Source organism: Lathyrus oleraceus, chromosome 5 (genome assembly GCF_024323335.1).
Source record: "Lathyrus oleraceus cultivar Zhongwan6 chromosome 5, CAAS_Psat_ZW6_1.0, whole genome shotgun sequence".
Taxonomy (NCBI): Eukaryota; Viridiplantae; Streptophyta; class Magnoliopsida; order Fabales; family Fabaceae; genus Lathyrus; species Lathyrus oleraceus.
In genome coordinates, this window is record NC_066583.1 from 228,740,335 (window position 1) to 228,812,423 (window position 72,089).

Here is a 72,089-nt window from a genome sequence, read left to right on the forward strand (position 1 = left end):
AACACACTAGCACCAACCAATTGATCCATCAAATCATCAATCCTCGGTAAAGGATACCGATTCTTGATCGTCACTTTATTCAGTTGTCTGTAATCCACACACAACCTCATAGTACCTTCTTTCTTCTTAACCAACAACACTGGTGCACCCCACGGTGACACACTCGAACGAATAAATTTCTTATCCAACAAATCTTCCAACTGACTCTTCAATTCAGCTAGCTCAACAGCAGACATACGATAAGGAGCCATCGATATCGGTCTAGTACCAGGTACCAAATCAATCGAGAACTCAACTTCACGCTCTGGCGGCAATTCATTCACCTCTTCCGGAAACACATCAGGAAAATCACACACCACAGCCAGATCACCAATCACCAGTTTATCTTTAGCTTCCAAAGTCGCTAACAGCATAAACAACTCTGCCCCATCTGCTACTTCCTCATTCACCTGCCTCGCTGATAGAAACAAACTCTTGCCTTCCTCAATCTCAGGAAATATCACAGTCTTATCAAAACAGTTAATAGAAACTCGGTTAAACACCAACCAGTTCATTCCCAAGATAACATCAATCTGCACTAGTGGAAGACACACAAGGTCTATCCCAAAGTCTCTACCAAAAATACTCAAAGGACAATTCAAACAAACTGACGTAGTAGTCACTGAACCCTTCGCAGGAGTATCAATCACCATACTACCCAACATCTCAGATATCTCTAACTTAAGTTTCACAGCACAATCCAAAGATATAAAAGAATGAGTCGCACCTGTGTCAATAATAGCTACAAGAGGAAAGCCATTAATATAACACGTACCTCGGATCAAACGATCATCTGCAGAAGTCTCAGAACCCGATAAAGCAAAGACCTTGCCTCCTGACTGATTCTCTTTCTTTGGCTTAGGACACTGTGGACTGATATGACCCACCTCTCCACAGTTGAAGCAAGTCACAGTCTTCAACCGGCAATCTGCAGCCAAATGACCACCTTTTCCACATTTGAAACACTTCTTCTCATTACTGGTACACTCATGGATACGATGTCCAGCCTGACCACATCTGTAACACTTAGCAGGAGCACTAGAATCTCCTCCACTAGGCCTCTTCATCCCACTCTGCCTCTGAAAACCTTTGCCAGCTGCATACGGTTTCCCACGATCAACCTGATCCTTACCCTTCCTATCGACCCTCTACTGATAGCTCTCTGCTCTGGCTTTGGAATCCTGTTCAAAGATCCTGCAACAGTCAACCAAATCAGAAAACACCCTGATTCGCTGATATCCAATTGCCTGCTTGATCTCGGGACGCAACCCGTTCTCAAACTTCACACACTTCGAAAATTCTCCAGCAGCCTCACTATAAGGAGTATAGTACTTTGACAGCTCTGTGAACTTCGCAGCATACTCAGTAACAGACCTGTTACCCTGCTTCAATTCCAAGAATTCTATCTCTTTCTTCCCTCTGACATCCTCTGGAAAGTACTTCCTCAGGAATCTTTCCCTGAACACAGCCCAAGTAATCTCAGCATTTCCAGCAGTTTCCAACTCAGTGCGGGTAGCAACCCACCAATCATCAGCTTCTTCTGACAGCATATGTGTACCGAACCTGACCTTCTGGTTCTCGGCACACTCAGTTACTCTGAAGATCCTCTCTATCTCTTTCAACCACTTCTGAGCACCATCTGGATCGTATGCTCCTTTGAACATCGGAGGATTGTTCTTCTGGAACTCACTCAGTTGACGAGCAGTTCCCATTCCCACAACATTCGGATTTCCTCCAAGTACTCCAGCTAGCATACCCAGAGCCTCAGCAATCGCAGCATCATCTCTACCTCTTCCAGCCATCTCTATTCTGAAACCCAACAACTAAAACAAATAAGTACTGATAGGGTTACACAACACCTATCCCGTACAGGGGAACAGAATAACTACGACTCAACACGACCGACTATGCTCTGATACCACTAATGTAACACCCTTCTAAATACCCCAATTATTTAATTAAAATAATAACATGTTAATCAGAGTAATTATGCCCCGAAGGGTGTCACACAATCATTTCACAAACATTTATCAAAACATCCTGTCATGCTCATTTATTTATCAAATAAAACAGTTGCATAATACGCAGCGGATACAAAACATCAACAATTCAAAGCATGTACTACATTACATGTAAAGTTGATCAACAACTAAATTAAAACACAGTCAAACATCCCCTCCCGATGTTACATCTACCAGAGCATGACCCACTAAGGACGACACTAGACTCCATAGCACTAGCTTCTACTCAACTCACTGCTCGTTACCTGAAAAATAGTTGTAAGGGTGAGTTCTTCAATCAATATAATAAGCATTATAGAACAACATGTAATGCTAAGTAAATAACACATTAATTCACCCTAATCAAACTACGCACTCAGCAACGGCAATATCCATCCAACCATCATATTCAACAGTAAAAATCTCAACCATAGTTAACATTAACAACACAACACACAACACACATATGATACTGGAATGCATCCATTCATATCATATGCCATACATTCATTGTGCAATGAGACTCTTATGCATGCGGTACCGACTATGTTGTGAACATATAGTTCAACCTCACCGTCCAAATCCAGGCACGGCTACCAAGCTCACTAGTCCCACTCATTTGAGACATAGTGACTCACTCACTAATTCCTCACCATGGGAATTAGCTACCACCCCAAATGGGCCATGATATGCACGCTAATCACCTAGCATGCAAACAACAACAACAACACTCAACATGATTTACTCACTAATTCCTCACCATGGGAATTAGCTACCACCCGAAGGCCACAATACGCATGCTAATCACCTAGCAATGCACCATCAACGATAATCGAGAATAGACACATGCTCACACTCTAATCCATAGAATAGTCTATTCACAAATGCATACATTCACAACATCATGTATACCATTCCACATTATCAACACAATTTATCACAAAAGAATATTATATCATGCCAAACAACAACCACAATATTAGCACACTCCACTAGTATCTATACTGCTCAAAACAGCGGAAATTAATCTCTATTACATCATAGGCCAACATAGGCCAACCCTCAAATAGGCACACAACATTAAAATTAACATTTTTCCACTCTGCAACAGCGTTAACCGGTTAACGCCCTGGGTTAACCGGTTAACGCAGCACAACACGCCTTCTGTCTCAAAATTTAACAGTGTTAACTGGTTAACGCCCTGGGTTAACCGGTTAACGCAGCACAAACAGCCAAAGATCAGAAATTACAACAGTGTTAACCGGTTAACACCCTGGGTTAACCGGTTAACGCAGACAAAACAGCACATATTCATAATCCAACACAGTGTTAACCGGTTAACACCCTGGGTTAACCGGTTAACGCAAGACAGAAGCTGTTCCTGCGCTAACTCAAGGCAGAATGCAGAATTCTCCGCATTTTCCGCCATTGGAGGACTTCCGGACCTCCGAATCCGATTCCGTAAAAAGCCATACGATCGGGAAATTACAACAGACTCAATTACCGACTAAATTTCAACTCCTAACACGGTTCATCCAACAAAATTTCAGCATTCACAATTCCCAATTAGGGTCAATCAACAGCTTATCACTACCCATGACATATTATCCCATAATACCCGTTAATTGACGATAAACCCCCCTTACCTGAGTTAATCCGGCGAATCTCTAAGCTCAAGCCCTTCCTTCTTCAACCTTCAGCCCTCGCTCTGTCTCTTTGCCCTTTTCTCTTCTTTCACGATCGTTCTCTGTTTCACGTAAAACCTTTTCTTACCAAATGGGATATTTCCTTAAGTCCAACTTATATATTTTCCAAAATAATAATCCAATAATAATAATAATAAAATTTCCAATTATTTAATTAAATTAATAAATAATTTATTAACTCAATTCAAATAATTATTTTATTATTATCGGGGTGTTACAACTCTCCCCCACTAAAAGAGTTTTCGTCCTCGAAAACATACCTCAAGCGAATAACTCCGGATAAGACTCTTTCATCTGACTCTCAAGTTCCCAAGTCACATTGCCACCTGCTGGTCCTCCCCAAGCTACCTTCACCAAGGCAATCTCTTTACCCCGCAACTGCTTCAACTCTCGATCCTCAATCCTCATAGGTGATGTTTCAACAGTCAGGTTATCTCTCACCTGTACATCATCTACTTGGACTACATGCGACGGATCATGAATGTACCTCCTCAACTGAGACACATGAAAAACGTCATGCAAATTCGCAAGCGACGGCGGTAAAGCGATACGATAGGCTACTTCCCCTATCCTCTCCAAAATCTGATAAGGACCAATAAATCGAGGTGTCAACTTCTTCGACTTCAAGGCTCGACCAACACCAGTTATCGGAGTAACACGAAGAAACACATGATCTCCCTCTTGGAACTCAAGTGATTTCCTCCTCTTATCATGATAACTCTTCTGACGACTCTGAGCAATTCTCATCTTATCCTGAATCATCTTAATCTTTTTCGTAGTTTGTTGAACAATCTCCGGTCCAACCACCGCACTCTCACCGGACTCATACCAACATAAAGGTGTCCGACATCTCCTACCATACAAAGCTTCAAACGGTGCCATACCAATACTCGAATGAAAACTATTGTTGTAGGTAAACTCAATCAACGACAAATAACAATCCCAAGCACCTTCTTTTTCCAAAACACACGCTCTCAAAAGATCCTCTAATGACTGAATCGTCCTCTCAGTCTGACCATCAGTCTGCGGATGATATGCAGAACTCAATCTCAGCTTAGTTCCCAAAGCCTTCTGCAAACCTTCCCAGAACTTCGATGTAAATCTAGGATCTCTGTCCGAAACAATACTAGACGGAATACCATGCAAACTTACAATCTTCTCAATATACAACTCAGCTAGTCTCTCTAACGGATAATCCATTCTGATCGGAATGAAATGAGCCGACTTTGTTAATCTGTCCACAATCACCCAAATAGCCTCAAAATTCTTATTTGTCCTTGGTAAACCAGAAACAAAATCCATACTGATACTATCCCACTTCCACTCTGGAATAGCCAACGGTTGCATTAGCCCAGACGGCTTCTGATGCTCAATCTTTGACTTCTGACAAGTCAAACAAGAATAAACAAAACTCGCAATTTCTCTTTTCATTCCCGGCCACCAAAATAACTTCTTCAAATCATGATACATCTTCGTAGCTCCAGGATGAATACTCAAGCCACTACGATGTCCTTCTTCCAGAATACTCTTCTTAAGTTCAGTAACATCCGGAATACACACCCGACTACCAAATTTCAAAATACCATTCTCATCAACTCTGAATTCACCACCTTGACCTTGATTCACTAACGTCAACTTATCAACCAAAAGCATATCGGATTTCTGACCCTCTCTGATCTCGTCCAGAATACCACTTGTTAACTTCAACATTCCCAATTTAACACTATTGTGAGTACTCTCACACACCAAACTCAAGTCTCTAAACTGCTCAATTAAATCCAATTCCTTAACCATTAACATAGACATATGCAATGATTTCCGACTCAATGCGTCAGCCACAACGTTTGCTTTACCCGGATGGTAATTCAAACCAAAATCATAATCCTTCAGAAATTCTAACCATCTCCTCTGTCTCATATTCAGCTCTTTCTGATCAAACAAATACTTTAAACTTTTATGGTCACTGAAAACCTCAAATCTTGACCCATACAAGTAATGCCTCCATAATTTCAGAACAAATACCACAGCTGCCAACTCTAAATCATGTGTCGGATAGTTCCTTTCATGAATCCTCAGTTGTCTCGAAGCATAAGCTATAACCTGCTTATTCTGCATCAACACACCACCTAAACCCAACAATGAAGCATCACAGTAAACCTCAAATGGTTCCGACGAACTCGGTAATATCAGAATAGGAGCAGTAGTCAACCTTCTCTTTAACTCTTGGAAACCTTCTTCACATTTTGAGTCCCAAACAAACGCTTGCCCCTTTCTGGTCAACATTGTCAACGGTAACGCCAACTTAGAGAATCCCTCAATAAACTTCCTATAGTAACCTGCAAGTCCAAGAAAACTTCTTATCTCAGAAACTGACTTCGGAGCTTCCCACTTAGACACCGCTTCTATCTTAGAAGGATCAACAGCAACACCACCTCTTGAAATCACATGACCAAGAAAACTAACCTCTTCTAACCAAAATTCACATTTTGAGAGTTTAGCAAATAACTTCTTTTCTCGTAGAACTTCCAACACCACTCTCAAATGCTCAGCATGTTCTTCTTCAGATTTCGAATACACCAAAATGTCATCAATAAACACCACCACAAACTGATCTAGATACGGATGAAAAATCCTATTCATATACTCCATGAATACTCCAGGCGCATTAGTCACCCCAAAAGGCATTACAGAATACTCATAATGTCCATACCTTGTTCTGAAAGCAGTCTTCTGAATATCTTCAGTCTTCACACGTATCTGATGATACCCAGATCTCAAATCTATCTTGCTGAACACACTAGCACCAACCAATTGATCCATCAAATCATCAATCCTCGGTAAAGGATACCGATTCTTGATCGTCACTTTATTCAGTTGTCTGTAATCCACACACAACCTCATAGTACCTTCTTTCTTCTTAACCAACAACACTGGTGCACCCCACGGTGACACACTCGAACGAATAAATTTCTTATCCAACAAATCTTCCAACTGACTCTTCAATTCAGCTAGCTCAACAGCAGACATACGATAAGGAGCCATCGATATCGGTCTAGTACCAGGTACCAAATCAATCGAGAACTCAACTTCACGCTCTGGCGGCAATTCATTCACCTCTTCCGGAAACACATCAGGAAAATCACACACCACAGCCAGATCACCAATCACCAGTTTATCTTTAGCTTCCAAAGTCGCTAACAGCATAAACAACTCTGCCCCATCTGCTACTTCCTCATTCACCTGCCTCGCTGATAGAAACAAACTCTTGCCTTCCTCAATCTCAGGAAATATCACAGTCTTATCAAAACAGTTAATAGAAACTCGGTTAAACACCAACCAGTTCATTCCCAAGATAACATCAATCTGCACTAGTGGAAGACACACAAGGTCTATCCCAAAGTCTCTACCAAAAATACTCAAAGGACAATTCAAACAAACTGACGTAGTAGTCACTGAACCCTTCGCAGGAGTATCAATCACCATACTACCCAACATCTCAGATATCTCTAACTTAAGTTTCACAGCACAATCCAAAGATATAAAAGAATGAGTCGCACCTGTGTCAATAATAGCTACAAGAGGAAAGCCATTAATATAACACGTACCTCGGATCAAACGATCATCTGCAGAAGTCTCAGAACCCGATAAAGCAAAGACCTTGCCTCCTGACTGATTCTCTTTCTTTGGCTTAGGACACTGTGGACTGATATGACCCACCTCTCCACAGTTGAAGCAAGTCACAGTCTTCAACCGGCAATCTGCAGCCAAATGACCACCTTTTCCACATTTGAAACACTTCTTCTCATTACTGGTACACTCATGGATACGATGTCCAGCCTGACCACATCTGTAACACTTAGCAGGAGCACTAGAATCTCCTCCACTAGGCCTCTTCATCCCACTCTGCCTCTGAAAACCTTTGCCAGCTGCATACGGTTTCCCACGATCAACCTGATCCTTACCCTTCCTATCGACCCTCTACTGATAGCTCTCTGCTCTGGCTTTGGAATCCTGTTCAAAGATCCTGCAACAGTCAACCAAATCAGAAAACACCCTGATTCGCTGATATCCAATTGCCTGCTTGATCTCGGGACGCAACCCGTTCTCAAACTTCACACACTTCGAAAATTCTCCAGCAGCCTCACTATAAGGAGTATAGTACTTTGACAGCTCTGTGAACTTCGCAGCATACTCAGTAACAGACCTGTTACCCTGCTTCAATTCCAAGAATTCTATCTCTTTCTTCCCTCTGACATCCTCTGGAAAGTACTTCCTCAGGAATCTTTCCCTGAACACAGCCCAAGTAATCTCAGCATTTCCAGCAGTTTCCAACTCAGTGCGGGTAGCAACCCACCAATCATCAGCTTCTTCTGACAGCATATGTGTACCGAACCTGACCTTCTGGTTCTCGGCACACTCAGTTACTCTGAAGATCCTCTCTATCTCTTTCAACCACTTCTGAGCACCATCTGGATCGTATGCTCCTTTGAACATCGGAGGATTGTTCTTCTGGAACTCACTCAGTTGACGAGCAGTTCCCATTCCCACAACATTCGGATTTCCTCCAAGTACTCCAGCTAGCATACCCAGAGCCTCAGCAATCGCAGCATCATCTCTACCTCTTCCAGCCATCTCTATTCTGAAACCCAACAACTAAAACAAATAAGTACTGATAGGGTTACACAACACCTATCCCGTACAGGGGAACAGAATAACTACGACTCAACACGACCGACTATGCTCTGATACCACTAATGTAACACCCTTCTAAATACCCCAATTATTTAATTAAAATAATAACATGTTAATCAGAGTAATTATGCCCCGAAGGGTGTCACACAATCATTTCACAAACATTTATCAAAACATCCTGTCATGCTCATTTATTTATCAAATAAAACAGTTGCATAATACGCAGCGGATACAAAACATCAACAATTCAAAGCATGTACTACATTACATGTAAAGTTGATCAACAACTAAATTAAAACACAGTCAAACATCCCCTCCCGATGTTACATCTACCAGAGCATGACCCACTAAGGACGACACTAGACTCCATAGCACTAGCTTCTACTCAACTCACTGCTCGTTACCTGAAAAATAGTTGTAAGGGTGAGTTCTTCAATCAATATAATAAGCATTATAGAACAACATGTAATGCTAAGTAAATAACACATTAATTCACCCTAATCAAACTACGCACTCAGCAACGACAATATCCATCCAACCATCATATTCAACAGTAAAAATCTCAACCATAGTTAACATTAACAACACAACACACAACACACATATGATACTGGAATGCATCCATTCATATCATATGCCATACATTCATTGTGCAATGAGACTCTTATGCATGCGGTACCGACTATGTTGTGAACATATAGTTCAACCTCACCGTCCAAATCCAGGCACGGCTACCAAGCTCACTAGTCCCACTCATTTGAGACATAGTGACTCACTCACTAATTCCTCACCATGGGAATTAGCTACCACCCCAAATGGGCCATGATATGCACGCTAATCACCTAGCATGCAAACAACAACAACAACACTCAACATGATTTACTCACTAATTCCTCACCATGGGAATTAGCTACCACCCGAAGGCCACAATACGCATGCTAATCACCTAGCAATGCACCATCAACGATAATCGAGAATAGACACATGCTCACACTCTAATCCATAGAATAGTCTATTCACAAATGCATACATTCACAACATCATGTATACCATTCCACATTATCAACACAATTTATCACAAAAGAATATTATATCATGCCAAACAACAACCACAATATTAGCACACTCCACTAGTATCTATACTGCTCAAAACAGCGGAAATTAATCTCTATTACATCATAGGCCAACATAGGCCAACCCTCAAATAGGCACACAACATTAAAATTAACATTTTTCCACTCTGCAACAGCGTTAACCGGTTAACGCCCTGGGTTAACCGGTTAACGCAGCACAACACGCCTTCTGTCTCAAAATTTAACAGTGTTAACTGGTTAACGCCCTGGGTTAACCGGTTAACGCAGCACAAACAGCCAAAGATCAGAAATTACAACAGTGTTAACCGGTTAACACCCTGGGTTAACCGGTTAACGCAGACAAAACAGCACATATTCATAATCCAACACAGTGTTAACCGGTTAACACCCTGGGTTAACCGGTTAACGCAAGACAGAAGCTGTTCCTGCGCTAACTCAAGGCAGAATGCAGAATTCTCCGCATTTTCCGCCATTGGAGGACTTCCGGACCTCCGAATCCGATTCCGTAAAAAGCCATACGATCGGGAAATTACAACAGACTCAATTACCGACTAAATTTCAACTCCTAACACGGTTCATCCAACAAAATTTCAGCATTCACAATTCCCAATTAGGGTCAATCAACAGCTTATCACTACCCATGACATATTATCCCATAATACCCGTTAATTGACGATAAACCCCCCTTACCTGAGTTAATCCGGCGAATCTCTAAGCTCAAGCCCTTCCTTCTTCAACCTTCAGCCCTCGCTCTGTCTCTTTGCCCTTTTCCTCTTCTTTCACGATCGTTCTCTGTTTCACGTAAAACCTTTTCTTACCAAATGGGATATTTCCTTAAGTCCAACTTATATATTTTCCAAAATAATAATCCAATAATAATAATAATAAAATTTCCAATTATTTAATTAAATTAATAAATAATTTATTAACTCAATTCAAATAATTATTTTATTATTATCGGGGTGTTACACGAGGCGTGACGCTCGTCACAGCCTCTGTGACGCTCGTCACAGATGCCACACCCGTGTTCTTGTACTTTGGGTTGGGCTTTGCTGTTTGGTTCGTTTTCTTTCCTTTTTGCACCCCTTTTCCTCCGCTTCCAAATAAACCACTTTCATATTATCACTAGGTGAGCGTGTAGCGAGTAGGCCATTTTGGGTCATTCGCGAGCTGGGCCTTTGATCCTTTAGGTGTCATAAAAATGAGTCGGAGTGCCCTGAAATGTCTTGAAATATTAATGGGCAAATTTTGGGGTATGACAGCTGCCCCTGTTCAATATTCTTGAACCGAGAGAGTAGAATGGTATGTGCACCATTCGTGGTCTGGAGGTGGAAGATTATTGAACACTAGAATGCCCCGAAAATTTGCGCTTGTCAATTGGTCTTGATGGAGATGGGCTTAAAGATGCCATCCAGGAAGTTTGATGATGGGAGCTTCAGACTGTGTCGTACGTTAGACGATATCTGAAGACATGGATGTCATACCGGGTCATACGCTAGATCGTATAGTGAATCATCCATCATGCTGTTGACTTTGCTGGGGAGTCAGAGTATGCTATATACTGCTGGGGATAAGGGATCAGAATGGGTCATACACTGGACCGTATCTGAATACCAGAGTGAGATGTTCGTTAGGCAGATGACTTTGATGGGGATGAAAGATCAGAACGGATCGTACGCTAGATCGGTTCTGAGTTGCAGAATGAGCCGTCCGTTAGGCTGAATCTGCTTGAAGAGGGAGTAGTCGTATACCAGACTACCATTCAGAAATGTACCTGTCCGAAGGTAGCACATGAGCAAGGGAGTAGCCGTATACCAGACTACCATTCAGGAATGTACCTGTCCGAAGGTAGCACCTGAGCAAGGGAGTAGTCGTATACCAGACTACCATTCAGGAATGTACCTGTCCGAAGGTAGCACCTGAGCAAGGGAGTAGTCGTATACCAGACTACCATTCAGGAATGTACCTGTCCGAAGGTAGCACCTGAGTAAGGGAGTAGTCGTTTACCAGACTACCATTCAGGAATGTACCTGTCCGAAGGTAGCACCTGAGCAAGGGAGTAGCCGTATACCAGACTACCATTCAGGAATGTACCTGTCCGAAGGTAGCACCTGAGCAAGGAAGTAGTCGTATACCAGACTACCATTCAGGAATGTACCTGTCCGAAGGTAGCACCTGAGCAAGGAAGTAGCCGTATACCAGACTACCATTCAGGAATGTACCTGTCCGAAGGTAGCACCTGAGCAAGGAAGTAGTCGTATACCAGACTACCATTCAGAAATGTACCTGTCCGAAGGTAGCATCTGAGCAGATAAAGGTCTAACTTGGTCGTACATTAAACCTTATCTGAGTTGTCCGAGGACTTGACGGTCTAACTTGGTCGTACATTAGACTGTATTTGCAGAATCTGACTTGAAGGTCCAACTTGGTCGTACATTAGACTGTATTTGAGTGGTATTTGAAGATTTGAAGAAGGTCAGAATGGATCGTACGCTAGATCGTATCTGAGTTGTTGAAGGTCATAGGTTGAGCTGAATCAGAGTGAACCGTACGCTAGGCTGTATCTGATAGTATTTGCAACAATTTACTGGGGATGGGCTTATAGATGCCATCGTTAGGAGGATGTCAGAATGAATGGTGACATGGAGTATATCCGAAAGATGTAGTTGAATCCTGAATGTAATTGATAAGGATGCCCGTCTGAATGGACCTTTGTTTTGATTGTATCAAGAGGATAATTAACCTGAAAAATAAAGTTAGCTTCATGCCATGTCATGATGCATGAGATGCAAATGTTGTATGCATGCGTGGGTTGTGAAATGATGTAATGAGTGAATTATGCGTCTGAAATAAATGCGAACATTGTATGCATGTATATGTTATGAAATGATGTAATGTATATGATGCGGAATGAACATTGTATGTAGGTATGTGATGTGAAGTGATGTAATGAATGCACTATGTATCTGAAACGTTCTTCCAGGGGACTCTATTGGGGAAACAAATCTCAGTCTTCGGGTCGGAGATATTTGTATTGACGGCCCTTCCTTAGCTGGGGATTTGGGTTCTGTCCAACGGGGCCTGGCTGGGGATGGAAGGGATGACCTTTCGGTAGGGCGGTGTCGACCCCTTCTGGGGAGTAGTTGGCGTTGCCGGGGAATCGAATTAGTAACAGCCTCCTTGGAAAGCGTGGTTAGACCTTCTCCTCGATCCCGAAGTCGTGTAGTAATTGCTATTGCTATTTTAGGCATGCATTTTTGTAAACATTGGTCATATTCAAGTGCATAAGTCAATTCAAGTTAAATCAATGGACGTTTACGCAAACAAAACAGAAAAGGTAAAAACAAAAGCATCTTTTTGGAAATGAAATTGTATTGATTTTGAAAGAGGGCCTATAAATAGGCAATTTGAGTACAAGGAGACGGAAATCCTAGTAAGAGGAAATTGTCAAGAAAAAGAAAAAGTCCTATTGATTTTAATTCCACTACTGTCATCATGTCTTCAAGCATCTCATCTCCTGCTGTCGGATAGAGGTGATTGGCTTGTTCGGTCCCTTGAACTTGGTTGAAGCTGACAGAGAACGGGACATAGTCATACGCTTGAATCCCTAATTTTTGCCTGGACCGCCTTTTCAGGTTTTCAGTCCACCAGGATACCCGTTTTTGCCCAAGCCGCCTTTTCAGGTTTTCGACTTGCCGGGTGTACATTTTTATATGTTTATCCCTAATTTTTGCCCGAACCTTTTTGGTTCGCCGGGATGCCCTTACTTTTGCCTAGGTACGTCGACCTAGCGGGTCTCTGTTATGCGTAGTATTTTTTAACTATGTCCGCGTTCACAGGATGCGGGAAGTCTTCACCATCCATTGTGGCAAGTATCATGGCTCCACCAGAGAATACCTTCTTAACCACAAATGGCCCTTCGTATGTGGGAGTCCACTTGCCTCTGGGATCCCCTTGTGGTAGAATGATACGCTTGATCACCAAGTCGCCAACTTGATACACCTGCCTCTTGACTCTTTTGTTAAATGATTGGGTCATGCGTTTCTGATATATCTGCCCGTGACAAACAGCCGCAAGTCTCTTCTCATCAATCAAGTTTATCTGATCGAGTCGAGTCTGAATCCATTCATCTTCATCTAAGCCCGCCTCTTTCATGATTCTTAGAGAGGGAATCTGAACTTCCACCGGTAAAACGGCCTCCGTTCCGTAGACTAAAGAGAAAGGAGTTGCCCCCGTCGAAGTGTGTACTGAAGTGCGATAACCATGGAGAGCAAATGGTAACATCTCGTGCCAGTCTTTGTACGTTACTGTCATCTTTTGTATGATCTTCTTAATGTTCTTATTAGCAGCCTCCACGGCGCCATTCATCTTTGGCCGGTACGGAGAAGAGTTATGGTGCTTAATTTTGAACTGCGTGCAGAGTTCAGTAATCATCTTGTTGTTCAAATTAGTACCATTGTCAGTGATAATCCTTTCAGGGATGCCGTATCGACAAATAAGGCTATTCTTGACGAACCGTGCCACCACATTCTTGGTGACAGAAGCGAATGAGGCTGCCTCTACCCACTTGGTGAAGTAATCAATAGCGACGAGAATGAAGCGATGTCCATTAGAAGCCGTAGGTTTAATCTCCCCGATCATATCGATGCCCCACATTGCAAAGGGCCAAGGAGCTGTCAACACGTTCAATAGAGCAGGAGGCACATGTACTTTGTCCGCATAGATCTGACACTTGTGACAGGTTCTGGAGTGATGGTGGCAATCAGCTTCCATGGTAGACCAATAATACCCTGACCTCAGAATCTTCTTGGCCATTGTATGTCCATTAGAATGAGTCCCAAAAATACCGTCATGCATGTCTTCCATAATCTTTTCTGCTTCCTTTTTATCCACACAGCGAAGCAGAGTCAAGTCATGATTACGTTTGTATAACACTCCATTACTCAGAAAGAATTTAGCGGAGAACTTCCTCAGGAATTTTCTGTCATTGATGGATGCCCCTTCAGGGTATTCCTGAGCTTCTAAGTATCTTTTTACGTCGTGGAACCAGGGTTTTTCCCGTACTCCCTCAGTGTTAAGTTCATAACAGTATGCTGGTTCATCTAGTCGCCCAATGGTAATCCTGGGAGCTTCACCGTCCCATCTGACTCTGAACATAGATGACATGGTAGCTAATGCGTCTGCCAACTGATTCTCTTCTCGTGGAATATGTTCAAATGTAATCTCTTCAAAGTATGGAAGTAATGTCATTACCTGCTCTCGATAAGGGATGAGATTTGGATGTTTAGTATCCCATTCTCCTTTGATCTGACTGATTACCAAGGCCGAATCTCCGTACACACTCAAAAACTTGATTCGCCAATCTATAGCAGCTTTGAGTCCAAAAATACATGCTTCATACTCAGCCATATTATTGGTACAATGAAAACATAGTCTAGCTGTGAAAGGCGTATGGTAACCTTCGGGAGAAATGAGTACAACCCCAACACCATGGCCCAATGCATTAGAAGATCCATCAAAGACCATAGTCCATCGGGATCCCCATTCGGATCGCTCATCTGGTTTAGGTTTTTCGTAATCCGTAACAAGCATGACATCCTCATCTGGGAACTCAAAATTCATAGATTGGTAATCGTCCACCGCTTGATGAGCCAAATGATCAGCCAGCACGCTTCCTTTGATTGCTTTCTGGGTAGTATACTGGATGTCGTACTCTGTTAAGATCATCTGCCATCTCGCTATTCTTCCGGAGAGGGCAGGCTTCTCGAACATGTATTTGATGGGATCCATCCTAGAAATCAACAAAGTGGTATGATTCAACATATACTGTCTTAGTCGGCGAGCAGCCCAGGCCAAAGCACAGCAAATTCTCTCGAGCAGTGAGTATCTTGTTTCACAGTCGGTAAACTTTTTGCTCCGGTAGTATATGGCATGCTCTTTTCGACCAGACTCGTCATGTTGCCCCAATACGCACCCCATTGAATTTTCTAATACGGTCAAATACATGATTAGAGGTCTTCCTTCAACTGGTGGTATCAGAATTGGAGGTTCCTGGAGGTAGTTCTTGATTTTGTCAAAAGCTTCTTGGCATTCATCATTCCATGTCATCTCTTGATTTTTCCTCAGTAATTTGAAGATGGGTTCGCAGGTAGCGGTCAAGTGGGAGATAAATCGAGCAATGTAGTTCAAGCGTCCCAAGAAACCTCTGACTTCTTTCTCCGTACGGGGAACTGGCATTTCTTGAATAGCTCTCACTTTAGCCGGGTCAACCTCAATTCCTTTACCACTGACAATAAAGCCTAAGAGTTTACCGGATCTTACTCCAAAAGTGCATTTGTTCGGATTCAATCTCAACTTGTACCTCTTCAGCCTCTCGAACAGTTTGTATAAATGATCGAGATGCTCTTTTTCAGTATGAGATCTAGCTATCATGTCATCCACATATACTTCTATCTCATGATGAATCATATCATGGAACAAAACCACCATAGCACGCTGGTATGTTGCCCCGGCGTTCTTTAGACCGAACGGCATTACTTTGTAACAGAAAGTGCCCCATTGCGTCACAAACGTAGTTTTCTCCATGTCCTCAGGTGCCATCTTAATCTGATTGTAACTTGAGAAACCATCCATGAATGAGAATAATTTGTGTTGAGCGGTGTTATCTACCAGAACATCAATGTGTGGGAGTGGAAAGTCATCTTTGGGACTCGCTTTATTCAAATCTCTGTAATCCACGCACATTCGCACCTTACCATCTTTCTTTGGCACTGGCACCACATTAGCAACCCATTGAGGATAAGAAGTAACAGCTAAGAAGCCGGCATTGAATTGTTTCATAACCTCGGCTTTGATTTTCTCAGACATTTCAGGACGCATGCGACGAACCTTTTGCTTGACAGGACGACAGTCTTCCTTCGTAGGCAGCCGATGCACCACTATATCAGTATCCAACCCGGGCATGTCTTCATAAGACCACGCGAAAACCTCCACATAGTCATGTAACATCCGAATCAATCTTTCCTTGACACTGCTTTCCAATCCTGCTCCTATTTTGACTTCTCTTTTGTCTATCTCAGTACCCAGATTTACAATTTCGAGGGACTCTTCATGCGGCTGTATAGTCCTTTCCTCTTGCAATAACAATCTGGCAAGCTCTCCAGGGACTTCACAATCTTCCTCACTTCCATCTTCGGCTTGGTAGATTGGATTTTCAAAGTCATAATGAACAGTAGCGGAATTATTATCAATAGGATCCAGAGTGAGTACGGATCTGCAATTTGTTACGTGAGTGTGTGTAAGAAAGCATAGCTTGTTTGAAAGACGACAGGAAAAATAAAGAGCGCAACATTTGAATGCGAAAATGTCCATTGATTTATTGAATATGAAAATATGCTTATGAAATGACAAAACCCTTAACAAATTAGCTATTGTGCCCCGGGTATAGACACAATGCTTTAAGAAGTTCAATTAGAATTTGCAATGCTAAATAGACAATAACAATTACTCCTGACTAAAGGAGATCGGGATAGTGTCTTCGGCCTTCCAATTATTGAGTCCGTCGCCAATTGTTGGGTAGATCCACCTATCCAGGTCGCAATCACTGTCAGCATCTCTTACAACATTGATTTGATCTTTGACCGTCTTCTTAGAGTTGAATCCCAGACCAGCTTTGTCAGACTTGTACGGTACGTTGATCAGTTGACCCCAGCCAGTACAGCCACCATCTTCAACCACAGCTTGAGCATCTTTCAGAGAAATCATAGCAGGAGGAGCACGAGTAACCTTGGGCACACAGGGAGTTGGCTTAAGGACAGGATCGGGCGGAGAAACCACTTCAAATGACTGAGTTGGAGTCTCGAAGAATTCACCATCCATCTCAACGTATCTGAAGGTATGCACACTACTGACAATGTATTCTTCCTCCCCACACACAGTGACGATCTTGCCCTCCATTGGATACCTCAGCTTTTGATGGAGGGACGAAGCCACGGCACCTGCCTCATGAATCCAAGGGCGCCCCAGTAGGCAGGAGTAAGCAGGTCGAATGTTCATTACAAAAAAGGTAGTGTTGAAAACTTGAGGTCCTATCTTGATAGGGAGAACAACTTCACCGTGGACAACACTCTTTGCACCATCGTAAGCCCGCACCACAATGTCACTAGGCTTCAGTTCAACGCTCTTGCAGTCAAGTTTCTCAAGCACGGCTTTCGGTAACACATTCAAAGAAGAGCCATTATCGATCAGCACATGAGACAGGGTGATCCCTTTACACTCAATGGAGATATGCAGGGCCTTATTATGGTTCTTTCCCTCTGGTGTCAGATCAGCGTCGGAAAATCCTAGGCCATTGTCAACAGCCAAGTGAGCCACATAATGTTCGAACTGATCGACAGATGTTTCCTGAGGCACATGAGCAGTCTTCAAGAATTTTATCAACGCATTGGCATGAGATTCAGAAGATAACAGCAATGATAACATTGAGATCTTAGATGGGGTATGCCCCAACTGCTCTACAACATCAAAGTCACTCTTGCGAATGATTTTCAACACTTCTTCCATTTCTCGTTTGGCAACGTCTTCAGTAGTATCTTCGACCGGTGTCTCTGACTGAGAGGGATTGACTGGTTCCTTTCCTCGAGTCTCAGAAGCTGGGGGTGAGATCTCTGGAGAGAAGATCCTACCGCTTCGAGTAACTTTACTAGTCCCAACGATGTCATTAGGATTAGCAGAATCACCAACTTGCTTTACGCCATGGATATAAACCTCACCTCCGTAATTCCACGGAATGGCCTTGCTTGAGGAGTACGGTATTGGGCCAGGGGCAGTAATGATCAGGGGAACTACCCTGGGCTCAGCAATAATCTTCACAGGTATTCTGGGAGCAGTAATCTTCACTGGAACCTTGGGCCTTGCAATCACAGATACTTCTTCAACAGGGTTTTCCGTCTTAGAAACCCTTTCAAAGAGAATTGTACGATCGTCCATCAGCTGTTGAATACCATTCCTCAACTTCAGACAGTCCTCGGGCCGGAGTATGCAGAGATTGCAATCTTCAGTACAACCTGGAAATAAACCAGCTCGCAATAAATTCCCCTTTATGATCGGGAGAGGAGATGTTAAGTCCGCTACAGTAGTGATGAGAGAATCGTCATTGAGAGCATTAACAGCCTTGTCATGATTAGGCATAGGTGCATTGATGACATTAGGAGTCTCCGGAGGCTCGAACTCAATTTCCCCAGCATCGATCATGTCCTGAATCTTGTTCTTCAACAGCCAACAATCATTTGTATCATGCCCGGGGCTATCGGAGTGATATGCACACCTGGCATCGGGATTGTAACGAGGCGAAGCAGTGTTGACATTTGCAGGAGGACCTCTGAGGGTGATTAGGTTTACCTTCAGCATACTTTGCAGTGCTTGTGCTAAAGTCATATTGAGCTTGGTAAACTGCCTTCTTGGTCTGTCTTGTCTTTGCTGGAAGTTTTGAGCTGGCGGGGCTGCGATCGTCACTGCTCCAATGGCATGGTCACCGATTTTCTTATTATGATTCCTGTGACCATACACAGCATTCGATTCGTTTTTCCCCTGATAGGACCTTTTACTGCTTGTAGAAGTAGCGGCCTGTAATTTTCCACTTCGAATGCCGCTCTCCACCCGTTCACCTGTCAGTATAAGTTCAGTGAAACCTGATGAAGAACTCCCCAGTAGGTGGCTGTAGAATGGGCCAGTCAGGGTACCCATGAACAGGTCTACTAATTCTCGGTCAGTCATAGGGGGTTTGACTCTGCCGGCCAAATCTCTCCATTTCTGAGCGTACTCTTTGAAGCTGTCTTTAGATCCCATGGCCATATTCTGCAACTGCAGCCGAGTAGGTGCTAATTCAGAATTGTACTGGTACTGCTTGTAGAAAGCCGTTGCTAAATCAGTCCAGGTGCGGATGTCAGAGCTCTCGAGCTGATAATACCATTCCAACTGAGTGCCAGATAGACTCTCTTGGAAGAAATGGATCCACAGTTTCTTATCAGTGGTATGCGGCTGGATCTTTCTCACATAAGCCCTTAGATGCATCTGAGGACAAGACGCACCATCGTACTTAGTGAAAGTGGGGATTTTGAATTTGCGAGGAATGGTCACATCGGAGACCAGACCCAAACTTTCGAAATCCAGACCAGGTGTCTTCTGACCCTCCATGGCTAGCATGCGTTCTTCCAGCAATTTGTACTTATCATCTCTTGGAGAGTACTGTTCATTTTCATACTCCTCATCATCATCCTCAGGGTTAGAGAAATCAGCATTCTCCTCCTCTGAATCATCCTCCGCCCCCTCTTCTGGACCATTCGGGATTCCAAATTTGATTCCCGTAGCCTGTCCTTTACGCCTTCTGCCCGGGTTAATGAAGCTCACAGCTTTCTTGTCCTTCTTCTTTTCGGCCAAAAGAGCCTTCAGTTCCTCCTGCCCCTTGGATAAGCTTAACATCATCTCCTTGAATTGAGCATTCTGAGTCTGGAGATCTTTGACAGTCTGTTCGAGATCCATTTTTCTGTTTAAGAGGCAGACCGTGAGAATATGGTCCTTTAGAACACCTGTTATGCAATGTTATGTTATGCGATGCAATGTACGAAATGTTTTCAAGGACTTTTGGAATTTTACTCTGCATGAATCCCCAACAAGAGGGAAATGTTTTATTGCTACTTTTTTTTCAATGTTCATTACAAAAGGAATAATAGTAAAAATACAAAGCTCAAGTCTCCCAGGGGCGACTTCTTTTCGGGCGAAGATATGCATTGAGTCTTCGTTCCTCATTAAGCTGACTGGTGAGCTCTAACACTTTCTTCCTTTCTGCATTGAACTGAGCTTCGAAAGTATCTCTCTCTTCTCTCAACTGGGTCCAGGATCTTTTCAATTCCTCAACATCAGTAGGCATATCTGGATAAGGAATGATCTGGGAAGTAGCTCCTTCGGCCTCTGATTCAACAGTTAATGGTCCGACCGCAAGATATGGCATGACAAGTTCGCGAGCTCTGGCGCGCACCCATCTGAGATAAGGCTCCATAGGAATAGAATTTTTCTTTCCTAAATTGCTTCTTTTCACCATGCCCCAAGCTCGTACAAACCTTTGGCGGAGACATTGAGAGTCATTGTCATAGTCAAACACTGTACCTTGAATAATCATTTCATGTGGACCATCTCTTCGAGCATGCCCAAACTGGCGTAGGGCTAAGGCAGGATTATAAGTAATACCTCCCCTTATCCCCAGGAGTGGTACATTAGGGAACTCGCCACAACGATCAATGATGGTAACATTTTCCTTGAACTGAGGACACCAACAGATGTCTGAATGGGAGAGTGACATTATCTTTTGAGACCATCTCAGATTTTGCTCATTCTTCAAGACTGATTGAGGGAGGTGTGAAATAAACCACCTAGACAATAGAGGTATGCAGCACATGAGAGTCCCTTGCCTTTTCATGGTACGAGTGTGGAGGGAATGCAGAATGTCTCCCAGCAAGGTAGGTACAGGGTTATGAGTGAGAAATATCTTAATAGCATTCATGTCTATGAATTGGTCTGGATTAGGGAATAACACCAAGCCATAGATTAGCAATGCCAGGATGTCTTCGAAAGCACGGACGTTCATAACTTTTAAGAATTCTCGGGCCTTATTTGTCAGGAATTTGGCAAGTAAACCCTTAACTCCACTCCTTGTTACCCAATTAGCTTCGATGTCGGACTTCGTCATGTGTAAAGCTGCGGCAACTTCTTCAGATTTTGGCCTCCTTTCTAAACCACTGAAAGGTATTTGATCCAGGATAGGTATCCCAAGCAGCTGGGAGAATTCTTCTAATGTGGGAACCAACTGATAATCTGGGAAAGTGAAGCAATGATGTTTGGGATCGAAGAACTGGAATAGGACTCTCATCATATCTTCTTTGAAACCAGTGGTAACCAAATTGAGGAGATGACCGTGTTTCTTGATGAACTGAGCATGATCGGGAAGTTCTGACACTAAATCCTTGAGTTGAGGAGAGATTGCTACAAAATTGATTCGGATGGTCTTCCTGGAAGCCATAACCTGTTCAACAGAGCAAAGCTAAATTCCTAAGTCCTTGAAATGGTTAGTATGATGATGTTATGATGTTATGATGTTATGATGTTATGCAAGCACAAGCATGTCACACAACAATTATTCCTAGGTTTTAAGGCTTGCATGAGTTCCATAGGTAAGTACCCTCCCCACTGAAGTTTGGTTGGTTCAATCTGTCCTAGAATAGTAACCGGGTTCTAGAAGGATCTCAGATCATCGATCTTTCTTTAGGTCCACTTCAGTGCAACACCAAGTGGTTGACCGAAGCTTCCCTAAAGTCCAATCTCAAAGAGTGTAGTATCGAGTATCAACCAACCTCAGTCGGAACCGAAGCCAGTTATCTCACTACTTTCTAATGGCTAGGATGAGTCAATTAGGGTTCTAAAGGTCTGGTTAATGCTTTGATGACACCACGCGGAAGCCAAATTTTTCCTCAAATAACATGAGGACCATCAGGACAACCAAAGTGTCACATTAACCGTAGCTATCATTTTGACCATTCCAGTATACGCCGGATAGTCGCGATGATCTATTGCTACTTACCTAAGGTACACTAGATCCGGGTGTAGGATCTTTCACTCAAAGCCCCCTTAAAAGAATGAATGATAAAACATAAATGATTTTTTTTTTTTTTAAGATGGACCTCTCTTTGTAGTCCCCAGCAGAGTCGCCAGTTCTGTCACACGGTGAACTGACTTTTGGTGTTTTGCTTTTTATCGCAATGTCGCGGATAGCAAGAGTCGCCACCGACTTTTCTTTTATCCCATAAGGAAAGGTGAAAAAGAACAGGAAAGACCTTAATTTTAAATTCTTAGGTTCGGGAGGTACTTTATACAAAAGGGAAGGTATTAGCACCCTTTGTATCCATGGTTATCCATGGGCTCTTAATTGCTCAATCATTTATGTTTTCTAGTTTGAAAAAGGTGGTTGAGAAATGTGTGAAAAATGTTTTGAAAATGAGAATTTAACTTTGTAATGATTCTTGCATGAATGTATACAAAGTGGTTATCTCGTTTTAATTTAGAAAATAGTTTAGAAAAATATAACTCGGCAATGATCCTAGTGCGGATGTATGCTAAGTGGTGATTTTCCAAAAAGATGTTTGAAAGGTGTGAGGTGAAAAGTATATTTTTTGGTTATGAATGAGCAATTAAGGTTATACCTGTCCGAGGTCTTTCCGGGCATTTCCTATCCTTATGAGGGTAAAACTGCCCTTACTATTGAGAAGTAAGTAGTTTTATCTTTGGGATGTAGAAGGGTCATCGTAGGGTCATCGATTGGTCATTGAAGGCAACAGCTGTAAGGATACCTTAGCATTCGAAGGGACGATCATCACTTAACCGTAGGCTACACCGAAGGGTCATCGCGGGACAAAATTGTATTTTTGAAGGCAACATCCGAGGGACCATGATTTATTTTATGATGATTTAATCGAAGGGCCATTGCTAAGTGTATCCCCACATTCGCGGGACATGACCATCATACCGTAATATCGTAAGGCAAAAGAGAGGTCCAAGATCACTTATTTAAAGGTCATATTTTAAAGTCAATTAAGTAATTAAGTCCATACTAAAATCAATGCATTAAAATTAATACATTAAAATTAAGACGTTAAAATTAACATATTAAAATTAATTAGGCCACTTAGGGTGAGTCTCCACCAGGGTATCCCACAAATAAAGTGGAAGACCTAAACATCAATCTTTTCCTGGGACATATGAACCTTTGCAAAATTCAGCAAACGGGTTAGAATACCAAATCAGGGTGCAATCGAGAGTTGCACCAAAGTAATAGGTAAACAAAGCATGGTTATGATAAAACAGGTCAGATGGGCAAAGATCAAAATAGGACGAAGAACAGCGGCATCCATTACAACAATTCAAAGTATCCAGGCATACTTAAGTTACATGCAAAGCCTCAAATATATTTATGAATCTCAATGATGATATCACATGTGAATTAGGAACATAAAGCGATAATAGTAACGCAAACCTGTTTGCAATTGAGTCGCAACCTTGAATTGGCCGATCGGATAGAATTGAGCGGAGGTGACCTTGCTGCCGCCGTAAGATTAGATTCGGTAAAAAGGCACACAATAGTTTCCGTTGTAGAAACTATTGTGCGAAAAGAATTAACTAAATACCAAAAGGGAATCCGGAATTGCAAAAGAAATAGTGTAGCACTTGTAAAACACAATGCCTAAGCTGCTGGAAAAGAAGAAAAAATGCAAAGGCGAAAACGGCAAAGGAAAAAAGAATCTCGGAAAAAGCCCCCCTTTTAGGTTTTCAAGGCGGCTATTTATATTGTTGTCATTAGGTCATGCCTGCTGCCAAAAAAAGTCTTCAACACGTACGTGGGTATAGGGCCCAACGGATCTTCAAGTCTCCGAAGCGTTGCCTGCGCCCACAAAGTAGGGGAATGGTGTGACGTTCGTCACACCATGTGTGACGCCCGTCACAGGGGTGTGCGAGGCGTGACGCTCGTCACAGCCTCTGTGACGCTCGTCACAGATGCCACACCCGTGTTCTTGTACTTTGGGTTGGGCTTTGCTGTTTGGTTCGTTTTCTTTCCTTTTTGCACCCCTTTTCCTCCGCTTCCAAATAAACCACTTTCATATTATCACTAGGTGAGCGTGTAGCGAGTAGGCCATTTTGGGTCATTCGCGAGCTGGGCCTTTGATCCTTTAGGTGTCATAAAAATGAGTCGGAGTGCCCTGAAATGTCTTGAAATATTAATGGGCAAATTTTGGGGCATGACACCCATGAAATTAGGTATTGGAAAGGATATTCGATTTGTAATATGTACTATTTGATCACTTTCCCATTTGATCTTATCTTCAAGTTCATTGACTTTTGATGAAAGTTGATGAAGCATGAAATGAAGAAACATAAAGTTGGATTCAGAAACTTCAGAATATTTGGTCAGAACCTTGACATCGTCAGTAGTCTAGCTTGAGATCTTCAGAATCTACAATCAGAACCTTGATAACCTCAATCGTCTAGCTTGAGATCTTCATAATCTTCAGCTACGTAACATAAGTTTAGAAGCTTGCCATTCTCCAGAAGTTTGGTGATCAGAGTCACGTCCAGAAGCACGAACTGAGAGAACATTGCAGCAACAACATGACGTTTCCTCAAAAGCTTCTCATGAGTGAATCAATATAAAAGCAGAAATATCATGGCAACAACAACATTGGATATCACTCAGAGCTTCTAAAAACTTGCGCAAAAGCGGATTTGGAACTCATAGTTCATAAACTGATGACGTTGCACGTCATATACTCATAATCATAACTCGTTGTTAAAGCTACACAATAATAAACCATTAGGGTACTAAAATTAATATCACATAAATACAACATTGTTATCATCAAAACTCAAGGTATAGATGCAAAACCAATTCTTGTTCTAATAAGTTTCAAATTTTCCCGAATCCAAAATCGTCTAACCGAACATACTATTGAAAAGCCCAAATATGTGTAAGAGTACCAATGGTATGATAATAATCCACAAGTTGATTTATTAACACTTTAAGCACTAAATTAAATACTCTACTATAGTAACGATCTATATCCAATGATAATAATACGCGAAAACTAGTTGAAACAATTTGTCGAACACTTCGCGTGTAGTCACCAAAGTTTGGATATTAGTATAGTGTTTGTAGTTCTTAGAAATCCAATCACTATAAAATATTATGTGCTTATCACAACAACAATTTTTTTCAAAGAATTCAAAAGTTATTATCCAACAAATTTGATCAAGAGATCAAAGTAATCAATAATTTGCGAACCAAAAAATAAAAGAGATAAATAGAGAGATAGTTCGCAAGGATTTGTTTAGGCAGTTTCCCAATCGACCTCGCTATGAGTAGGTCTGTCCTCAATTCGAATTCGAATTGAGATATTAATATAATAAATCTTACTTTACAAATGTATTAATATAAGAGATGAGAAATCAAATCCCACAAACCCTAAGATTGTTCTTGACTTCAGCACCTCCAAAAACCTTGATCAAAGATTGATCAAGTCACTAACAATATCGCTTCAATTCACCCGTTGTTGTTACTTCCTTACACGATCTCCTTATCTCAAGGATTTCACCCGGATGAATTAATCCCAAGGGCACACTTGTTGAACCCAATACTTGTCAACACAATCCACCGTTTTACGCTACTCCCTTGCCGACACACTTAGTCCCAAGGCTTTCACTTGATCGGGTCTGAATTGCACAATCTTGTCAAAAACCTTCAAACCCTAAAGATCTTGAAGGAAAACCCCAACTCGATTTTCTTATTTGAATCCCTTAAAGATCGCATCCCAATATTCTCGGTACAATAAACCTAATTGGACGTTATCAATCATAATCCAGATGATACCCAATCAAAAAATGATTATGGGTAGTTTGATTGTGTATATGCATAGATTGAATTGAAGATGATGAGATGATTTGAAATTTTGGATTCATGTAGGTTTTACTCACTCTAGAAACCTTACTAGAGAATGATGCATGTATCAAGTATTTACATGTGTGAGACTCATAAGAGGCAAAAGGAATGCAAAAGGAAAGGAAACAAATGCAATTTTTCAAAAAAGTTTGTTAATAGGTTGACTATACGAGTCATGTGTCAACCTATTCAAGTCATGTGTTGACCTGTTGAAAGCATGTGTCGACTTGTAAGGTTATGTGCTTCATATAGGTTGACCAGAAGGCTCGACACATAAGACTGAAGCTACAAGATTTATTTCTGCAACGTACGTGTCGACCAGTACCATCTATGTGTCGACCTGAAGTTTAAAAAAGCCATTTATAGGTCGACCTGTAGTCGTATGTGTCGACATATAATGAGGATTTTTCTCAAACAAAGTTTCTCATACTTAACACACTATTTTGATGAACAAGTATTTTCTAGACAATTTTTAACAATGCTGGCATGCTTCCTTATGCAAGGACGCTAAAATGCACAACTAGACTCGAATGATACCTTCCAATGTACATAAACGTTATTTTCTAGTTTTGACATCATGCAAAAACATATCTAAACGAAAGAGGCACTCACAAAACCTTCTTATTAAAAGCTCTTTTGAGGCGTGTTTGGTACAACTGACCATGGCAGACAACCGTCAAACGCTTCTCTTCAATGAGATTCAATTGATCATATATGGATTGCACCCATTCAACTTCATCGAGATTTGCTTCCATGATGACTCTTAGAGAGGGAATCTTAACTTCAATAGGCAAAACAACCCCCATTCTATATATAAGCGAAAAAGGAGTTGCCCTAGTAAAAGTGCACACTGGATTTCTATAGCCATGTAAAGCAAAAGGAAACATCTCATGCCAATCCTTATATATACTTGCCATCTTCTAGATAATTCTCTTGATGTTCTTGTTAGATGCTTCAATGATGCCATTCATCTTGGCACGGTATGATGGAGAGTTGTGATGCTCAATCTTGAATTCTTGGCACAACCCACTCATCATTTTTTTATTGAGGTTACTGGCTTTGTCAGTAATAATCTTGCTATGAACACCATAGAAACATATTATTTATTTCTTTATGAATCATATAACCACTTGTCTTGTAACATTCACATATGAAGCAACTTTAATCCACTTTGTGAAGTAGTCAATGGCAACTAGAATGAAATGATGGTCGTCAGAATCCTTCAGTTCGATCATACCAATCATGTTAATACCCCATATAGAGAAGGGTCAGAGAGAAGTCAAAACATTTAATGGAGTTGGAGGAACATGGATCTTGTCACCAAACATCTGACATTTGTGACATCTCTTGACAAAGTTGTAACAATCGGCCTTCATGGTTGTCCAGTAATAACCATCCCAAAGGATCTTTTTGGCCATGACGGACCCTTTAGCATGTGTACCTTCACAACCTTCGTGTGAATTAGGATTGACATTTTGGAAAATGATGCTTGTGTGAAGTGAGGCATGAAATGCGTGAATTGATGATGAAACTTGGTCATTTTGTGTTGGGTTGCATGCGTTTTAACATCAGAAATAAGTTGCACATGTGCAGGTGGTCCCAAGATGAGAAGTGACATGTAATTGCAAATTTTGGGCTTCGTGCAAAACAGAGTTCAACATGCCATGTTTGAAGTTATGCCAAATGGAATCCACTCGTACATTTTGTGATTTTCTTTGTGCCTCTTGTTCATCTCATTGCAATGAAATAAATGTAAAATGAACCAACTCAAAAGGAGGCTTGAGTGAAAATGGAAAGTTTTGAAAGTTGAGGTTGTAACATGCTTTCTAGGTCATGTATTTGGTCAAACGTCTTGACATGTTTTGGGCATCTTGAGACTCCAAGTTCATGACACCATAACTTTTGATTCCCCCGTGCATTTTGAGCCAAACTTGGGCCAAATGAACTTTGTCATGAGTCTGACAAAACGAAAAAGGAATGAGATCAAAATGGCCTTGAACTGAAAATTGAATGGCTGTCAAGTGGGGGTTATGACAAGGTTTTGGCCCATTGTGGCAACTTAGTCCTTTCCAAAATTGAGGTCTTTAGGGGTTAAATTGATGCTTGAGCCTTGAAGCAAAGTTGTAGAGGAACTTATTAAGAACAATTGGCTCAAAGAAGCTTGTCAATTGGTTGAAAATTGAAGAAGTTATGGGTTTTGGACCAAAAGTAAGTCACATTTGCAAATTAGGTCAACCAAACTTGTGCCAACTTGAAGTTTTCTTGCATCCCAAGCCAAAATGATGATGGAATGAACATCCCTTAAAGAAAACTTGAATAAAACTTGAATGATCTTGAGGATGGCTTGAAGATTGGATGAAATGACATGGAAATTAACACGTGAACCACCCTTGAATCAATGGACACACTTGCATCTTTCTTGACCAAAATGACCGTTTGTTTTGTCTTGAATTGATGTATGATTACCTACATGAACAAATGAATAAGTACCATCTTTTATGATGCTTTGGTTAGTTGATAAGTGAATCAAAATGAAAAATCCTAATGTTAAGATTAAACAAATAATGTGGTCATACTTGTGAATCCATGACCCAATGGAATGGTCATGCTAAAGTCATTGATGCATTAAATGATTCCATGTATGCAAATGAAACTAAACAAAAGGTAAGAAAATGAAGGGTGAAGTTTGGGATATGAGACATGTATGTGCACCTTAGTACCCACCCCACCCCATACATGCACAATATATATTTATATATTTTAATTTATATTATTGTATAAAATTAACTATCTATCAATTTTTTAAAATACATCAATTTTCAACTACTACATTCTTAAAAGTGATCATTTATTTCATAATTCAACCATATATTTTTTAAAAAACTTTTTAATATTTTTAAAAATTTAAAATAATATAATATTTTACACTTGAAATATTTATTTTTATTATAAATACAGATAACTGATACAAACACTTACATATTCATAGACTCGAATACGAACTCAAATACCTAGATTATTTCCAATTTTAGATATGGGGACGGATAATATAGAACCTAATGCATTGCCATCCCTGCCATGAATGTACTTCTCATAAGCATAATAGTATAGACCATGCACATGATAATGAACCAAGTATACTTGGACAGTTGTCAATATACCATTTTATAACATATAAATAAATAAATACACACAAGAAGCCTTAAGCATCACAGATAGATATAATTCACAAACAACACAATCGAAGAGAATAAGCAGCGGGGGAAAGAGAGAAAGAAAGAAAACCCGGAATCTAGAAACAACCACCAAAACCCTCTATTTTTCTTCCCAATAACCACGTTTTTTTCTTTCTATTCTTCTTCATCTCAATTCCATTTCACTCTTTCGAGATCTTCTTCTGCAATGCCCACTTTGTAGTCGACAACTCAATCTCACAGCTTCCTTTTCCCCTTTTCATCGATACCTATTATTTTCTAGGTATCAATAACCCTCTCATTCTTTTTTTTTCCGATCAATTTTAGTCTTCTTTTACAATTAGGGTTAGGTTTTTTGTTACCGATTCCTGGTTTGTATGTACTCAGCTTGTTTCTGTTGCTGGATTTTCTAGGGTTTCATTGGATCGTTACTTAATACTTGCTCAATTTGGAATTTCGGACTGATTAGGGTTGCGTGAAATGGGCACATGCTCCGATCTCTTTAGAGGTTCGAATTGTGGATTTGGAATTACCGTGCTTCACCGTTTGTACTTGGAGATTGTTTATTCTTAAGATGCTCTTTAACATTGCTTATATGAGCATGGAAGAGGATTGTTTATATTAAACCAATATTAGATACCCTGCAAAGCCTGAGTTTTTTCATCTCTTGGTCTTTTTCATCTTTGTTGGGACATCATTGTGGTTTAGGGCCATCACTATAAGGAAAATCTGATACCAGCTTAATACATACTATTGTAAAGATTTTAATCCTAAGCAAATAGTTAATGAGCTTGTGTTGAATCATTTAGATTTGTACTACTAGTTAGCTTGAATAAGTGATTCCACGTAGATTTTGAATCGAATTTTAGTAGTATTAGTTTAGGCTATTTGTATATTTGGTGAAAGGAAGTAAGCCCTAGTGGTTTCAATAATTTGTGTTTGTAGTGAGTAAGGAGCTTATGGAGGAATATTAAAGCTTGAAATGAATGCAGTGACATGGTGCATGGACAGGAGAATAGTTGCCGGTTCGATTGCTTTCTGGAACACTACTACTGGAAAGTGATTGAAGCATTCTCAGTTTGGCAGAGAGGATACACTGGGCATATCTGGATTTTGTGCAATGTCGCGGTGCTTTCCATTTCCGCCACCAGGATATGAAGGGAAATCTAGAACAGATGATGTGGATTTACTAAAAAAGGTTAATACAATTTTCCTGTACTGTGCAAATTGTTTGACCTGTCATTATCTGGAATGCAAAACTGGATTTCTTTGTGAGCTTAGTGTTAAATGTGCATGAATAAGGTTCATTTTTCATGTTGCAAAGTTGAAGGCGAGGTTGCCTATGACTCCTACTTTTCATTGGATCCCATCACGGCGTAAGCTTTGAAGTACCGGTCTGTCCTGACATTGAAATGGCTTTTAAAAATGTCAGCAATGCATTTGTGGTCTGATTTAATCCCGGACTAGATTTTTGTCTTCTTCCATTTCTTCTAATATAAGTCCAACTTAGTTAAAGATCTTTGTAAACTGATAACATGAAGCATTTGAAATGGTCACTTCGATATTTCACACACATATACACACACACAGAAAAACATAAGCATGTCATAGTGTTTGATTGGGGTTTGGGTGCAGATGCAGTCAAAGATGATTGGATCATTTTCCTATTTTGATCAGTTGTGATTGTGGGTTCCTGATTGATGGAGTTTTGTTCTTGTTACTTATATCAGTACTCATGCGCGCACTTACCTACTGTTGCCTTTATCAGGATTCACATTAGATGTTTCTTGTTTATCTCCGAATTTGGGATTTTGAACTGACGAGTTTCCTAGTGCCGAGCACGTGGAGGGGAATTCTACATTTGCTGGTGAAGAGACAATGATTAAAAAGTTCATATGATTTCTTGTTTTTTTCACTTCCACTAAGATTTAAATAAAATCTTTGTCTGTATAGATTGCACCCATTTAGGTTTGATCCCTTAAGTTTTTCTCCATTTTCTGGGATATTAATTTTTTTCTTTGTTGAAAAATGTTGGTGATGTAAGTGGGAGGATTCAAACCCACATCGACATTGCCTTATCTCTCTAAACTTTATGTTCCTTCTCCCAAACCAACAAACCACCTTTTCACTCAATTTGGGTATCAGTTCTTATATATTTCTGCCATTTGAGAATGCTACATGGTCAAAGTGCTGATCTATCATTTATTTCAAAGTAATTTGTAATAGCATAAAACTCTTGGAAAAGAAAAATACATATTACTAAAGCCCTGTTTGTCGGTCTTACAATTTTTTCCTTCCAACGGTGGTGCTGACACGCCTGGTGTAGGTTAGGGGAAGGTCAAAACATAGTGTATGATTAGATATATAAGAAATAGTAGTCATAAAATTATAAGCCTTATAGATGGAAAAAGAAATACTTCACATATTCAAGTGTGGGGGATATATTATGCTGAGTTGAGAAAGTGTGGAAAATTCAACATATATGTTGTTGGACATTGGGAAATCTGGTTATGGTGGTGTGCCATCTCTTTATGGATGATAAACTCACCCGGACAGTTGGACAAAACATGAATTTGTTGTAAAATAATAACATTTGGGCTTTATGGTGTGCCTTCCCCTTCAAAATAAAAGTTGAAACCTTGAGGGCAAGATATTATACTTATGGTATGCTGTCTGGGAGTAGACGCCACTATAAGTGTGCTAGCTCTATTTGGAACTGTGTGGCTATGCTAATCTTAAAAATGGTCACAAACATCTTAGTGCTATTTTGCTTTAAGTTGCTCCTAAATATTCCGGTAATTCTTTGTCGGAATTAATGCCCCGTCCATTTATTTGGTAGGGTTATTATAAAGTGGATATACAAGTTGCTGGACATTATTTACTTGCATATTAGTACCGTTGTCTTGTATGAAATTTCGCCTCTGATATAAAACTGTTGGTCATCCTTTTGTTCAACTGGATGTGGGATTCTTATGTCAGTATGGATTTTTTTTATTGCAAGTAAACTTATTATCTGCTTGGGGAGAACTTTGTCTGTCACAGTATTAATTTTTGGCAGCATAGAAGCATATTGGCAATCATCTTCATTATTACCTTTTCTATTTGTTTGGTTATAAATTAGCAATTAATTTTGCATACTGTATGTTATATTGATAGGGTGGAAGTTAAAAGGTCTTGATTTTTTGTTATTTTTGCTGGATCTTCAAGGACCATGTTGAGTGGGCATCATATGGATGTTATTCTCTTATGCTGTTTTAAGAAAGGAGTGGGGATGTGAATTCATTTTTTTTTTTTTATATATTTAATTACTATTCATAATATCTATTTTTCACTATGAACTTCCAGGAAAGACGCAGAGAAAAAAAACGTAAAAAGGAGGAAAAGGAAAAGGAGAAGAAGGAAAGAAGGGAAAATGGAGAGAAAGAAGGAAGGGATGGAAAACATAAGGATAAAAAGGACAAAAAAGAAAAAAAGAAAAAAAGGGATAAAGACAAGGACAAGGACAACGGTAAAGATAAAAGTAAAATCAGTGCTACGGACAGAAAAGGATTTCCAGCTCAAGCTCAAGGTCTTAATGATGGTAATAATCTACATCAAAAGGAAATCAAACAAAATGACAAGGCTTTCTTGTTTGATGATAGACTTACCAAACAGTATGCCAGTTACAATGGAGAGAAGGCCAGAGAGAATAATCATCAGGTTGACGAGAATAGGGACTCTAAATTCCGCATGGAGTTGGACAGGAGGATTAGGGACAGTGATGGAGGAGCTGGGAATTCATTGGCTCAAAAGTTTTCAACTGCAGACCGTGGAAAGGACGAGGAGACTGTTATGCTGGTTGCTAAGAGTATTGGCGCTGGCAGTAGCACCTGGCCTGATGGAAAGGAGAAGTTCCAGGACAGGGGTGTCAATGCTAAAAAGATTGTTGGGAGAGGAATTCAGGCTGAGACCCGATCAATTGGAAATGCAACAGTTCAGAATCATGTTGTTGATGGTAAAAAGATTGGCACCTGGCCTGATGGTAAGGAGAAGTTCCAGGATAAGGGTGTCGATACTAAAAAGATTGATGGGAGAGGCATCCGGATTGAGGCCCGGCCAATTGGAAATGCAACAGTTCAGAATCATGTTGATGGTAAGAAGATTGGCACCTGGCCTGATGGTAAGGAGAAGTTCCAGGATAAGGGTGTCGATAGTAAAAAGATTGATGGGAGAGGCATCCGGATTGATGCCCGACCAATTGGGAATGCAACAGTTCTGAATCATGTTGATGGTAAAAAGATTGGCACCTGGCCTGATGGTAAGGAGAAGTTCCAGGATAAGGGTGCCGATTCTAAAAAGAATGATGGGAGAGGCATCCGGATCGAGGCCCGGCCAATTGGGAATGCAACAGTTCAGAATCATTTTGATGGTAAGAAGATTGGCACCTGGCCTGATGGTAAAGAGAAGTTCCAGGATAAGGGTGTCGATTCTAATAAGATTGAAGGGAGAGGCATCTGGACTGAGGCCCGACCAATTGGGAATGCAACAGTTCAGAACCATGCTGGAAACTGTCTTCCTAGGGTTGACGAAAAGCCCAGACCTTTGGAGAATAATTTTGACAAAATTTTGGAAGGAGCAGAAAAGGCTAAGGAAAAAAAAGATGATAAACGAGGAGATAAAAGGAAAGATGATAAAAAGGGTGATAAAAGGAAAGAAAAAGATAAGAAGAAGAAAGGGCACGGGAAGGACAAAGACAGGGATAAAGAGAAAAAAAAGGAGGAGAAAGCAAAGCAGAAGCTTGAATATAGAAATGGAGAGCAGAATAAATTAAAAGACAGCAACAAAGCCAGTCCAGTGGGCCCAAATTCTTCCACACAAGTATCCAAGAACTACCATGAGAATTCTATCTTTGAGGAAAATCTCAAGAAACGGAAGGAAATTGATTCAAATGGAGTTCTACATGGTGAGTGCCATATGTAATGAATCATGTTCTTGTTGCTGGTCAACCCAATAGGTTGCCAGTAGAAACATATTTTTCTTACTGCATCTAGAGAGTAATATCTTGATATTTCATAGTGGGGAATTTTTTCAAGTACAGTATTCAATTTTCTTGAGTTGTATGCTCATTATTTTGTGGTTGGCTGACGATTTTATTATTCTTTGAATTTTCTTTCAGTCAATGACAGTAGGCCCATTAAGTTGCCAAGACCCTCTTCCTCTCATCCTTTCTCTGAAAATGGGAGGACATTGGAACCTTGCCAAATTTCCCTTCAAAGTGTTTCAGATGGGCCAAGAGACCCCATTAATGGTAAACTAGAAAACAAGGAACGGAAGAAAAATGGCATCATTGAGGCTCCAACATCTGTGGTTTCTCCAAACAAGATTCCCACCGCCATTGTGCCAGCTGTTCCCACCACTAAAGTATCACCATCTGTGGTTTCCGCAAACAAGATTCCCACCGCCATTGTGTCAGCTGATCCCGCCACTAAAGTATCAACATCTGTGGTTTCCCCAAACAAGATTCCCACGGCCATTGTGCCAGCTGATCCCGCCACTAAAGTATCAACATCTGTGGTTTCCCTAAACAAGATTCCCACTGCTACTCTGCCAGCTGATCCGGTGACTAAAGTATCAACCAAACCACCCCATCCAGATACCAAGTACATAAGTCAGGTATATTCCGTACCGAAAGCAAATGAGTGGTCTGATTTTGTTGACCAAGAGTGGCTGTTTGACAACAATCGTTCGCAAGAACAAAAACCCGTGGTGAAATCTTCAGAGGTTGCGGATACACTGCAGGTATGGGCAGAAGCTGTGCATATAGAGCCTGCAGATGTTTTTGCTCTACCATATGTCATCCCATATTGATCATCCATGTGGCATACGAAACTTATCTGCACAAAACCTCCTGTTGCCTAACCTATCTGGGAGGAACAGCAGCCTATGGGCTAGAAATATATTCCACACTTGCTGATTCATTCTTTTATCATTTGCACGCTAACCAGCTGTTTGGATGGAGACTTATGTCTGGCTGAGACTGCCTTGATCTTGAAGTGATTTGAAGGGAAACTTATGCTGCAAAGTGATTGCATAATTTGCATGCCTGGTGCATTGCTGCAGGCCAAGTTGAGGGTGCACTTTATAGCGACAATTCATTCACAAATAGACCTCATAGAGGTAAATCACAGGTTGTGGAAAATGGATGTACAAGCTTGTGCAACTTTTGTTTTCTTCGTTAAAAAATTATTTTTGCCTAGAGCTGAGCCTGGGCAGCTAGCTTATTTCTAATTGAGAATGAGAATTTGAGAGAAATTAGATATGGTTTATGCAAACCTCAACACAATTTTGATTTGTAACATAGAACTTTTATTTACAAGAATATGTATGATAGAGGGGAAAAGTAATAGTCTGATTAATTGATTTAGCTTTCTAGCTTTCTGTAAATTTTATTCCTTATTTATCTTGGGATGTCAGAAAAGTCAAGGTAGAGTTGAAATTATTACATGGTATAGGTCGATTTGTTTCTTGGCAGTTATTGTCAAAATTTACTCAACGTAGATACTCTTAATTAATTCATCATTTTCAGATATATAAATGTCTTGTTAAAAAGGTTGAATTGCTTCATACATAATGAAACAAAAATTAAACCAAGTGTCATTAAGTCCTCCACTTCAAAGGCTCAGACGTTGAGTTAGTCCGATTAAGACTTTTAATTTAAAATTAACACTATTGCATCATACAAAATGTGTTTTCATAAAGTTTGTCTAGTGTTGAAACAATTCGGTCTTTCAAACTGAAAAATTAAAATGAGTGATCCATGTGTGATGTATTAGAGACAAAATTGTGGGAGCAAATAGGATGAGCAAAATGCGTTGAACCATACCCTCTATTTCCTTGTGGATAATCTACCAAAAACGTTCCACATAAATTTCTTATCAATATTTTTAAAATTAAAAATACATAAATAAATAATATTATTACAAACAAAAAAAATGAAAGCAAGACAAGCATCATCATCATCATACACGCAAAGGAGCTAAGGTGAGAGTGCCTTTGTTAAACATTTAAATCAAAATTAAATTAAACTAAACATAGATTAAAGTAGTAAGTTGAAGATCAGTTCTTTTTTGCTTAACATTATTAAACTCAAACTTAATATAATACAGACATTTTTCGAAGAAAAAATAACTAATTGCATGTATTGATTTTAACCAGAGGATGATAGATGCCAGAGCCTGATAATGTTTGATTGATTCATGTGTTCAGTGTTCATTCATTCATCATCGTCTTCAATTCAATTTCAGAATGTTGCCTTTTTGCTCAGCCACTCCGTGTTATTCCCCTTCTTCTCAGGTCAATTTCTATCCATTTCTTTTCAATTTTCCAATATCCATGAATTTGTTGTTCTTTGCTGAAATTGGGGGGAAAAGATTTAGGATATTATCACTATTTCAATCATTTGCAGTTTTTTTCTATGTGTTTGGTAGAACACTTAGAACAGTCAATTTTGTTGTTATTGTAGATTCCCTTATTTGGGGGACTTCAATCCTTGTGTCCAATTCGAAAGGATCTTGAGAGTAGATGTGTTGTGGAAGAAAGTTTACATTTAGGTTTGCATTATGGAACACCTTCACTTAGAAATTCATTTGCAACACAAGCTATAAAAACTGTCTCAGCATGGGAAAATTCACCAGTAGCAGTAAATGGAGAATTCAGATTCATAGAAGAAAGGTATAGTTTATCTACTGTCCCTGAGGATCTTGTAGACTTTGCAAAACAGTCGGCTGAAGGTTCTGATGCATTAGTAGCATCTGCACAACCAGAAACAATACTATCAAGTACTGATATAACACCGGGGAACCTTGAATCTGTACCCAGTTTGATTCAAGGTACAAAAGCAAGTGTCGGTGACCTTGTTACCGGAATCAATGAGTCATTCAATGCCTCTATTAATAAAGGAGAAAATGCTCTCCGAAGCTCAGTGGATACGGTCACTAATTTTGTTGAGTCCGTTGTTAAAAATGCTACTACATCTGCCGATAATGCTTTTAGCAAGGCATTTTCTGCTGTTGATCAATCGGGGGGATTGGCGAATAAGAAAATTACTAGCTTTTCAAGTGAGATAAATGGAGTCACAGGTAAGGCACCTGGTTTGGTTATTGATGTGTTGCGCCGCTCAATCGTTGCGGTAGAGAGTTCTCTATCAACCGGGGCTTCCTATATTGTTTACCTATATGGGTCAGCCAAGGAGTTCCTTCCTGCAGAGATTAGGGATACAGTCGGTTTATATGAAGATAAAGCAACACAATTCTTGAGGCCTGTTGGATCTGGAACTCAACAGGTAATATATTAATAGAGATTCAACAGAATTCTTTACTCTCAAGTCTCAATTTTGTTTAATGTTTCTAAAACTTGACTTGAATAAGAATTGTCAAATGAGTCAAAAGTATTTTCTATATGGGTGGCTCTTCTTTAGCTCTAGCATAAGAAGTTCTTTCCTTTGATTCATGTTTTAAATCCTGTGTTCTTGTTCTTGATGTATGGTGTTTCATTTCGCAACTATTCTAAATCTGCTAGCATATGTTGATAAATTATGTCCCATAATCAGATATACACGGCTTTCTATTCATTGGAGAAGAGTCTCGGCTTTGATCCAAACGACCCAATTATTCCCTTTGTTGTTTTTGTGGGCTCTTCAGCAACATTATGGTATGAATTTATCTTTCCTCAAAAGTAAAAATTGTTACTTATCTGCATTGAAGAATTGAATTTCCATCACAATGCCATCTGTAATAGATGTCAGATATATGCAGGGCTATTTATTGGTTGTGGAAATATGGAGGTTACTCAGGAGATTTATCCCCTGAATCAGCTTTTGAGCTCTTGGTTGGGGACTCAAATGCTGTACTTATAGATGTCCGCTCTGAGGCAAGTTATGGTCAATTTTTCAGGGATTTTTAATTTGAAAACAGGAGAAACAGTCATACAATTTATGAAAGTTAAGTCAATAAATATTGTGTTTTGAATCTTTTGATGCTCATTCTATTTTTTTCCCACCTTCCTTTCAAACTCAAACTATGGTCTTTTGGTATTATGGATGTATCCAATCTATTTGCATTTGTTTGGCTGGCTATTTTCATTATCAATATTGACCAACGAAGTTGCTGCTCCTTTCCTTTATGCAGGAGTTGCGAGAAAAAGACGGTATTCCTGATATTCGACGGGCAGCTCGCTTTCGCTATGCAAGTGTGACTCCAGTTGAGGTTGGTTTAAAACATGATAATACTTGAAAAGTGTGACAAGTATATTTATGCTATACCTTAACTATGTTAATTGGAATAGGCCGAGAATCATGGTCAGCTGCTCTATGGATTAGTAAGTAATTTGTTATTTATCCACGGATAAAGAAACATATTATGTCGTTTTCAGGTTGATGGCTCCATACGCAAGTTGTTGAAGGGTGGTAGAGACCTGGATGACTCCTTGGTCGCCGTTGTTATTCAAAATTTGAAAATTGTTAAGGTATTTAGCCTTGCAACTCGAAACAGGGTCTTTTGTACTGAATAAAGTTACTTGGAAATGTGTGGAATAATCCCTAGACAGTTAGTAAAATTTTCTTTCATGTGATACTACAAGCCCTTAAATTACATTCCTTTTACTTTGATCTTATAACATTAAACGCATATTAAAAGTTATGTGGTTTTTATAAAACACGTTGTCTTTTTTATTTTATTTTATTTTATTTCTGGGAGGACATTAAATGGCTTTATAAAGTGCCTTTTTATTTTGTACCCTGCATAATAGGTGAAAGTCTGTGTTAAGATTGAAATATATATTCAATGATTTGAAGCTTGTCTATGAATACCTTTTTACTTTTACCTTATTATTTGCATGAGAAATTATGTATGAGATATTTATTTTATATGGTCTATAGGACAGTTCCAAGGTTATTGTGTTGGATGCTGATGGTACTCGTTCTAAAGGCATTGCAAGATCCTTGAAGAAAATTGGGATCAAGGCAAGTCTGTCAATAATTACTGAGATATTTGTTGCAAATTTGTAATGTGATAGTGACATTATACAACATAAATATAGTGCTGCAACATAAATAGAGTACTAACCATCTAACCTGCTGCATGTCTTACTGTTTACTCATTCGTCTAAACACATTCCAAATCTTATTTTCTTGCTGAAGATTGCATAACAAAATGCTTGGCTTTTTAGTTGGAGATTTGGTATCTAGATAGCAAAGAATAGTTTGTACCGCATCTATATCTGATATAGAATCATTGAAACTTGTAATAGTATTTTAAGGTTAGGGTTGAAGAGCTTTGACATGGCAACGTTACTCCTACTATTTCTATGACTCAAGTCTTGATTTTCTACAAAGCAGTATCTTAATCATATTATCTAATAAGTATTGCACATGTTCACCTTAGTTACGAGCGTGAATGGATTGCACTCATGCAAAAATTGTCAATATATGTCGAGTTGCAGTTCATAATTACCCAGCACTAGACAAGACACTTTGATGCTTTGAATTTTGGAATTGTAAACGAAAAAGGCAAAAACTAGAATTTGAGGAATTCTAGATTCTCCAACTCATGTTCAAACCAGCACTTAGTCCTTTTGTGTCAACATCAGTGCCAAACAAGTTTAATTTAAACTCGAAGACATCCTACCCTCTGCACAATCAACTTATTCATCAACTTTTGAAATTTGATTCATATATGGAAGTAGAATGAAATCTAACAATGTTGATATTTTATAGAATCCATACTTGGTCGAAGGTGGCTTTCAGTCTTGGGTGAAACAAAGTCTCCGCATCAAAGAACTCAAACCTGAAACAGCACTTACCATACTTAATGAGGTATTTGGCAAACTATTTATGTGTATCTATATATTTATGAATATGAACCCCGGTTCTCCATTACTAACAATTTGGGATGATTCATTTTCTTACCCCTCCTACCATTTAAGCTAACCACCTTATCAATTCTTTATTTTTAATGCATGCAAAAAAGATTAAGGAGAAACTTGTTTGACTATGGGTCCTTCTGTTTTTAAAAAAAAAGCCAATTTTATTCAAAAGATATGTTTAATAAAATTTGTAATAGCTAGAGGGGGGAGTCTTAGAGGTTCAAAATAGCGGCTTCTAAAAAAACAGCTCTAGAAACCGTTGCATTGTAGGACCACTGTTTTTTAAGCTCACACAAATGGATATATATATTGGTCTTTTCATCAATGAATGCGCATTTGTACTTTCACAGGAAGCTGAAGCAATTCTAGCGGATATTATACCTTCTCCTTGGCAACTTTTAGGTTATGGTACGGTATGTATCAACTGTCAAGTTACTTATATGACATCTTTGTGATTTTTTCAACTTAGTTTTTTTATTTATCATTTTGGTTGGATTCTCAGAATGCTAATGGCTAAGTTGATTTTATAAGGTTCATATTTCATAACATGGTATGGAGAATACCTTCATAGGGTAAAAAAACAAGGTTTCAGTCAAGCAACTTATATTGAGAATAGTAGAGCAGAAAAAATGAATTGATGGCACTTTCTAGTTATTTAATTTATTTTATCGTCAACAATTATCTTACGTAAATATCTTGTTCTCTTCCTTGATACCACCAAAGCAACCATTCTTGTCATCTTTTGTTTTGATTTAGAAATGCTTACATTATTTTATTTGATTGTTATTATCTAATAATAAACACAACTACTTTTGATTCAGGCACTACTTGCGGGATCATATGCATTAGTAGGTGCGTGCAAGTTCTCTTCCAGAATACGTGAATTTATTCATAATCGATTTCTCTTGGATTACATCTATGTTCTATGGCTAACTTAAAAATAAGGCTTATACCATTTAACATCATGCATGAGTGACTGGAGGTTTTCTACGCTTCTATTGGTTTCAACCACTTGTCAACCATTCATTTATTTAACTGATCTGACATAGTGCAATCATTACTATGCCAGAGTGGGAGAAAACGTTGCAGTTAATTGGTGTTTTTGGCCTCAGTTTGGTATGTATATTCTCCTTTCAGCTAGTGCTTCAATTGATTATTGTTTCTTTAAAAGAATATGGTTCATATATCAACTAAGGTTGGGAATAGCATGATGGGTCCATAGTTTTTGTATACTGGGAAATTCTCATATTCTTACTAGGTGATTTTTTGTTTCCTTATATTTTTCCCAACGTATATTACCAGACCATTTATCTGCGGGTTTCTTCATATGAAAAGTCAGAAGATTTGAGGCAAGATTTGAGGTAAGCATACTCTTTGATTGATATCATTAAATTAGACAATGTTTGAATAATTTAGTTATTATCCAATAGCCATTTATGTCTTCAGTTATCTTAATATTCAAGTCATGGTAGCTGTACACAAGCTTTTCATTTCCATGATGTGAACTATATTGGCTATTTAGTATGGATTGTGTTCGCTAAACTTAACATTGCATAGACACAAAGTTCATCATTTCAGACGCGCAAAAGGATCATAAATTGTGTGTGCCTCGATAGAAGATTTAAGTGGACATAAAGAGTGTCATCCAAATCTACATGCAGTTTCAATTTTAGATTTGGTTGGGTGACACTCTTTATGTTCGCTAAAACAGAGTGTCACCCAAAAGCTAAACCAACTCTTAAGACATAACATTTGTTAACTTCTTTATCTTTTTCTGTTCTTTAAAGGTCGTTGCTTGCACCTGTTAAACTTGGAGGTCAGGCATTTTCATGGGCTGCTGGAAAATTGGAATCAAATGGGATAGGGTTACCTACATCACCTTCATCCTTGGATGTCCAGAACCGGGTGCTACAGGCTGCTGCCAAACATGAATCCCAACCATCTGATAGTGAAGGAAACCAAGACCCAAATCCTGAATCCACAGTTACTCTCAACCAAAATGCATGAGAATATTGTTCCAGATTGTCATGTGCTAACATGGAAACAAGAACAGAGATTAGTATGGTCACAACATTAACTCACATGACATGAAGTTTGCAAGTTGACAGTATCCAACACAAGGATGGCTGTGGCTGTATTTCATTATTTTTAGTGCCACACGTTGCAAGAATGCCACTGGTGTTTAGCACAATTTCCACCATCAAAATAATAAGTGTAATTGTTAAATAAGTTATTATTTGCATGATGAAAATTGTACTAACAATTTGTGGTGTTGCAACTAATAGTTTTGTAAACTATACTCTTCAAAAAAATTCCTTTGATGTTTAGGTCTTTTACCAAAAGAATTTCTTACGGTGTTTCTAATGTGTCTCTAATGCATCATTTGAATTTTCACAAATGTCCCATAATTTCGGAGATGCATCTTCGGACGCATCCTAACAAACATTCAACAAATGCCATTCTGAGTTACACCTTTTTTTTACTTTATTCCGTAGATACATCTCTGGAGAGACACACCAGTATTATAATCAATAGAAAAGTAAATTTTCAAATGAAATTGACATTCATAACATAAAATAAGCATTACATTGAAATTCTATCTTCTTTTACTTTCTATGATGTGATGAATAAAAAGGATGGAGATTTAAAGTGAAAAAATAGATTGAGAATGAAGGATTTTTAGGGTGAAGAGTTTGGTTGATAACCAACTATGTCAATAATGACTGTGTAATCATGCAACTGGTTCTTTTATCAGATATTTTCGAAGATGCATCTCCGGAAATATCTTCGAAAATATCTGACATACAAATGTGATGTAAATTTTAAAATGCCGTCTATAATTTCGAAGATGCATCTTCGCAATATCTACTGAATCGTTAAATAATTAAGGTCTTTATTAAAATGTTTCAGAGATGTATCTCCAGAATGAAAATTATCCAAAATATAATGCGCCTCTCAGGATGACCTTACTTGAGTGGGCAAGAGTTGCGTCCGAAGATGCATCTTTGAAAACGAAGAGTATTTGTGAAAATTCACGTGATACAGTAAAAAGATCTAAAGTGCTTTAAGAAATTCTCTTTACCAACAAAATCCTACAAACACAATTCGTTCGCAAATGGAAAATGCATTAGAATAGTAAGCACTCATTATCCTAATGGATAATCTAAATTCATTGAAGAGATGTCGCTTTTTATACAGAACTACATCGAGCGAATTGTAAATGTTGAAAGTGACGATAACTGTAGTTTTCGATCTGTTTTTCACCCTATTTCATTCTCGCGCAATCATATTAAGCCTGTTATCTAACACACACATTGAGGAAATCTGTTAGTGATTGTGATTTATTTTTGCCAACAGGGTTCTGGTATCACAAGCGGCTCACCCCTATTTCCATATTGCAGTTGCGGGGGATCGGACTGTAATCCTCCATACCAAGTTCAGAACCAGACACCTCTGAACCAACAAAAACAAGAACTTTATTATATTTTTTTCTTTTTCTTTTTGAGATTTCGGGAGTTTTTTTAGTCTAGTATCTAAGTGGTTCTACCTCCCTTCCAACCGAAGTCGTGGGGGATCAGGTCGTAATCCGCCTACCAAGTTTCGTGCCAATCACCTCAGGACCAACTAACGATTGGTATTTATTCATCTTGTTATTAATTTGGCTCAAAATCACTTGCCTATTTTCATCGACCTTCCTACTTAGCGTGTGTTTCAGATGGTGTTGACTGCTGGTGTAAACCACTTAAGGGGTACTTGCAAGGACTAGAATTTAAGGTTTTGGCATAAAAGGTATTCAAAATGATTTTGCATATTAGGAAGTTTAGAGTGTCAGGACAGTACCGATATTATCGAAACTTTTCCAAGTCTCTATAGTAAAGCTTATATGTTACGACAACCTATATACTTTCAGAGTGTTATGTGATGAATCAAGAAGATTTTTTTTTGTTATGGCTCAAGAAAATGGACAAATTTCATAAACATCAAAAATCACGCATAAAGACTCGCCAACACATGCAATGAATCAGTGAACAAATTAAAACTAGTAAAGAAATCCTAAGCAATTATACTAAAAAGAAATAAATCTATCTAGAAAGCAAGGAAAGGAAAAGCGGGGAAATGATCAAAACATGCATTAAAGATTAAAAAAAATGAGCAAAAATCCAAAGGTGCATAATGGAAATGAGTAAAATAGCCGCAAAGAAAAAAATCTAGAGTAAATCTAATAACGGTGAAAATAAGTTTCTGCCCTACACAAGAACTAAGCATTGTCCTCAATGCTTAAAAATCCGCGGATGGAGTAGAGTTCTTGATAAACGTGGTCCATCTGTTCCCGCATAGAATCCATGAAGTGGTGGAGATCGTTACTAAGAATTGAGATATCAGTTGGATGGCAGTAAGTTCAACGGTATGTGGGTCAGGATTATTGGGTTCAACCAGAGGTGATGAGGGAGCATTTTCAGTAGAAGATGAGTGGTACTCTTCTTGATTTCCCAAAAGGTATCGTCAATTGTCACAATTATGTATGTTAGTCCTTTCCGGTTTTGGGATAGTGAATTGGTGTACTGGTTCGTAAAGGACTAGAATCTTAAAGGTATTGGGTCCTTCTTGCCTCACTAATCTTCTATTCAGGAAATGTTCAATGTTGATCAGGTTATAACCACATAAAGGTTCTAGGTGTGAAACTCGATTGCGAAGGCCTAAAACTATGGTGTTATGGGTGACCATACCACCAACATAGATGTTCTCGATAACCTGGGTGGCTACTTTGGCTAAACCCGCCATCAAGAAGGCAACAGAGTGGATTGAGCGGGACTGAAAAATACTGAACATGAGAAATACTTCTTCTTTACTGACTGGTCCAATATTTTCAGCTTTTCCAAAAAAGGTTTAGGCCGCAACCATCTGGAAATAACTGATGGCAGGGTTATGGATGAGAGGGGGGGGGGGGTTCATTCTTTCATAATCAAGAGGATAATCTTCAGTGATGCTACCCCATAAAAAATCTAGTTCCTATTTCATATCATCACCTACTGGTATCTCGGTGTAGGTTTGGGGTCCATACTGAAAAGTTAAGAGTCTGGCTAGTTTATCATGTGTGAGTCAGTATTGCTTCCCAAAGAGTCAGAAGGTAGCAAAGCCTTAGACTCGGTCTATTCCTACACGAGGGTTGTATCAGTAGGAGTTTAGGAACTCCAATGTCAGGTTCTTATAGGTTGGGTGTTTGTGCATAGATAAATGGTCCCAATTGAGTTGGTTAAACTTGTACTTCACACTGTCACAGAGACCTAAAGCTATTAAGCTAGGGAAGTTAGGGTATCAGGTTGGTGAAATGGTTCTTTCAGCTAAAACTTCATAGCATCTTCTCTGAGCTCCGTCTCTGAAGATCACTCACATGTTATTTATATTCTCCATCTCTAAATGGTTAGTAGGAAAAGTTAGTCAGAGTCAGACCTGTAACGTAATAAATCAAAAGTTAGTCTTGTTAGTAGGAGTAAAAAAATCACCGTTATACAAAGAAAAGAAAAGTGCAAAAAAAATTGACAATGAAACCGTGGGTTGTCTCATATGAAACACTTTGTTTAATATCGGTAGCTCGACATTAATGTCAATCGGGTTATTTGTGTAGTGTCGCAACCTAAATGCGAAACGAAACAACCGGCGAGAAAAGAAAATGACAAAAGAGTCGCCACCGTGCGTTATTTATCCCAAAGGAGGGAAAGGAAACGCTCGAAGTAAACCTGGAAAAAAGGAAAGGAAAAGACAACGTCTCGCAACCAAATCTTGGGTTCGGGAGTCGATTATGCGAAGGGAAGGTATTAGCACCCCTACGCATCCGTAGTACTCTACAGGATCCACTCTTGTTGTTCTTGTCTAAAGGGTGTGGGTTTGTCTAAAGTACTATTTACTAAAAGAGGGGTCAAAAGAAAATGACTCGCACGGATGTCGCATCCACTGCATACGTATCTCATATGAATATGAGAATCAGAGTCTTCGTAGCTCGGCTACCTATGGGTTAAAGAGGAGTGTGCTCGCTAAGACATCGCGTCTTATGCCTATGTATCTCATCTGGAATGAGAATCAGAGCAAGCCGTAGTTCGGCTAACCTATTTTTGTTTGTTTTGTGTTTTTTAGGTGAGCGACGTTACTACGCAATCTACCGGATGCTCGACCTTTGGAGACTTACTCGCCTGTAGTAGACGGAGTTAACGTGTTCTTAGGAGAAGAAAAATCAATGAGTTTGTTCTGTTTTAGAAATGCTCATGCAAAAAAGGAAGTCCTAGACGAAGGAACCGTGCTACCTTAATTGAGATGCAGACAAGAGACTATACGAAGTCTAGCAATCCTATGGGGAGATGATCACACCATACAAAACAAACATGCATAAAGTAAACACGCCAACAAGGGGGCTCAAACATACGTGGGTAGGGCTTTAGTCAAGAGGCGTCATATCAACCTCGACAAACAAGCCATGGAAAGGTAATCAAATGGGCTCTTAACCACTGACATTGAACGTCAGGGTGAGCAGATCAAAAGGGTAATGAGGATAAGACCTCATAGCTCTTAACCCTGGACAGGGTGAGCTCATGACAAAAAAATGGGGATTCAGGAAGATGGAACCCTCTCCACTGACTGATCGGACAAAAGATCTTGGCTTTTGTTCTGAAGCATCGACACGTAGTGTGAGCATAAAGAACGACACACTGAATAACGGAGGATTGACTACTAATCCCTTTTATCCGTCAATTGCCTCTTCATGGAGGTTTTTAGCACTGGTGCCTTTTCTTGGAGGTCTTTGGGCACAAAAGTAAACACACAAAAAACATCGCCTCCTATCGAGGTCTCCCAGCTAAGAAAGCGGTAAAATGCGGGAAAGATGTAAAAAGGATCAAGAGATCTACCACACGGATAAGGATCCGAAATAACAGCAACTAAAGAAACGAGAAACCCAGAGATCTCTCAAGCTAGCACCATCAAAGAAAGCAAGTCAGCAAAGCAATCAGAATAAATCTCCAAATGGTATCCCACAAATAAAGTGGAATACCAAGCAAGCTATCTCTTCAAGAGTCATGTGAGCCCTCACAAAAACTCAACAAACAAGTTAGAATAACAAGACGGGGTGCAATCAAGAGTTACACCAAACCGAAGAATCATAGCAACAACATGAATCATGCCATTAAAGTTCACAAAAAGCTCACAAAAAACAACCTAGGATAGGAGGCCTAAACCTCTTGTCAAAGAAATGCATCAAAAGGGTATCAAAACTCAAAGTCAGGGAGCAAGGATCCACACATCAAGACATGACATACATACTAAAACATGTGCCCGGATGCTATAGAAAGCATGTCATAACAAACACAAAACAGATTGGAGAGCAAACAGAAAAAGCAGCTACTGTCGCGATCGCTACTGCTTCGCTTAGCGAACGCTTAGCGAAGCTTCGCTGCAGGCTCGCCTAGCGATGAGCTAGCGAATGCCTGTGGGTTCTGGGTTCTTCTCTGATAACATTCCGATCTCAGAAACCCCAAACCCTATGGTATCCATCTCAGCAACGAAGTGATTAAACATTCAAGGCATTATTCTACACATTCATGCACATCTAAAACCAAATGCAAAACCTAACGATACCCACTCTTCCAAATTCACCCATAATACCTCATACATTCAGAAAATTCAAATTGAAAGCATAAAGTAATGGAAATAAGGGCAAACCTGATTGGAGAGATCAAATGAAATTGAATTGCACCGTTGGGTTCGCAGAACAATCTTAGGGTTTATATTAGAGGGAATTGATTCTTTGCAGATGAGTTCCCTTCAGTCTCTGGAGGCTGCTCTGAATTCTGTTAATTCTTCTCTCTCTTCTTCTCTCTCTCTTCCAGGGTTTTGTTCCACTGAAACTTTAGAATTTATAACTTGATTTTCGTGGCTTTGTGGGCTCAAATGAGAGAGGTCCAAGTCCAAGATTTTTCTGTTATATTTTTTATTTTTAAAACGCGTGCGCTTCGCCTTGCGAGCATGACAGCTCAGACTCGCTAGGCGAACCACGCTGCTCGCCTAGCGAGCATGACAACTCAGGAACAAACTTTTGCTCCTTCAAAATTAGCGTTTTGAATGATGAATAAACCCCATTTGAACATGTTGGAAGTAACTCAAGTCATTCCCTTGTGTTGACTGATCACCCAAATAGAACCCACAAAGTGTCTTGGATGACATTCAAGCTTCTTGGATCTAATTCTGATTGACATGATGGAATGCAATATGAAATGTTAAATGTACTAAAAATGAATGCATGAATGAGGGGCAAATTTGAGGTGCTACAGCTGCCCCTATTCAATCAACTGGAGACCTGAAAAGAAGATAGCAGCGACTTTCGCACTTTCGAGGTATCAAGGGATTGAATACAATAAAAGCCCGAAAATTTACACCGAAGTGAAGTGAAGTAACAATGCCTGTCAGAATCGGCAAAGAGGTGGTCTTGAAAGAAGAATTCGTCTGGTACGGTGAGAGTCGGTCTGAATACCGAAAAAGAATGTTAACCTAGATACCAAAATAAATGGTAACACAGAAATAACCATGGCCTGAATGCCGCTCATCCGTCTGAATACTGGAAATGACTTCGATCTGAGCATCGGAAGATATGAGATTATTAATATCGGTCTAAACACCGAGAGACTGGCCTGAATGCCACTTCGGTCTGAGTACCCGAAAAACTGGCCTGAATGCCACAAGTTGCGTCGATCTGAACGTCGGAAACTTCTTCGATCTGAACATCGGAAAATTGTCCTGAATGCCACTTTGGTCCGAATACCGGAAACCTGGCCTGAATGCCACAAGTTGCGTCGACCTGAACGTCGGAAACCTCTTCGATCTGAACATCAGAAAATTGGCCTGAATGCCACATCGGTCTGAATACCGGAAAATTGGCCTGAATGCCATTTCGGTCTGAATACCGGAAAATTGGCCTGAATGCCACAAGTTGCATCGACCTGAACGTCGAAAACCTCTTCGATCTGAACATTGGAAAACTGGCCTGGATGCCACTTCGGTCTGAATACCGGAAAATTTTGCATGCCTGTCAGCATCGGCAGAAATAGGGAAAACGATAATTGAGGCGGCGCGCGGGCCAACGACCTATGCTGGGGATAATAAGTCATGAACAACCTTCAGTCTGAGTACTGGAAACGACTTATGGCTTATCACTTGGGATACCGAGAATGCCTTAGGCTTTACATGCGTATGTTTGAATTTTTCAATGGCATAATGCTCCATGAAAATGGAAATGCTACGCGATTTGGGAGGATGCAATGCAATATGATTTTACATGCAGGAATGCGAAATGCTAGGTTAGAGAGAAGGCCAAGCAGAGGCAAGGAATTCTCCTGGGGAAATGATCACAATCTTCTGGACCCTGGCAATGCTGTTGGAGATACACAGCACAATGAACTCTGTGGGGAATGACCCACCACGCGGTGTTCTGACAATAACAAAATACCGAGACTCTGACTGAGGAGAGGACGACACTGAAAACTCACTGTTGAGGAAAACGACAGTGGTTCTGGCAACCATAATCTGCGAGAGAGACGACTCAGCAGGGGAAGCAAACACCGATACGGTACCGAGATCCTACTTCAAGGAAAGAGACCATGGGTCTAGCGTCGAGATCATCGATCTGGCATCGAACTCTGAGGAGCAGCCGCTTCTGCTAGGAAGATACAGTCTGACATTGTCAACTCCGCTGGGGAGTGTATAGTCTGAAACAAACGCTTGGGGAAGTACAATAGTGAGAGCCTACTGGGGATTGAAGAATCCAACGTTCGGACCAGCTCTGCAGGGATAAGATACTAAATTCCAACTGTTGAGGAAAAACATCCGCGATCATTTGATGGGGACCTTAAGGAAATGCCCCGAGTGTACCTGTTCTGAATAGAAGATCCAAAGCACTTAAAATTTACAGCAATTTTAAATGTTTATTAAGCATGTACCTGTAAAGCTCTTATGTTTCATGATGCAATGTTTATAAAAAATTCGGACGTCATTTTTTGCAAACAAAACAGTAAAATGAAAGTGAACACAGAGATATACTGAATAACATGATTTTATTGATTGAATGGCCTCTGAATAGGCATTTACATCCAGAAGCAATCCCTGGAAAGAGGTAATCGCACAAAAGATAAAAACAAAAATTAATCTAATGGCAATGTGAAATGGATTCCTATCGGGTTCCAATCCTGCTATGACTCGCTCGTCTTCAAGATCCTCCAGATGATCAGCTTTCTGAAAAGGGCGATTGGAATGTTTCCTACCTTTCGAGAGTTTCCAGTTATCGACATGGGATGAGATTAAGAACTACTCAGAACGCAGTCATTCGCTTAATCCCTAACTTTTGCTTGGATCGCCCTTTCGGGTTTTCAATCCACCGGGATACCCATTTTTGCCTAAGTTGCCCTTTCAGGTTTTCAACTTACCGGGTGTACAATCTTTTCATTTTTAATCCCTAATTTTTGCCTGAACCTTTTCATTTTCTTGGTTCGTCGGGATGCCCATTTTTTGCCTGGACTATTCTTTTTATTGTCCAGCGGGTCTATTTTATGCGAAGTATTTTTTAACTACGTCTGAGTTCACAGGGGAAGTGAAGTTTTCACCATCCATAGTTGCAAGAATTAAGTCCCCACCATCAAAAACCTTGGTGACAATATACGGTCCATCATAGTTAGGAGTCCACTTGCCCCTGTGATCTGTTTGAGGAGGAAGGATCCTTTTCAACACTAAATCTCCAACTTGGAAACATCGAGGACGCACTCTCCGATCAAAGGTTCTCTTCATCCGACTCTGATACAACTGCCCATGACAAATGGCTGCCATTCGCTTCTCTTTGATAAGACTCAACTCATTGAACCTTGTCCGAATCCATTCAGCTTCGTGTAACTCGACATCCAACAGGACTCTTAGAGAAGGAATCTCCACTTCAACAGGTAGGACTGCCTCCATACCATACACAAGGGAGTAAGGGGTTTCTTTGGTCGATGTACGTACTGAAGTACGGTACCCATGCAAGGCGAAGGGTAGCATCTCATGCCAATCTCTGTACGTGACGACCATCTTCTGCACAATCTTCTTTATGTTCTTATTTGTTGCCTCAACAGCGCCGTTCATCTTAGGACGATAAGGGGAAGAATTGTGATGTTGAATGTTGAAGTTCTGGCACAACTCCTTCATCATTTTGTTATTGAGATTAGAACCATTATCAGTAATGATTCTTTCAGGAATCCCATAACGATAAATGATTTCTTTCTTAATGAATCGGGCAACCACATGTCTGGTGACATTCGCGAAAGATGCTGCTTTGACCCACTTGGTGAAATAGTCGATGGCAACAAGGATGAAGCGATGCCCATTGGAGGCGGTCGGCTCAATCTTTCCAATCATATCAATGCCCCACATAGCAAAAGGCCACAGAGAAGACATCACATTCAAAGGATTTGGCGGCACATGTACCTTATCAGCATAAATTTGGCATTTATGACACTTCCGAGCATATTTGAAACAATCAGATTCCATGGTCATCCAATAATAACCTGCTCTTAACAATTTCTTAGTCATTGCATGTCCCCTGGCATGAGTACCGAAGGAGCCTTCATGAACTTCCTGCATTAGCATGTCCGCTTCGTGTCTATCCACGCATCTGAGCAAAACCATGTCGAAGTTCCTCTTATACAACACATCGTCTTTGTTCAAGAAGAAACTTCCTGCCAATCTTCTCAAAGTCTTTCTATCATTGTTGGATGCCCCTGTAGGGTACTCTTGATTCTTCAGAAAGCACTTGATGTCGTGATACCAGGGCTTGTCGTCAAATACCAGTTCAGCAGCAAACACATACGCGGCCCTGTCGAGGCGTATAACATCAATCCTGGGAGCGTGGTTCCACCGACTCACGTTGATCATGGAGGATAGAGTTGCAAGAACATCTGCCATATGATTCTCATCTCGGGGTACATGATACAACTTTACTGCTGTGAAGAAAGTCAACAATCTTCTCGTGTAATCTCTGTAAGGGACCAGATTGGGATGAAGGGTGTTCCAATCACCATTCACTTGATTGATCACTAGAGCTGAATCTCCGAAGATGTCCAAAGTCTTGATTCTCAAATCAATGGCTTGCTCAATACCCAAGATACATGCTTCATACTCAGCTTCATTATTGGTGCACTCAAAAGTCAGACGAGCGGTGAAAGGCATGTGGGCACCTTTCGGAGTAGTAATGACAGCACCAATTCCACTTCCTCTGGCATTGACAGCCCCATCAAACAACAAAGTCCACTTTCCGTCTGGATCAGGTCCCTCCTCAACAACTGGCTCTTCGCAGTCTTTCATCTTGAGGAACATGATATCTTCATCTGGAAAATCAAACTTCATTGGCTCATAATCCTCAACCGGCCGTTGAGCAAGATAGTATGACAAAATACTCCCTTTGATGGCTTTCTGGGATGTATACTGGATATCGTACTCTGTCAGTACCATTTGCCAACGAGCAACCCTTCCGGTGAGAGCTGGCTTCTCGAATATATACTTGACTGGATCCATCTTGGAGATCAATAAGGTTGTGTGAGCCAGCATGTATTGTCTCAATCGCTTAGCAGCCCATGCAAGTGCACAACATGTCTTTTCAAGCATTGAGTATCTCGACTCGCAATCTGTGATTTTTTTACTCAGGTAGTAGATGGCATGCTCTTTCCTACCTGTCTCGTCGTGTTGACCGAGAACGCAACCCATGGAATTATCGAGTACTGTCAAATACATAATCAGCGGTCTCCCTGGGACTGGAGGCATAAGGATTGGAGGATTTTGCAAATACTCTTTTATCTTCTCGAAAGCCCTTTGGCAATCATCATTCCACCTGATGGCCTGATCTTTTCTCATTAATTTGAATATTGGCTCACACGTGGCTGTTTGGTGAGAGATGAACCTTGCAATGTAGTTCAACCTTCCTAAGAAACCACAGACTTGTTTTTCTGTTCTTGGCTCAGGCATTTCTTGTATCGCTTTCACTTTGGCCGGATCCACCTCAATCCCTTTTCCACTAACAATAAAACCCAGCAGCTTTCCAGATCTCACCCCGAAAGTACACTTGTTCGGATTAAGCCTCAGCTTGAATTTTCTCAAACGCTCAAACAGTTTCTGCAGATTCACCAAATGTTCTTCTTCTGTCTGAGATTTGGCAATCATATCATCCACATAAACCTCGATTTCATGATGAATCATATCATGGAAAAGAGTCACCATAGCTCATTGATATGTTGCCCCAGCATTTTTCAGACCAAACGGCATCACCTTGTAGCAGAAGGTGCCCCATGGGGTTATGAATGTTGTCTTCTCCATGTCTTCTGGTGCCATCTTAATTTGATTATAGCCAGAAAAGCCATCCATGAAGGAGAATATCGAGAACTGAGTTGTGTTATCCATCAAAACGTTAATGTGAGGTAATTGGAAGTCATCCTTAGGGCTAGCTCTATTCAGATCCCGGTAGTCGACACACATCCGTACCTTTCCATCCTTCTTAGGTACTGGAATGATGTTTGCAACCCATGGCGGGTAATTGGTAACTGCTAGAAACCCTGCATCCAACTGTTTTTGCACTTCTTCCTTTATCTTGATAGCCATCTCTGGTCTTGTTCTTCTGAGCTTCTGCTTGACCGGAGGACACCCTTCTTTGAGAGGCAAGTGGTGTACCACGATGTCTGTGTCAAGCCCGGGCATGTCCTGATAAGACCAAGCGAAGATGTCAACATACTCTTGCAGCAATTCAATCAGCCCCTTCTTCATATTATGTTCCACAGCAACCCCTATCTTGATTTCTCTCTTGACGTCCTCGGTGCCGAGATTAATCACTTCAACAGACTCTTGATGCGGTTGAATGACCCTTTCCTCCTGTTTTAATAACCTGGCCAGTTCTTCAGGGAGTTCACAGTCTTCATCACCCTCTTCTTCAGCTTGAAAGATTGGATTTTCAAAATCGAAGCGAGCCATAGCAGAACTGTTATCAATAGGATCCGGTGACGTGCATCTGCACGAGTGATGGTATGTGCTTATGAGTGTGAACAAGAAGTGGAAACTAAACAAAACATTGCCAAATGTATATATTTTTTTTATATTTTTGATTTTTGAAAACTGCAAAAATAGAAAGACAGTGAACAAAATATTTGAATGCAAAAAGACGTCCTTTATTTATGATAAAAAATGCAGGTATCCACATAGATGAGCCCTACAATGAGTCATTACGCCCTGGGCGGAACGTAAGACTTGGATATGCATGAATAAACAAAGAAAATTACTCCTCCAGAAAAGTGACTTGGACAATCTCCTCAGAAGACCAATCGTTGATGACTTCACCCGGGATCCTCGGACGCACCCAGTTATCGATGTCGCAATCACTATCCCCATCTTCATTGTTGACCGCAGAGACCTGGCCATATTGGATGATGCCAGCACTGGAGAAAGTAATCGGCCCCTGACGAGTCTGAAGTGTTGAAGTTGTAGAAGTCAGAGTTGGCTGATACCCAATCCCGAACTTGTCTTCTTTCATTGGTAACTCCAACAGACGTCCCCAACCGGGGGCAATACCTGAATCTACCAAGGCCTGTGCCTGCTTGAAGGATGAGATAGAGGCACCCGCTTTAACTTCTTCCACCAGAGCTGCGTCCATGATCTGAACTGCCTCAAAGGCCCGACATAGGGTCTCATGAAATTCACCTTCTACCTCTACATACTTGAATGTAGACAGGTTACTGACCAGAATATCCTCCTCACCACAGACGGTGATAATCCTTCCATTGACTGGGAATTTAATCTTCTGATGTAAAGTTGAAGAGACTACCCCAGCATTGTGGATCCAAGGACGACCCAGCAGGCAACTATAGGAAGGACTGATATCCATCACATAGAAGACGTTGTTGAAGGTTTGTGATCCAATCTGAATTGGCAATTCTACCTCTCCGAACACCGACCTCTTAGAACCATCAAAGGATCTCACAATAAGATCCAAAGGCTTCAGGACCAAACCCTCTACTTCTAACCTTGACAGGGCTCTCTTGGGTAGCACATTGAGAGAGGAACCTGTATCCACCAGAACATGAGATAACACGGTGTCTTTGCATTCCATCGAGATGTGCAAAGCCTTGTTATGGTTGCGTCCAACTGGTGTTAAGTCAGAAAACGTAAAACCTAACCCGTTGCTTGCATGAACATTTGCGACGATTCCTTCCAGTTGGTTTACCGAGATCTCTTGAGGTACATAAGCAGCATTAAGAACCTTCAGAAGTGCCTCCCTGTGTGCCTCCGAACACAACAGGAGTGAGAGAATAGACATCTTAGACGGCGTCTGAATCAACTGATCGACTACCTTGTAGTCACTTTTCTTTATAATTCTCAAAAGCTCGTCTACATCCTTCGCAAAAGTGGGCTCAGAACCAACCTGGGGGGTAGAGGCACCCTCATTCACGACCTGTTTGCCTTTGGCTTTCGCCGCAGCATCAACACTATCAGTTTGGGTAACGGGTGGTGAGAACAGTCTACCACTCCTGGTGAATCGCTCGATTCCACCAACATTGTCCACTGCGAGACCTTCAACTTCAAGTTCAGACTTCTGACCCTCTTCTACCTTTAGTGGCTGTTCTACCCCATGACCGTGCGTGTACACACTCCCCCCATAATCCCAAGGGATGGCCCTTTCGCTGGTGAAAGGTAAAGGACCAGGGGTCGTGATAGTCATAGTGGATGGTCGCACGGGTGGCACCGGTTGCGCTTCTGGCACATTTATCTGAGCAGTTGGGTAGAAAATGGTGATAGTAGCAACATCACAGTCGTACTCGGAAATCTCATTCATTGAAACATAAACATCCGAAACATCGGAATCAAGTTAAACAGATACAATAGAATCAACCACATTGTTTAGGATATCAACAACAACATTAGAAAAATCAAATACATCATCATGGATTACAGAATCAGTAGGAACAACATCTGCGAATTCATCAGTAGCATCTTCAAACACCTCTTCCTCAACCCCTTCCATAGACTCTTGGACATACAAATCTTCAACCTGGAGGGTACCTTCGTCGAGCAAGGCCTGGATACCCTGCTGCAGCTTCAAACAACCTCCACTCTGAGTAGCACAATCCCCACAACCATTCCCACAACCAGGGAAAACATCGGTCTTCAACAAGTAGCCTTTGATATCCAACAACGGAGTCTTCAGCTTCAACACATCTTTGATGGATCTGGCTTCCCCTTCCATCATATTAACATTCGCACTACCATGCTGTGGCATGGGATTGTTGACGACATTAGGAGCCGGTGCAAGGTCGATGGCCTTTGAATCTATGAGATCCTGAACTACATGCTTAAAAGCTTTGCAGTTCTCAATATTGTGGCCAGGTGCCCCAGAGTGGAAGCTACACCTAGCATTGGCGTCGTAACCCGCCGGAAGCCTACCAACAGGAGGAGCCAGAGTGCGTAACTGCACAAGTTGTAGTTGTTGAAGACTAGAAAGCAACTGAGCGTACGACATTGGAAGAGTGTTGAAACGCCGGTCCATCATCCTTTGCCTCTGTTGATAGGCGGGTCTGTTACCCGGTTGTTGTTGTTGGTACTGAGTTTGCTGACGTTGTGGTTGTTGTTGTTGTAGTGGTGCTGCAGCCGGAATGGTCACAGCCGCGACATACGGTTGTTGGTGATAGTTCTGAAAGTTATTCCTCCGGTTACCCCTGTTCTGATAAGAAGATATGGCATTTGCATCCCCTTCTCTCCTCTTCTGTCCCTGAGTGAACGGCTTCTTCACCCCTGATGAAGATCCACCTCCACTCTGGATCTTGCATGTCTTCAAATAGTTCTCCACCCTCTCACCGGTTGAGACTACATCAGCAAAGTTGGAGGCGTTGCAACCCACCAGGCGCTCTAAGTAAGGTTCGGGCAGAGTATTCATGACCATGTTAGCCATTTCCTTCTCCAGCATAGGAGGTTGAACACGGGAAGCTGTCTCTCTCCAGCGTTGAGCATATTCCCTGAAGCACTCATTGCTTTTAAGAGACAGATTCTGAAGTTGAGTTCTGTCCGGAGCCATGTCTGTATTATACTGATACTGCTTCACGAAAGCCTCAGCCAAATCCCTCCAGCAGCGGATGTGGGCTCTGTCCAGCCTCATATACCATTCCAAGGATGCCCCAGCTAGGCTATCCTGGAAAAAGTACATAAGCAACATTTCATCGTCAGAGTATGCAACCATTTTACGGAAATAGGCTTGCACATGGGTCTTTGGGCAAGAGTTGCCACTGTATTTGTCAAATATCGGGACCTTGAATTTTGGTGGCAACCTCACGCCTGGGACCAATCCCAAGTCAGCAACGTCTACTCCCAGAGGATTCTATCCTTCCACTGCCTTCAGCCTCTCCTCTAACCTTCTAAACCTGGGGCCATGCCATGGCCCATGCCAAAGTCTTCCTGCATCTGGGTGAACTGGTCGTCCTGATCATCGTGGACAGGCTGTTGACCGGAGTTGACATGCGGAATCGGGGTAGGCCCTGGTCCACTGGGTCCGTTAACCTCTCCAGCTGGAGGATCAGTCAATGTCTCTGGTTGAGTAGTGGCGGGATGCCTCTGCATCATCTGCCTGAGCTCTTGCTGTCCCTGAGTCACCCCTTGAACCACATCCATGAATTGGGTCATGCGGATCTTCATCTCGGCGAGCTCTGCTTGTACGCTTTCCATTGCTCTCTGGTGGTTTCTGCGGGTACCGTACCAGTGAATTCCTGAATCAGCTATCCTGCTAGTGGAACACCAAACAACTTAGAACACTGCGGCGGTACCTGTTATGCAAGACATGCTGATGGATATGCAAATGCAATGACATGTTTATCAATCCCAAAGGGCATTCTACCCCTTTGATTCCAGTCTCTCGTCAGATGAATAGTGTAAGAAAACCCCGACTAGAATCAAGAAGAAGATATGAACCCCTGGGAATAGATAAACATGTGTTAAATGATACGGATGCAAAATGTTGTGATGCAATGCAGTGACATGGGAATCAGGACTGCTGTATCTGCTTGAACATCTGTCGGGTTGCACTGTCTGAAGAGAAACCCACTGAAGAATATAATACAAGGTCAAAGCTCTGCTCCAGAAAACCGAGTTGGTTGAAGGTTGAGGTTTTCTGAATTTAGCCCGCCCCTCACTGGTAGGTTCTAAGAACAGAAGTTCGTCAACTTCGGCCCTTCAGTCGAGAATAATACGTTTACCACTGAAGGTTTGGCATTATTACGGGATAAAAGACCTCCACTGACTCCCCTCAACAGGATATCCTAAAGCAAGTTCCCAACCTCGGGGTCCTCAGATTGATCAGCGAGAATGCGCCCACCAGAGCTAACACAAACGAGTCTCAGAGGAGAGGCCTCAACTGAGTTCTCGGGAAATGGTCACCAGAGTCGACGATTTCTAAAGGAACATCATGCCGTTACGGAACACCCGTAGGACAGAATATATCCAAAAGAAACCTCGTCCGGATGTGGTTCTTCATGAACGACTTAACGTAGCAACATGCCACGCAAGCCTCATGACTATCCACTCTAAAACCTGTGTGTACGCTCAAGCCTGGGTAGTGGGCTTATCTCTCATGGAATATGATAACATGAAATTATATCATATTTTAGGACTTAATTCAATTAAATTATATTATTATTTATTTCAATTTACTGCATTTTATTAGATATTATGCAGTATTTCCTTTCTATTTGTCTCAGGTGTCTTATTTGAAGCACAAGTAAAAAAGGAAGAAAAGGAGGTTCAAAAAGGAATGAAAAGAAACAAATAGCAAAAGCCAAGCCCAGCCCAAAGAAGACACAGGCGTTGTGCCTGTGACGAGCGCCACAGATGCTGTGACGAACGTCACGCTGCATACACTTATGTGACGAGCGTCACACATGGTGTGACGGACGTCACACCATCCCCCTACATTTCTGCCTTCAGAGACGTTGAGTCCTATATACACGCTGAATCCTATTTCCACGGCCATGCATCCGTTACGTGAAGACCCCTTGACGCGGACTGCTTTGAAAACCGTTACGGAAAGCATCAATATAAATAGCAACTTTGCAAACCCTACAGAGGTTCCACGCTTTTTCCAGATTTCGGCAATTCCCAATTTTCTTTTCTTCAGCAGTTTAAGCATACCTTTTACATACTACTTTTGCAAACTTTTATTGTTTTTCTCTTGCAACTCTATTTTCCTCTCTAGCACTTAATTAATTTTCACATAATAGTTTCTACACCGGAAACTATTGTGTGCCTTTTTACCGGATCTAACCTTACGTTAGAATCTAGTTTTTTTATTCCTTCGTTTTAATTTGTTGTTTGATTGAAGAATTCAAGAGCAAATCCTACCGGCTTGTGGTGGAGTGTTCAAGACTACTGTTTAAATTATTCAGGTTCTTTAATTATTGTTTAATGTTTTGTTTTATTATTTATTTATATTATTTGCTTGAGATGAGTCTGTTTATGCATGATAATTATTTAAGTTCGTTTAGCATGTCTGGCTAATTCGCCTAGATATCGGTATGTAAAGTAAGCGGAATAAGGAATCAAAACTAAGTCGGTTTAATTAAATTTAAAATTAAAATCACTCTTTTTACGGTCTCAGTTTACAGGTTTAATAACAAAGTTTTTATACGAGAGTAAAGGACATAAAGAGGTTAAAATCAATAGAGCGAAAGTTTGAGGTTTTAACTGGACAGTGTAAATTGGACATTAATTCTAGATCAGGGCGAGAGCAATTTTTAGAGTTAATTAAATTCTAATCTTTTCCAAAAAGTATTTTTAAAGATTGAATGTGAGGACGAGAGTTAAGCATTCGAATTTAATTATATAACCTAAATCAAAAGAGCGAGAGTTTGAGATAAGGGTGTTTAAACGGTTAATGTTTTCTTAAAAAGAGTTTCTACGGACTTTATTGCTTTCAAAAAAATGGTTTTTGACTTAATTATAAGTGACAACTACGTTAACATAAAATCATGGTTTATTCAACAGAGCGAGAGTTTGAGATAGAACTTTTAATCAATGAAGTCAACTGAAATGATTTATTTTAAAACCAAGAAACCAACAAAGAATTGATTCCCTAATTACGACGAACTACATACCGATATCCGTTTATTTGATATTTAATTTAGATTCTATTTTTAGTTTTAGCTTTTCCCCAAACAATCAAACATTATCCACCTTAGCTTTACGAAGTAACCTTAGATAACGGTATATCGATTCATAAGTCCCTGTGGGATCGATATCTTTTAAAACTACGCGATAGAACTGTGCACTTGCAGTTTGTACCCCAATTTCGACTCATAAAGTCGCGATCAAGTTTTTGGCGCCGTTGCCGGGGACTTTTGTTTAGTCGATATCGTAACTCTTCCGTTACGCTGTAGAGACTAAGGTTTCTTTTTCTTTTCTTTCTATCGTCGATTTGTATGCCACACACTCGCTCACAAGGCGAGCCGCTCTATTTACGAATCAACGATATCGAACTATATCTCCGAGTCTTACGACGAATTCGGGAATATCGTGCTGCAAACAATCTCCCTCCTGTCGAACTTCCTGATTTCAAAAACATTTTTCCTTCGATACCCGAGATGGCAGAACCAGCTCGTGCTCTTCGATATTACGCCGCTCCATCACAAGATGAGCCGCATTCAAGTATTGCTCCGCCAGCAATCGAAGCAAACAACTTCGAACTTAAACCTTCGCTGTTGCAGGCAGTACAACAGAACCAATTCTCTGGAAATCCTACCGAGGATCCAAACCTTCATTTATCCGTATTTGTCCAATACGCTGATACTGTTAAAGCTAATGGTGTCACTTCAGAGGCAATTCGACTTCGTCTTTTTCCTTTCTCATTAAGAGATAGCGCTAGAAGATGGCTTCAGTCTCTCCCTTCCAACTCTGTCACCACTTGGAACGAGTTGAAGAAAGTTTTTCTTGCCCGATATTTTCCGCCAAGCAAAACAGCTATGTTAAGAGCCCAGATAAATGGATTTAAACAGAAGGATAACGAGTCTCTTTTCGAAGCATGGGAAAGATACAAAGACATGATGAGACTTTGCCCACACCATGGTTTAGAAGACTGGTTAGTAATTCACACATTCTATAATGGTCTCTTGTACAACACAAGGTTAACAATAGACGCCGCTGCAGGTGGTGCACTAATGAACAAACCTTATGCTGATGCTTACCAGCTTATCGAAAGCATGGCCCAAAACCACTATCAGTGGGGAACCGAACGAACAATGGTGGAAAAACCTCAAACGAAAACCGGCATGTACGAGATAAGTAACCTTGATCATGTTAATGCAAAAGTGGATGCTCTGGTCCAGAAAATTGAAAGTTTAAATGTATCACCTCCAACCGCCGTGGTTGCTATAACTCAGAATTGCGAAGTCTGCGGAATCCAAGGTCACACTCCTACAGATTGTCAACTCTTAACAGGAATCCAAGCAGAACAAGTAAACTATGCTCAAGGAAGCCCCTACTCGCATACCTATAACTCAAATTGGAAGAACCATCCAAACTTTTCATATAAGAGTAATAATGCTTTGTACGCACCTGGACAGTCTCCAAATCAAGCCCCAGCTATACCTCCGGGATATCAGAAACCGAACCCATCTACACATAGCAATAACGCCCCTAGGAAATCCAACTTGGAAATCATGATGGAAAACTTTATAGCTTCTCAACAACAAACCAATAAAGATTTCTTAAACCAGAATGTACACACTGGCGAACAAATTAAACAACTAGCAAGTAAAGTGGATGCCCTGGCTACCCATAACAAAATGCTGGAAACACAAATATCACAAGTAGCTCAACAACAAGCGCCTACTGCTGCCCCAACTGGTACATTTCTTGGACAGCCCCAACCTAACCCGAGAAGCCACGCTCATGCAATCATATTAAGAAGTGGAACGGAAGTGGAAGGACCATCTGATCCAAGGATAGGAAACCAAAACCCTAAAAAGTCAACTGAGGAAGAAAATAGACCTAAGGAAAAGGAAGAGAGTAATAAGGAAACCGTAGAAAAGAAGGAACCTTATGTACCTCCACCACCTTATAAACCACCTGTCCCTTACCCTCAAAGGCTTACTAAAACCAAAGATGCGGGCCAATTTAAAAAATTTGTTGACCTCCTTAAACAATTAAACGTTACAATCCCGTTTACAGAAGCTATTACGCAGATGCCCTCATACGCCAAGTTCTTAAAAGAAATTCTTTCTAATAAAAGGAAACTTGAAGATAGCGAAACCGTTACACTCCCTGCCGAATGTAGCGCTATAATCCAGAACATGCCTCCTAAACTCAAGGATCCAGGTAGTTTCTCTATACCCTATCACATAGGAAAATTTGTCATCGACAAAGCCTTATGCGATTTAGGAGCCGGAATTAGTGTTATGCCTTTATCCATATGCAAGAGACTGGAAATGGGAGAATTAAGACCAACCAAAATGTCTGTGCAACTAGCAGATTGTTCTGTTAGATACCCTGTAGAAATTCTTGAAAACGTTCCCGTACGCATAGGTCAATTCTACATCCCAACTGATTTTACAATTATGGACATTAGAGAAGATGATATTACACCCATTATACTGGGAAGACCGTTCTTAGCAACTGCCGGTGCAATCATAGACGTAAAACGAGGACGACTCACCTTCGAAGTAGGAGAAGAGAAAATTGAGTTCATTCTTTCCCAATTTTTGAAAGCACCTGCAATAGAAGATACATGTTACTTCATGGATATCATCGATGAATGCATAAAAGAAACAGAGTTAGAAAAGGACAAATCATCCGACTATCTTGTAGAAGACAAACTTAACCAATGTTTAGCAATAACACCGGACCCTACGCAGTGTCTTAAGAAACCAACCCTAGATCGGAAAACACTTTCCAAAAATCTGAGATATGAATTCCTAGACTTAGAACTTGAACGACCTGTGATAGTTAATGCATACCTAGGAAGACTCGAAACAGAAAAACTCCTACATATCTTAAGAAAGTATCCGACCGCACTAGGTTACAACATCACCGATCTTAAAGGAATAAGTCCTTCTATTTGTATGCACCGCATCATGCTAGAAGAAGACTGTAAAACTTCTAGAGAACACCAGAGGAGACTAAATCCGATCCTGAGTGAGGTAGTGAAGAAGGAAATAACCAAGTTATTAGAGGTAGGTATTATATATCCTATATCTGATAGCAAATGGGTTAGTCCTGTACACGTAGTACCAAAGAAAGGAGGCATAACCGTTATTGAAAACGAAAAAGGGGAAACTATAACCAAACGAATCGAATCGGGATGGAGAATGTGCATTGACTATAGGAAACTAAACAAAGCAACCCGAAAAGATCATTTCCCTTTACCATTCATTGACCAGATGCTAGAGCGATTGGCAAAACATTCACATTTCTGTTATCTAGACGGTTATTCAGGCTTCTTTCAAATACCAATTCATCCTGATGACCAAGAAAAGACAACGTTCACATGCCCTTTTGGTACCTTCGCTTATAGACGAATGCCGTTTGGCTTGTGTAATGCTCCTGCAACCTTTCAAAGATGCATGATGGCAATTTTCGCCGATTTTCTCGAAAACATCATGGAAGTATTTATGGATGACTTTTCCGTATGCGGACAAAGTTTTGAAGAATGCCTTGAAAACCTAGAAAGAGTTCTTGAGCGATGTGTAAAAGTAAACTTAGTACTTAACTGGGAGAAATGGCACTTTATGGTACAAGAAGGAATTGTTTTAGGACACATTATATCAAATAGAGGAATTGAAGTAGACAAAGCCAAAATAGAGGTAATCGAAAACCTTCAACCCCTTAAAACCGTGAGAGAAGTACGAAGCTTCTTAGGACACGCCGGTTTTTACCGACGATTCATCAAAGACTTCTCTAAAATAACTAAACCTTTAACCAGACTATTGATGAAAGATGCTGAATTCATATTCGACAATAACTGTTTAGAAGCATTTCAAACGCTTAAGCAAGCATTGATCTCCGCACCCAAAATGCAGACACCCGACTGGAATGAACCATTCGAAATAATGTGCGATGCCAGCGATTACGCTGTAGGTGCTGTTTTAGGACAACGAAAGGATAAAAAGCTTCACGTTATATATTACGCAAGTAGAACTCTAGATGAAGCACAGATGAATTACGCCACAACCGAGAAAGAACTCCTAGCAGTTGTGTTTGCGCTAGATAAATTTCGTTCTTACTTGGTCGGGGCCAAAATAATAGTTTACACTGACCACGCTGCTATCAAATACCTCTTAACAAAAAAGGATGCTAAACCTAGACTCCTAAGATGGATCTTGTTGCTACAAGAGTTCGATTTGGAAATCAAAGACAAGAAAGGAACTGAAAACGTAGTAGCAGACCACCTCTCTAGACTTGAGAACCTTGAACCGGAAAGAACATCAATTAATGATGATTTCTCGTACGATAAACTTATAGCTACTTTGGAAGAGAATAACTCTGACAAGCAAGTAGAAACCACCTTAGCTATATCTGTTACACCATGGTACGCTGATCTCGTCAACTATTTAGCCGCCGAAATAGTTCCACCTACTTTATCCTACCAGCAGAAGAAACGATTCTTCTATGACATAAAACATTATTACTGGGATGATCCCTTACTTTTCAAAAGAGGCCCCGATGGTATTTTCCGTCGATGTATACCCGAAGAAGAGGTAGAAAATATAATCCAACACTGCCACTCCGCTCCTTATGGTGGACACGCAAGTACATCCAAGACCTGCTCTAAAATCCTACAATCCGGCTTTTATTGGCCAAGTATATGGAAGGACGTACATGCGGCTATTAAGGAATGTGACAGATGTCAACGCACAGGAAACATATCTAGACGTGACGAGATGCCACAAAAAGGTATTTTGGAAGTAGAGATTTTCGACGTGTGGGGAATAGACTTCATGGGACCTTTTCCATCCTCTTTCGGTAACAAATACATACTCGTGGCGGTAGACTACGTTTCAAAATGGATCGAAGCTATAGCTTCTCCAACAAATGACACCCGAGTAGTAACTAGACTCTTTAAGAATATAATATTTCCGAGATTTGGCATCCCAAGAATAGTAGTCAGTGATGGTGGATCACATTTCATATCCAAGGTACTCGAAAAACTACTGTTTAAGTATGGCGTAAGGCATAGAGTAGCGACACCTTACCACCCTCAGACCAGTGGGCAAGTGGAAGTGTCCAACAGAGAGATTAAACAAATATTAGAAAAAACAGTCGCCACTTCAAGGAAAGATTGGTCATTAAAATTACCAGAAGCTTTATGGGCGTATCGAACTGCTTATAAAACCCCCATAGGGACGACCCCATTTAAGCTCATTTATGGAAAATCCTGCCACCTCCCGGTAGAATTAGAACATAAAGCCTATTGGGCTATTAGAAATCTGAACCTAAACTATAAGGCCGCCGGTGAAAAGAGAATCCTTGACATAAACGAATTAGAGGAACTCAGAAGAGACGCCTATGAAAATGCCAAAATCTACAAAGAAAGAACAAAACAATGGCATGACAAGCGTATATCAAGGAAAATCTTCCAGCAAGGCGATGCAGTCCTTTTATTTAACTCTAGGCTAAAGTTATTTCCGGGAAAACTACGATCCAGATGGTCAGGTCCTTTTCATATCACTAACGTCTTTCCCAGTGGAGCGGTAGAAATTAAAGGCAAATCCACAGAACCGTTCACCGTAAACGGGCAACGTCTAAAACACTATCACTGTGCGGAAACCAATAAAGATTCGCAAATCCTACACTTAGACGAAATGCCTCAAGTATTTATAAATTATATTTGATAGTTTCTTTGTCGAGCTTGCGACATTTAAACAAAGCGCTTAGTGGGAGACAACCCACAAATTTTAATTTTAATTTATTTTATTTCTATTAAAATTTTGTTTAGTATTCATTCTTGATTTATTTTAATTTTTCTAAACTTTTCTCTTCTTCTTTCGGCATTTGGCCAAATCCTGACTAAAACTCATGTTTTCTTTTCTCTAGCTAACACTAACCAGATGGGACAAATTGACCGTATGGGTATCAAATTCAGAGGAATGGCTCACAAACTAAAATTTGAAGAACTAGCCACGAGAGAGATGCTACCTAGTTTATATGCTAATGACTGGGCTATGACCGCCCTTGGACTAAGAGAAAGTGTCCTGTTTTTGCTGAATCAGATAGGGTGGGAAACATCTCCTATCCTACGACATTTCGTCACCTACCGGAGACTAACACTAGAATTCCTTAGCTCCCTAATCTATCTACCCAGCCATGGGAAAGGAATTAGCAGAGGTTTTATCCAGTTCAGAATGTTCAACATGGAGTACCAATTTAATATTAGAGACTTTACCAACCTTTTGGGTTTCCCTACCTCCCTTGATACATTCACAGTGAGCCAGGAAGAACTTTTTGAATATAGAGAACTTGAACACTTTTGGGGTAGTTTGACTGGAAATGATGAGCCCGAGGAACATGAGTTTCTCTCTGGAAACATACATAACCCGGCTTTCCGTTACTTCCATAGGATCTTGACCCACACCTTATTTGGAGAGAAGCCATACAGTACTTCAGTTTCACGTGATGAACTCTTCATCATATTCTGTGCTTCCCAGAACCGTCCAGTAAACGGTGCCACCTTTATGCTAGCAAATTTAGACCACCTTATCCAAGATGAGCGAGCACCTATTAGAGTAGGCGGTTTGATAACCATGATTGGTAATGCACTCGGATTACGTCAACCTATGCTTGACTTAAGCCCCTTCTGTGGCATTACTATTATGAGTATACCCTTCCTCTTCAATGCCATGTTTATAGCAAACCAAGGGTCTGACGAGTTCGAGCTTATAATTAATAACCAAGTTCTTTGCCTATTCACCTTACCCAATCCCAGGACTAATGTTCATAACCGCAGTAACTGGCTCTACAATCTGAACGCGACACCCTCTCCAGCTAGATCCACTGAATCCATCCAGGATTATGAGATTTGTGATGACCAGATCCCTTATGCTGAATCTGACCCTCAGACACCATCTGGCTATTATGATATTGACCCTCCTCCTCAGCCTGTTCAGACCGAAGAATCAGCAATATCCGACCTCCGACATCATATGCCCGGAACTGATTATAACACCGCCATTGAAGCTTTGATGTCAGAACAAGACGCCCTCAGAGAAGAGTTTACTGAAATGAGACACGAAGTTCTAGGATACATGAGCAGTATGACAAATCAGTTTCACGAGTTGCTATACCGTGTTAACTCTTTTGCTCCTCCGGCCAGAGATCGTGCAGATGGATAGAAATTATTTTTCTTAGTTATTTAGTTTTAAGTTAGATTATTCATTAATGTTATTTGAATTCATGTTCGCATTTGTTTCCCTTTCGCATTTTTTGTTTTTCTTTCCAATATTACATTATGATCATTTTATTGAAGCTATTTATTTAATTTTATTATGCAATAGCTATTATGTTCTCTACTGTTGCTACCTATGACTTATTAAATTATATATGCACTATTATACAAAGTAGAATAGCATGCAGGAGAAATTAAATAGCAGAATAAATCAACCCATAGCAAAACAAAAATAATAACTTACCAGTCACTCTGAAGGACGCTAGCTGAAACCATGCCAAACAGACAGTGTGACGAGCGTCACACATTCTGTCACGGACGTCACGCTAAGTACCTTTGACGCCCGTCATGCACCTGTAACGAGCGTAACGCCCTTCAGACTAGGTGAACGTTAAGGAGCCGTTGGAGACGAACGTTACACCCCTTCAACTTTTTACCTTCCCCATTTATTCACATTTACCCACAATTATTCACTTTTCAACCACCTATTTTTCCAACTTCCAAAATTTTTCCTATAAATACCCTCCAAACCTTCCTTCATTCACCACAAACCACTTTCTTCTATCAAATACATTTCTTTTCTTTCCAATTTACCTCTTTCAGTTCATTCATCAGTATGGCGGGTAACCAGAATTTCGGAAATATCATCTTCCGAACCGAAGATGAAAATTATCAGAGGGAGCAATACGAGCGTTTCCAACAGCGAGGCGTCGTCTCCACCAGGTATCCTGATTTTACTTGTCTACAACAATTAGGATTACTCCAAGGTATCGAATGGATGCTCCGTCAAGCCGACTTAACCTTTCTATGCACGCATAATCAACCCACTTACCCCTCCCTAACCTTAGAATTCTTAAGTTCATACGCATACACCACTCCCGCCGGTGAAGACGAATTCTTAACCGGTACCGCAACCTTCCGTATGTTCAACACCGAGTACTCCTTAACCCATAACCAATTGAGTACCATGCTACAATTCTCCATAGAAGGTCAAGTCTACCCCAGAATCCCTCCAGACCTAAACTGGAACACAGTCGCCGTTTTCGACCTTTTCAAGAAAATATCCGGTGTAGATGCCTACAACTGGGACGAGCTCCTCCTTTCCCACATCCATAATCCAACCATCCGGTATTTTATCCGCATCCTACAAAACACAGTTTTTGGAAGACCGAACAACAACAAGGTCAACGCAAAGGAGCTATTCTTCCTCGAATGCGTCTTCGAACCGAATGCAAAGGTAAACGCTGCCTCTTTTCTATTTCATCATATCCGCACCTTATGTGCTAGAGGCCGTCAACCCTTTGTAATTGGTGGTTTAATCACCACAATAACACTTGGCTTAAACTTAGGGGACCGACTCCAAACCTTAGAATCTCTACCTCCCCTATTTATGGACATCAGCTACTGTCGATCCAGCCGCCTGATTAAGAACAGAGTAGGCGGAGGATATTATCTTATGGTGAACAACCAGGTTATCCCAAGCGTTGTTCTACCCAACATGGCCCTAACAGATGTCACAAACCCCAACCGCCACCTCTATGATCTAAATGCTCCCGAAGCCACCGAGCCTTCACAAGCAAACCCGCCCGCAGACGAGTTTGAAGACATGGAACAAGGTGATCCTACTCCTGCACAACAATCTGTCCCGCTCAACCACTCCGATGCTGCAGCTGGCCCATCCTCACGTCGTCGACGACGAAGGCCTGCAACCAACGATGACATCATGGATGCAATTGATGGTATGCAAGCACAGAATCTCGACATGATGCAACTAATGCGCCAAATGCAAGAACAACAGGAAGCGAGGAATGCCATTACCGATCAGCGGTTCGCCGATTTGCTTAGCAGGTTTGACAACTTAGAGGTACATCAACGATCACCAGGTCCAAGAACCAGAGGCGGAAGGCAGCCTTAGTTGTAGTTTCTTTTCCCTTTCCCTATTGTATTTCATTTCCTTAAAACATTGGGGACAATGTTTATTTTAAGTATGGGGGGGAAAACCTGTTCTTTCTATTTCCTTTTGTTTACAAGTATGTACCTTTCCTTTCATTGTTATTTCCCTTTTAATTATAAAAACAAAAAAAAAATATATTTAGATTTATTTTAAGTTAAGTCCCGAGTGTGAAAAATTCCTATTATCTATTCCCCTCAATTTTCATGAGCCACAACAAATATTCAACACTCAATAAGTATAAAGGTTGCTCATTTTATCGAACTTGAGACGAATTAAGACGAAAACTATTACCGCCAAACACTCTAACAAACTGCAACATGTTAGATCAGAATAAGTACCTATTATACCAATCCCTTGAACTTTTAGTTCTATAGTAACCCCGAGTAGTTTATACAAGAAGTCAGCACCATCCTAATAGCAAACTACGTGGAGGGCCGATGAATATAAGTGAATGATTCCCAAAGTAACATAAAAAATATATATATATCAGGAAATGCACTAAGTAAGTTAGGTGATCCTTACCAGATCATTTAATCTAAAGGTTGCAGATCATACAAAAGCATAATATGAAAGATCCATTATGAGTTGGTTCAGCAGGTATCTGGTGCTGAACTTGGTAGGGCGGACTACGGTCCGATCCCCCGCAATTTGCAATGGACTGAATAACGAAGTTATCCGACTTATGTACCAGAACTTCAAGCTAAAAAGGGAATCAGAATCACTAACCGGTTACTCCACTATGTGCGTGAAAGGATAAAGGGCTTAATGTGATTTCGCTGGAATGAAAACGGGTGAGATAAGAGTAAAGGAACTAGGATAGCTATAATAGTGTACTTGAACTGATTTGCATAAGGCAGGGTTATCTGAGGTTGCGACGGTGGCTGTTGATGTCAAGATTTAACTCAAGTTACCTCTAAACAAAGTTTACGTGCAACCTAATACGAACTGACGTGTGTTTTGAAATTTCATCTGGCTAAAACTGTTAACAAATTCTATACTGAATTTTGCTTGAGGACAAGCAAAGATCTAAGTATGGGGGAGTTTGATAACATGAAATTATATCATATTTTAGGACTTAATTCATTTAAATTATATTATTATTTATTTCAATTTACTGCATTTTATTAGATATTACGCGGTATTTCCTTTCTATTTGTCTCAGGTGTCTTATTTGAAGCACAAGTAAAAAAGGAAGAAAAGGAATGAAAAGAAACAAATAGCAAAAGCCAAGCCCAGCCCAAAGAAGACACAGGCGTTGTGCCTGTGACGAGCGCCACAGATGCTGTGACGAACGTCACGCTGCATACACTTATGTGACGAGCGTCACACATGGTGTGACAGACGTCACACCATCCCCCTACATTTCTGCCTTCAGAGACGTTGAGTCCTATATACACGCTGGATCCTATTTCCACGGCTATGCATCCGTTACGTGAAGACCCCTTGACGCGGACTGCTTTGAAAACCATTACGGAAAGCATCAATATAAATAGCAACTTTGCAAACCCTACAGAGGTTCCACGCTTTTTCCAGATTTCGGCAATTCCCAATTTTCTTTTCTTCAGCAGTTTAAGCATACCTTTTACATACTACTTTTGCAAACTTTTATTGTTTTTCTCTTGCAACTCTATTTTCCTCTCTAGCACTTAATTAATTTTCACATAATAGTTTCTACACCGGAAACTATTATGTACCTTTTTACCGGATCTAACCTTACGTTAGAATCTAGTTTTTTTATTCCTTCGTTTTAATTTGTTGTTTGATTGAAGAATTCAAGAGCAAATCCTACCGGCTTGTGGTGGAGTGTTCAAGACTACTGTTTAAATTATTCAGGTTCTTTAATTATTGTTTAATGTTTTTTTAATTATTTATTTATATTATTTGCTTGAGATGAGTCTGTTTATGCATGATAATTATTTAAGTTCGTTTAGCATGTCTGGCTAATTCGCCTAGATATCGGTATGTAAAGTAAGCGGAATAAGGAATCAAAACTAAGTCGGTTTAATTAAATTTAAAATTAAAATCACTCTTTTTACGGTCTCAGTTTACAGGTTTAATAACAAAGTTTTTATACGAGAGTAAAGGACATAAAGAGGTTAAAATCAATAGAGCGAAAGTTTGAGGTTTTAACTGGACAGCGTAAATTGGACATTAATTCTAGATCAGGGCGAGAGCAATTTTTAGAGTTAATTAAATTCTAATCTTTTCCAAAAAGTATTTTTAAAGATTGAATGTGAGGACGAGAGTTAAGCATTCAAATTTAATTATATAACCTAAATCAACAGAGCGAGAGTTTGAGATAAGGGTGTTTAAACGGTTAGTGTTTTCTTAAAAAGAGTTTCTACGGACTTTATTGCTTTCAAAAAAATGGTTTTTGACTTAATTATAAGTGACAGCTACGTTAACATAAAATCATGGTTTATTCAACAGAGCGAGAGTTTGAGATAGAACTTTTAATCAATGAAGTCAACTGAAATGATTTATTTTAAAACCAAGAAACCAACAAAGAATTGATTCCCT

At 40.4% G+C, this 72,089-nt stretch overlaps 2 protein-coding genes and 1 non-coding gene across 11 annotated transcripts; 2 read left to right on the top strand and 1 right to left on the bottom strand.

The window, feature by feature from the left end:
- Nucleotides 1-29,260: 29,260 nt before the first annotated feature.
- LOC127083187 (uncharacterized) lies at nucleotides 29,261-35,654 on the top strand. Of its 7 annotated transcripts, none has more exons than XM_051023434.1 (5): nucleotides 29,261-29,542; nucleotides 29,673-29,767; nucleotides 30,205-30,457; nucleotides 32,605-34,201; nucleotides 34,415-35,654. In XM_051023434.1, exons 3-5 carry the CDS (start codon nucleotides 30,380-30,382, stop codon nucleotides 35,104-35,106), a joined length of 2,367 nt encoding a protein of 788 aa, XP_050879391.1. In that variant the 5' UTR covers nucleotides 29,261-29,542; nucleotides 29,673-29,767; nucleotides 30,205-30,379; the 3' UTR covers nucleotides 35,107-35,654. The 7 variants fall into 7 exon arrangements, with proteins under 7 accessions (XP_050879391.1, XP_050879392.1, XP_050879395.1 ...); XM_051023435.1 differs by having other exon boundaries at nucleotides 30,252-30,457; XM_051023438.1 differs by having other exon boundaries at nucleotides 29,261-30,457; nucleotides 32,605-33,407; nucleotides 33,684-34,201.
- A 462-nt stretch (nucleotides 35,655-36,116) lies between these two features.
- LOC127083189 (uncharacterized) lies at nucleotides 36,117-42,517 on the top strand. Of its 3 annotated transcripts, none has more exons than XM_051023440.1 (14): nucleotides 36,117-36,279; nucleotides 36,454-36,591; nucleotides 36,761-37,579; nucleotides 37,847-37,947; nucleotides 38,052-38,166; nucleotides 38,424-38,501; nucleotides 38,668-38,760; nucleotides 39,173-39,256; nucleotides 40,010-40,108; nucleotides 40,509-40,571; nucleotides 40,980-41,010; nucleotides 41,228-41,274; nucleotides 41,461-41,519; nucleotides 41,946-42,517. In XM_051023440.1, exons 2-14 carry the CDS (start codon nucleotides 36,544-36,546, stop codon nucleotides 42,163-42,165), a joined length of 1,857 nt encoding a protein of 618 aa, XP_050879397.1. In that variant the 5' UTR covers nucleotides 36,117-36,279; nucleotides 36,454-36,543; the 3' UTR covers nucleotides 42,166-42,517. The 3 variants fall into 3 exon arrangements, with proteins under 3 accessions (XP_050879397.1, XP_050879399.1, XP_050879398.1); XM_051023442.1 differs by having other exon boundaries at nucleotides 36,211-36,279; nucleotides 36,505-36,591; XM_051023441.1 differs by lacking the exon at nucleotides 36,117-36,279 and adding an exon at nucleotides 36,287-36,342.
- Nucleotides 42,518-61,199: 18,682 nt separating this feature from the next.
- LOC127088364 (small nucleolar RNA R71) lies at nucleotides 61,200-61,306 on the bottom strand. Its single transcript, XR_007790202.1, has one exon. It is a non-coding gene; the product is annotated as a small nucleolar RNA R71 (small nucleolar RNA).
- Nucleotides 61,307-72,089: the final 10,783 nt, after the last annotated feature.

Excerpts from the sequence above, each read along its gene's own strand:
- LOC127083189 (XM_051023440.1), top strand. The coding sequence starts at position 36,544 with ATGTTGCCTTTTTGCTCAGCCACTCCGTGTTATTCCCCTTCTTCTCAG. Across the intron at positions 38,761-39,172 it reads AAAATTTGAAAATTGTTAAG|GACAGTTCCAAGGTTATTGT; the intron begins GTATTTAGCCTT and ends TATGGTCTATAG. Across the intron at positions 40,109-40,508 it reads CACTTACCATACTTAATGAG|GAAGCTGAAGCAATTCTAGC; the intron begins GTATTTGGCAAA and ends GTACTTTCACAG.
- LOC127083187 (XM_051023433.1), top strand. The coding sequence starts at position 30,380 with ATGTCGCGGTGCTTTCCATTTCCGCCACCAGGATATGAAGGGAAATCT. Across the intron at positions 30,458-32,604 it reads ATGTGGATTTACTAAAAAAG|GAAAGACGCAGAGAAAAAAA; the intron begins GTTAATACAATT and ends ATGAACTTCCAG. Across the intron at positions 34,202-34,414 it reads TTCAAATGGAGTTCTACATG|TCAATGACAGTAGGCCCATT; the intron begins GTGAGTGCCATA and ends ATTTTCTTTCAG.